At 41.3% G+C, this 63414-nt stretch overlaps 1 protein-coding gene across 1 annotated transcript; it reads left to right on the forward strand.

The window, feature by feature from the left end:
* The first annotated feature begins 32273 nt into the window (after window positions 1–32273).
* Window positions 32274–59743, forward strand: USP38 (ubiquitin specific peptidase 38). Its single transcript, XM_065404659.1, has 10 exons — window positions 32274–32958; window positions 34702–34837; window positions 40543–40672; window positions 40930–41031; window positions 42978–43136; window positions 45866–46059; window positions 46847–46940; window positions 50504–50610; window positions 52116–53478; window positions 59398–59743. The coding sequence occupies exons 1-10, from the start codon at window positions 32274–32276 to the stop codon at window positions 59557–59559; spliced, it is 3132 nt and encodes a 1043-aa protein (XP_065260731.1). The 3' UTR covers window positions 59560–59743.
* The last annotated feature ends 3671 nt before the right edge of the window (window positions 59744–63414 follow it).

Below are 63414 nucleotides of genomic sequence, written 5' to 3' on the forward strand. Positions count from 1 at the left end.
CATCTCCACATCCCCAAGAGTTATTTTGTGGTCCGGGAAGTAAATACCTTCCTGCAGCCGTCTAAACAGACCAGAGTTCCTGAACATGCGAGCGTCATGAACCTTGGCCGGCCATCCGACGTTGATGTTTGTAAAACGTCCCCGATGGTCCACCAGTGCTTGCAGCACCATTGAAAAGTAGCCCTTTCGGTTAATGTACTGGCTGGCCTGGTGCTCCGGTCCCAGGATAGGGATGTGAGTTCCATCTATAGCCCCACCGCAGTTTGGGAATCCCATCGCGGCGAAGCCATCTATGATGACCTCCACGTTTCCCAGGGTCACTACCTTTGAGAGCAGTACCTTAACGATTGCGTTGGCTACTTGCATCACAACAACCCCCACGGTAGATTTGCCCACGCCAAAGTGGTTCGCGACAGACCGGTAGCTGTCCGGCGTTGCAAGCTTCCAGAGGGCTATGGCCACTCGCTTCTGGACAGTCAGGGCTGCTCGCATCCGGGTGTCATTGCGCTTCAGGGCAGGGGACAGCAACTCACAAAGTTCAAGGAAAGTCCCCTTCCGCATGCGAAAGTTTCGCAGCCACTGGGATTCGTCCCAGACCTGCAGCACTATGCGGTCCCACCAGTCCGTGCTTGTTTCCCGTGCCCAGAATCGCCGTTCCACAACATCCACATGACCCATTGTCACCGTGATGTCCTCGGCGCTGGGTCTCGTGCTTTCTGACAGGCCTGTGCTACTCTCAGACTTCAGGCCCCCACCGCGGTGCCGTAGCCTCCTCGCCTGGTTTATCTGCATCTGCCTCTGGTAAAGGTGGATGATAACCTGCGAGGCGTTGACAACGGCCACAACTGCAGCGATGGTCGCAGCGGGATCCATGCTCGCAGTGCTGTGGCGTCCGCGCTGGCACTGACCGGAAAATTGCGCGAACTGATTTCCCGCCGGCGCTTTCAGGGAGGGAGGGAGGGCGGTAGTGACGGACGGATGACGACAATTACCCAAAAGCACCCTCGACCCTTTTTTTTTACCCAGAAGGCGTTGGCGGCTCGACCCAGAATTCCAATGGGCAGCGGGGACTGCGGGAACTGTGGGATAGCTGCCCACAGTGCAACGCTTCCAATGTCGACGCTTTCCCCGTTAGTGTGGACTCACAAAGTCGAATTACTGTCCTTAGTGTGGACACACACGTTCGACTTTGCAATATCGATTCTACATTTTCGATTTAAGAGAAATCGAACTACCCTCGTAGTGTAGACATACCCTTAGAAATAGAAGTTTTCAGCTCCATAAATATGCAGGTGGTGTGTGATGGCCAATATATTATTATTGATGGATTGACAAAAAATATTGGTGTGATGGGTGTATACACCCCTCACTGATGAGGAAGGCACCAAAGAGTCTCTGTGTATGGGGGTGGCCCTGCCCCTCAAGTCCTGACAATCATAAAATAAATAAATGGAGATATCCTATCTCCTAGAACTGGATGGGACCTTGAAAGATCATTGAGTCCAGCCCCCTGCCTTCACTAACAGGACCAAGTACTGATTTTGCCCCAGATTCCTAAGTGGCCCCCTCAAGGATTGAACTTACAACCCTGGGTTTAGCAGGCCAATGCTCAAACCACTGAGCTATCCCTCCCCCATGTATGGTATGGAGGAGGCTTTTGAAAAGGAAGAATCTGTAGTCAGCTGAGGCAAGAGATCTCACATCACAAACAGGGAAATATCAGAAAAATGAAAATTATCATATCAAGGGCAGCAGAAAAATACTTGTATGTTAGTAATCTGCCAATGGAAAATATTCGTGCAATTTTGAATGAGGTTAATGGTGAAATATGATTAGTGTGGGGATCACAATTTTTTGTTGAAATGTCCACAGTTTGATAATACATGGTCAAGAAAAAAACAATAATATCCTGGAAATTAAAACTAAACTGGATGGCATACGTATCCAGCAAAGATGTTGGTTAAAAAGCTTGCTTTTAAAATTCCAGGGCATATTGCCTTTAGGCAAGACAGAAAACTAGAAAGAGGAGGAGGCATTTGTACTTTCATAAGGGAAAGATTAAACTACATAGCTATAAAGAACAAAGAAGTAAGTCTGGGATACAAAGCTGTTGAGATCCCAATACAAAAGAGAAATGTTTCTTTAAGGATTTACAATATCTCTAGCAAATGAGAATGCTCAGAGTTACAAGAAATAGTGAAGAATACTAAAAGACCATATATTATATGCAGTGACCTAAGTAGTCATAAAAAATGGTGGGGGCAGTAAGACAGATAACAATGGTGCATGCTTAGAAAGGTTCATTGATTAAAACAATTTAATGGCTTTAAATGAAGGCACCCCAACTAGATTTAATGCAGCAGCTGATAGTTTTTCTTGCTTAGACCAGGTAATTATAACAACAGATATTGCAAGTACATGCAACTGGGAAATATATAAGGAAAAAGGAATGGGGAGTGGTCATTTCCCTTTAACTATTACTTTTTCAAGAGCAAGGTAAGGATGAAGGTAATGGAAAATTACCCACCTGGAATTTTTAAGGAAGTTAACTGGAGCTCTTTATAAGTAAGTGTACTGAATTTGTGAATGTTCATTGTGTGAGTAATGACAGAGAATTTCAATTACAATGCAATAAAGGGATTAATAGCAGCAGCTACAGTAGCCATACCTAAGATATTAAAGTATCCCAAAACTAAAAATTCACTTCCATGGTGGAATGAAGAATGCAAAAGGGCAATTAAAGAAAGGAACAAAGCCTATAAAAAGCAAAAAATACAATGAGTAGTAAAATTCTAATGAAATATAAAAGAAGTAATGCAGTAGCACAAAGAATTATTTAAAAATCCAAGAAAGAATTGGAGGATGTACTGCAGATAAAGATATGAAGACATCAGAAATATAAGGCAAATTAGAAGAATGAACTGAATTCAGACTGAGTAGTCACATCCCAGGTCTTATTGGGACTGACAAAATAGTATAACTTTCTGAGGGGTGAGTAATGATAAAATCAAAGTGCAATTTTCTGCCAGATTAAAAGACAGTTCTTTGAAGAGAATCATGAACTTTTATGTAGGTGGCGTAAACAAGAAAATATTATACTGAATGAGTGGTTTTGTATGCGAGAACTTGAGAAAGCTATTAGTATCAGCAAGAATATATCCTCAGGTAAAGATAAGGTATGCAACATAATATTTAAATATCTCTCTGAAAAGTTTGAGGGCTCTCTTGGAATTATATAATATTACAGTAACTCCTCACTTAAAGTCATCCCAGTTAATGTTGTTTCATTGCTGATCAATTAGAGAACATGCTCGTTTAAAGTTGTGCAATGCTCCCTTATAACGTTGTTTGGCAGCCGCCTGCTTTGTCCACTGCTTGCAGAAAGAACAGCCCATTGTAGCTAGCTGGCGGGGGCTTGGAAACAGGGTGACAGGCAGCCCCCCTATCAGCTCCCCGCTCCCCTAAGTTCCCTGTGCGGCAGCCGCCCAGCAGGCTATCAATTGCCGGCAGTTCAGCTGTCCCCAGGGATTTCCCTACACACACACCCTGAATTCCTCCCCCCACCTCCCCAGTTTTGTGAACTAGTTACATGCAGTGTTGCCAATTTAGTGATTGTTTGGAAATTTGGATTGAAATTTAAACATTAATACACACTTTAAAAGCATATAACGTGTATATATTAATACACACTTTAAAAGCATATAACTAGTATATGTTAATACTTTTCAAATCTATTATACTTTTTCAGATACATCTGAAAAAGTATAATAGATTTGAAAAGTATTAACATAGACTAGCTTCCTTATACAGCTGTTGTTTTTTATGACAATGTCAGTGCATTCATTTCAGTGATGTTGGCCAACCTAATAATTTCAAATTATGATTTGTAAGCAAAGTGTAAATGTGCTCTCCCTGACGGCTAGTGATGAGCTGGGGGGGAAGGCTTCAGGGCCAGATTGTATTTACATTCACACCTAATCTACCTAGGTATCCAGCAAACAGAGCTGTGTGGCCCAAGTGATAAATTTTGGCTGGGGTTGGGTTACAAATCACTTGAATGCGGGGGTAATGAAATGTTGTTATTCTTATTGTATGAGTAAAGGGCAGTAGAATTGTACTTAGCCTGTGCTGATTGAGGGCATCGAGAGAGGGTGGGGACAGGTGTTTTGCTTGATGGTCTGCCTGAGTCACAAGTACTATTTGACCTGCCCCTCGCCACTGTTTAAAGACAGAGCTAATTAGGCTCCATAGATAGTCTTTTGTTTTGTTAAGTGACCACTACAGCTGAAGTCACTGATAATCAGGTCTAAGTGCTTAGACCTGCTGTGGGACAGTGTTTCTGTGGAAGAGATGGCCCAGTCTGCACTAGCAGCGAGGTTCTCCCACTGACAGCTTAGCTGAAATCACTGAGAGCTGGGTGGAACCTCAAGAGATCAACTCGCAGAGGTCACAGTGGCAGGTGGCAGCAGAAGGTGATGGCACAGGGCCATTGGCAACAGAGCGATGGAGTGAACGGTGGCACAATGGGCTGCTGACGGGGGGGCAAAAGGAGCAGCTGCCCCAGCGCCGGCGATTTAAAAGGGTCCGGGCCTCCAGCTGCCACTACTGCTACTGCGGCAGTGGCCGGAGCCCGGGCCCTTTAAATCGCCACTGGAGCCCCTGGCTGTGTGGGCCAGGCAGCATGGATGGGCTGGCTGGGGGAGGCTGACCCCTCAACCCAAGACTCCGCCACTTCCAGGGGGCCAGAGACAGCCCCCATACTGGTAAGAGCTCAATTTTACTTTCACCCCTGCCTTAGAAAGGCATTGTTACATTACCTGAATGACACAGGGCAGACTGAGAGAATATAAGCTACGGAGTATTTAGGAATTATAGTTGGTCATATCTATAAACTAATTAGTTAAGTCTGTTTCACCATTTAAGAAAAAGAAAATGAAAAAGAAAAGTTCAATGGCTGCTCAAAGTATTTGCCTACAGCTGCAATAGCATCTGCTTGTTCCAGCCTTGATCCTGCTTTGGACCTAGTCTTACCCCTGTCTTGCTTCACTCCAGGTAACCCGATCCTTATCCTTGGCTCTGATTTCTGACTTTGGCTCTGGCATCTGGCCTCTGACTCTGGTTCTGACCCTTGGCTCCGATTCCTGACTTTTGACTTTGGCTCTGACCCTTGGCTCTGGCACCTGGCCTCTGACTCCAACTCTGACCCTGGACTCCAACTCCTGACTACCAACTCCTGCTCCAACCAGGAGGGAGGACCGCCCACATCCTGATCACTGTCAATTATTACAGAAATGCCTAGAGAATCCTAATGAGATCAAGACCCATTGTGATAATCACTGTAAGCTCTTGGGACAAGGATTATCTCTTTCTATTTAGATAAACACAACACACAAAGCAGAGAGAAAAAAGGAGAATTATCCCTATTTTAGTGATGAGGAACTGAGCCACAGATAGATTAAGTAATATGCTGAAGGTCACATAAGAAATCTGGGCAGAACCAAAAAAACTGAACTCAGATCTACTGAATCAGAGAATATCAGGTTTAGATGGGACCTCTGGAGGTCATCTAGTCCAACCCCCTGCTCAAAGCAGGACCAATCCCCAACTAGCCCCCTCAAGAATTGAGCTTACAACCCTAAGTTTAGCAGACTAATGCTCAAACCACTGAGCTATCCCTCTCCCCCCAAGTCTAGTGCCTTGCCCACAAAACCTTTCTTTCTTCCTGAGAGGATGATATCAAATCCACAATTGGCTATGAACATTTTGTATATGCAATCCTCTATTTACAATAAAAAGGACTTTGCAATTTAAAAAAAAACCTATACAGATAGGTTCCACTATATTATCCTCACCACAGCTCACATATACATTGGTGAAGAGCATACAGGGGATGTTCTGAATGCTGGATGAGAGTGGGGGAAGGTACTGTGCTGATATACTGTATGTCCTAAATTTTGTCTTATCTCAGTTTTGATTAATTCCACTCACAGCTGCTGCAACAACAGGAAAGTAATGTCTGCTCTTTCTTTGAATCACTGCTTGCTCTCTTTTGAATCAGCTAAACTCATCAATATTCCTGCATTGCTTTTTAATATATGACTTTCAGAATTTCTTAAATCTGTATCAATCTTGTCAATTACCATTTTTTTTTTACCTCTGGTTAACACTTCTCTCTCTTTCACCAATGGGAGTGCAAACTAATCTCTTTTTCTGTAAAATCTCATTAAATCTTAATCCTAATTCATTTTCATTGTGGCAGCAGCTGTGTCATTGGCATTATAATTGCTAACTGCCTCCTGGTTTACCTGTTCAAATTCAAGAAAAACCAGTTCTGTTTCATCCTTTGCAGATAAATCCCAAGTATCCTGACTGTATTTGCAGAGAGTTGAGCTGGAGCCCTAATGGGAGTTCAGGAAGTGTGTATGAGTCATTTTGCCATGTTGCAGTGCTGAGTAAAAAATTATTTGCTGTTTAAGCTCTTATATTCATGCTTATTTCCAATGTTTGGTTTGGTAGAACCATCTTTTGATTAATTTTCCTCTGCACTGTCATCATAAGTACCCAATCCTGTATTGCTTACTCAGTCAAAACTCCTACTTGAGATGCAATGGGAGTCTTGTTTAAGTACTGCTGCTGATTTGCATCCAACCTTCCTGAAGTTCTCGCTACTACTGCAGTGTACTGCATGGCAAACAATGTGATAGTCACATGGTGTAGCAGGGCGATCACCCCGCTCCGGCCTTGGAAGGGTAAAAGCAGTCCCGGAGAGAAGGTTTAGAGAAGGGCAACTAAAATGATTAGGGGTTTGGAACGGGTCCCATATGAGGAGAGATTAGAGGCTAGGACTTTTCAGTTTGGAAAAGAGGAGACTAAGGGGGGATATGATAGAGGTATATAAAATCATGAGTGATGTGGAGAAAGTAGATAAGGAAAAGTTATTTACTTATTCCCATAATACAAGAACTAGGGGCCACCAAATGAAATTAATGGGCAGCAGGTTTAAAACAAATAAAAGGAAGTTCTTCTTCACACAGCGCACAGTGAACTTGTGGAACTCCTTGCCTGAGGAGGTTGTGAAGGCTAGGACTATAACAGCGTTTAAAAGAGAACTGGATAAATTCATGGTGGTTAAGTCCATTAATGGCTATTAGCCAGGATGGGTAAGGAATGGTGTCCCTAGTCTCTGTTTGTAGAGGGTGGTGATGGATGGCAGGAGAGAGATCACTTGATCATTACCTGTTAGGTTCACTCCCTCTGGCATTGGCCACTGTCGGTAGACAGGATACTGGGCTAGATGGACGTTTGGTCTGACCCAGTATGGCCGTTCTTATGTTCTTATGTTTGTTTGTTATTTGTAATGTGGTTGTGCCAAGGGATCTCAGTCATGGGTTAGGTACCCTCGTACTAGGGTGCTGTATAAACACATAATCAAAAAGATGACAATCTAAATATAAGACAAGAGACTACAACTGAGGCTGGCATCACTGACAGTGTGGAGGCAGGAGCTGATGTCTCAGTAGCAGATACGAGCATACTAGAAGGGCAAGGATAGGCCTTGAGGGCTTTAGAAGTGAAAACAAGTAGTTTGTGTTTGCTGTGTTGAAGAAGGGGGAGTCAGTGGAGAGAGGGAAAAAGAGGAGTGACATGGCTGAAGAGATGAGCTGGGAAAATGATCAATTTGGGCTATGCTGAGCTTAAACTGACAGCTGGATATCCATGAGGAGATGTCAGAGAGACAGGCCTAGATTTTAGTTTGGTCAGAAAAAAACAGGTCAGGAATGGGGACATAGGTCGGTGAGTCATCAGCATAATTGAGGCTGTACATGAATGAGACTGCCCAGTGTGACAGACCCAGACCAGTGGGGTACAGGAGTCTGGTAGAGGGCAAATATACTGGTCACTGGATGAGTAGTTTTCTGTTCCCTGAGTGACCAGAGCAGGGGCTGCACTAGAATAATCAGGAACCTGCTAGAACCAGTTAAGGCAGGCAGGCTAATTAGGACACCTGGAACCAATTAAGAAGAAACTGCTAGAATCAATTAAGGCAGACTAATCAGGGCACCTGGGCTTTAAAAAGGAGCTCACTTCAGTTTGTGGTGCGAGTGTGAGGAGCTGGGAGCAAGAGGGTGTGCTGCTGGAGGACTGAGGAGCACAAGTGTTATCAGACACCAGGAGGAAGGTCCTGTGGTGAGAATAAGGAAGGTGTTTGGAGGAGGCCATGGGGAAGTAGCCCAGGGAGTTGTAGCTGTCATGCAGCTGTTACAGGAGGCACTATAGACAGCTGCAGTCCACAGGGCCCTGGGCTGGAACCTGGAGTAGAGGTGGGCCCGGGTTCCCCCCAAACCTGCCAATTGACCTGGACTGTGGGTTCTTCCAGAGGGGAAGGTCTCTGGGCTGTTCCCCAACCCACATGGTGAATCTCTGAGGCAAGAAAATCCGCCAATAAGCGCAGGACCCACCGAGATAGAGGAGGAACTTTGTCACACCAGACACAGGATGTAGAGATAGAAGAAGAGAGGTATATCAATTGTCTAACTTGTTGACAACTGTGGTTATCAATGGTTAGGTAAGTTTATCCAAGATCTGCTCCTCAGCTCACAAGCATATATTTAGTTTTATTGTCACTGATTGTAAATCTTTTTCTTGCCTCTTCCTTCAAGACTTCAGTCAACCTTTGTACCATGTTTTCTGTCTCTCCTACAATAGTCAGATCATCAGCATATCCAAAAAGTCAGCGCAGTCTATTTCAGAGGCAGCAGAAACAAACTGTGAATGGGGATGTGTGGAAGTCCCTTCACCAGATGCAGTTCCAGAATAGATGGATAAGAGGCAGCACCTGGCTATGTCCTGACACCATCCAGCTGACCTCAGATTCTACACCTACATGATGACTCATGCCACAGACATTGGGAGCCTGTCCTACCCCTTCCACTCACATATGCTTCTGCACTACTATCCACATGAAAGCATACTGGGGATAATGCATCTCCCACTGAAGGGGACACTACAATCTGCCCCTAAGTGCCAAGGCAAATAGAAGTGTGGGGATTAATGGATTAAATTATTTAAAATATCATCAAGGAATTCAGAGTCCCAGCTGGGAATGATTCCTTTTCTACAATGATGCATTCAGATGCAGCTGAGTCTATTTGGATTCAGACTCTTAAAAATGGGTCAGCTACTCTTACAATAATCACTGCTCTACAGCCAAAATGCTTCTGAAATAAATGTAGTCAAACTTTACTAATTCTGGGTCATTGAGAACGAAAATGATGCTTTAAATTGTTGATTGGCTCTAGTTTTCAAGATATGCTATTGGGTCAGTATATACGACCCTTGACTGGGGAATGGCAGAGGATAAGTGAGTTATAAAGGGAAGGGATCTCAATTTAAACCAGAAATGACTAAAATACATCTTTGACTGGATCTATGAATAAATCTATGACTGGGTTTGGACAGCACTTGCTTTTTAGGCAAAACAATGAATGATGCAATCTGAAGCTGGTATTGCCTCATACATGATATGAATTGCTAGAAGTCATGGATGATGCAATCCTAACGAAGCTTACATCACTCTGCTGAACAAATTGCCCTATATCAGCTCTAGAAATCATACAGTGTCCTGCTCTCTTATTTGTCAGTGTTTGATTTTGCAAAGGGACACATTTCTGTTTAGCCAAAGTGAGCAGAGATGCCTCGTACTTGTGTGAACAGTGCAGATAACTTCTGCTATGTTTGTGGTGAAGTGACTTTTGCATCACAAAAGCGCAGTATAACCACTATGGTTAAGAAAGCCTATCACCTTTATTTTGGCTGCAAAATTGGAGATCAGGACAAGAGGTGGGCCCCACACATATGCTGCAACACTTGTGCAACAAATCTTTGCCAGTGGTTGAACAGGAAAAGGAAATCTATGCCTTTTGCAGTGCCAATGATTTGGAGAGAGCCAACAGATCATACCAGCAATTGTTACTTCTGCATGGTGCCTCCAGTTGGGAAAGGTGTGTCAAAGAAGAAAAAGTGGACTGTGCATTATCCAAACATTCCATCAGCTATACGCCCAGTACCCCACGGAGAAGGACTGCCGCTTCCTGATGCACCAGAATCATTCTCACTTGAGTCAGACGAGGAAGAGGAAGAGGATGAAACTTCTGGTCCTGAACCATCAATGTCACAGGACCCACATTTTCTCCCATCCTCCTCCTCTGAACCACACCTCATAACACAAGGTGAACTGAATGACCTTGTCAGGGATTTGGAACTACCCAAGAGTAAGGCAGAGCTGTTGGGCTCCAGACTACAGCACTGGAATCTCCTGGCAGGTGATGTTAGGGTTTCCATGTTCCGTGACCGTCAAAAGGATCTTGTCCCATTCTTCTTCATGGAAGGTGATCTTGTAGCCTGCAACAACATCGATGGTGTGATGGCAGCCCTCAACATCGTTCACGATCCAGATGAGTGGAGACTGTTCACTGATTCATCGAAGACGAGTCTTAAAGCTGTTTTACTGCATAATGGCAATGTTTTGCCATCAATTCCAGTTGGTCATGCAGTCCATATGAAGGAAACCTATGACAACATGAAACAACTTTTGACCAACTATGACCAACATCAGTGGCAGCTTTGTGGCGATTTGAAGGTTGTTGCTCTCTTGCTTGGTCTGCAGACTGGATACACAAAGTACTGCTGTTTTCTCTGGGAATGGGATAGTTGTGCAAGAGATTCCCACTACATCAAGAAAGATTGGCCACTCTGACAGTCATTGGAGCCTGGGAGGAAAAGTGTTCAGCATCCACCACTTGTTGAATCAAGGAAGATTTTGTTACCACCCTTACACATCAAGCTGGGTCTGATGAAGAACTTTGTCAAGGCCATTGACAAAACACAAGCAGCTTTCAAGTACCTCCGTGGAAAATGTCCAAGGTTAAGTGAAGCTAAGATAAAGGAAGGTGTCTTTGTTGGTCCTCAGATTCGTGAACTTCTTCGAGATGATGCATTTGACCATGCACTGCGTGACAAGGAAAAGACGGCATGGAAAGCCTTCCAGTTAGTGGCAATAAATTTTCTCGGAAACAACAAGGCAGACAACTACAGGTTGTTGGTGGAAAACCTCCTCAAGGCATACAAAAGCCTTGGTTGCAACATGTCACTAAAGATACATTTTTTGCACTCTCATCTAGATTTTTTTCCACCGAACTGTGGAGCAGTGAGCGACGAGCATGGCGAGCGATTTCACCAGGACTTTGTAACAATGGAGAAACGCTATCAGGGCAAATGGAGCCCATCAATGCTTGCAGACTATTGCTGGACAGTGATAAGAGATGCTCCATTTAATGAATACAAGAGACAAACCAAGAAGCGCCGAGTAGACACTGAATAGGACTAAACTATGTACATAATAGTTTTTTGCCTTTTGTTTCATAATAAATTTTATTTATATAACCCTTTGGCTGATTTTTAAAGTGTTACATAAACAGGACAGGTGAAATATTATCATGTAAAGCAACCATAAACACATGAAAAGACCTAGGTTTACAATTTATGATTAAAACTCTACTATCTACACAATATACATAGACATAAAATGTAAAAACTTAAATATCTTAGAAACAGTAGCCAATCAGTTGTTTTAATTGTCATATTTGAATTCAGCACATCAAAATACATAATAAATAGCACATTTTATCTCTGAAGCAGACGACTTCTCAAAAATTGTAGACCAGTGTAACAATGAAGATGAGAGGAAGAAATGGAGATTTGCTAACAAGAAGATGAGATACGGAGTCCTAAAGACATCAGACTTTCCCTGTTTGTTGTTTGAAGTTCAGACAGGTAACCTGCATGAATGGAATATGGCCAGAGATTTTGCTGGATGGTGTTTTCAGTTTGAACAAGATCCTTAGACATTTGCTGAAGAACCGAACCCAAAAAAGTGAACTGGGAGGGATATCCGCCAAACGTTAGTTGAAGTCTGAGGTTTTGAATCTTTAACAAAGAGGCTTTTCTCTCAACTGTTTTTAGATGTCTAAGTTAAATAGGCATTAACAAAAACAAAAATAATTTGTAAACATTCTGAATAAAAATTATTTTCATTGAATTGGGTTTTGATTCTTTGGTATCTGTGACATTATAAACGGTACTTGAGTCCTAAATAAAGAAGTGCCAGAACACACGTATTTACAGTACTATCAGTAATATATTTTCTTTTTTTTAAAAAAAACTTCCTTTCATGGGCGCCGACTCCGTGGGTGTTAGGGGCTGGAGCACCCATGGGGAAACAAAATAGTGGGCGCTCAGCTCCTACCAGCCACAGCTGTTTGGGGACACAGCCAAATAGCTGATAGGCAGCACCGCCAAACAGCTGTTTGGCAGCTCAGTATGGGGCTTGCAAGAAGGCGGAGAGCAGCAGGCAGGCGGGGCCTTGGTGAGGGAGCAGAGTGGGGGCAGGAAGAGGTGGAGCGAGGCTGGAGCCTTGGGGAAGGGGCTGGAGTGAGGATGGGACCTCAGGGGAGAGGGCGGAGCAGCGGTAGGAAGAGGCAGAGTGAAGGTGGAGTCTTAGAGGAAGGGGAGTGGGGCCTTTGGGAAGAGTGGGGGTAGAGCACTCTATGCTAAAAGTTGGCACCTATGCTTCCTTTCATGCCTTCTTAAGTTATACAGAAGCAAAAAAGGGAAAAATCTGTATAAATAAATATTAACATATTTTGTAGATTACCTAAAGAGTTTTAGTCTTCTCAAAACTGGATACATATTGCAGCTAATATGCACTTGGTGTTCTTCCCCCCCCCTCGCCCCCCCATGAAATAAGTCATTACTTGTTTGCTGTGAATCTATGCTATGGCTGAAATATGCAGATTTACTCTAAATAGGTCCTTTCCCTGAAAAATGAAGTCATCAAAATAAGGGCATAAAAGTGCATAGTTCATCTTGACACATAATTCAGCTCTAATAAGCTCTATATTTGTCTGATCACAAGTTATTTACAATGCTGAGCATTTGTTTCCACGGGATCATTGACTTGATTACAGTACAGAAATTATAGTACATATGGAGCATAAAGAAAGAAAAAAGCAAGAAAAGGAAAAGGTTGTCCTCATCTCTGATTAAGAGAAATCAGATATTGAAGCTGCTTGAGAGTGTGCCCAACTTGTTCAAAGAACCAATTATCATCCACATTAACCTAAGCTTCCCCTAGCAGCTGCTGTAAGTGCAGAACATGTCAGTTCCTGGCTTAAGATGAAGCAAAATTTTATCACAACTGAATTATCACAGTTTCCATCTGTGCTGAGATTTGAAATGGCATTCAAATAAAAAGGTGCTAACACAGTTTCAGATTTCAATGTGGACAAAGCTATAACTGCAGCACCTTTTTGTATGCACCATACATGTCAATGGCAGACATTCAGTGAACTCTCTTTTCAAATGTTGTCTTCAAGGATATATTTGGCAACTTTGAGGTACAGAAAAAGTTTCTTAGTGAGTCAAATTTTCAGTACAGAATTCAGCTATGCCATCAGACCACAAAATGATTATAGCTCTTTGAGTTATCAGCTTTTCACTGGAACAAGCGCATACAATTCTGCCCAAAGTGTTAAAGCAAAAGTAGGCTGGCTTACTTTGGAATTCCCAGATTCCAGATCAAAAAAACCTGAGATGGATGTACTATTTTGTTGCTAAATACTCTTTGTATAATTCTAAAATTCGAGCAAACTTCAAAAGGCAGAAAAGAGAGATCTAATAGGAAAATACAATAGCAGCTGTGAAAACTCTCCACAATATCATTAAAAGGCATTGACGTTCCTGGCAGAAGAAAGCAACTAATTACATACTCTGATAACCAGTGTGACTACAGTACGTCTTAGGGCCAAATTCCACCCTTTTTGTGATCTGTGCACTTAAGTGTGAAAATCTTTGCAGATGTCTGCACAGTACAAGGGCAGCATAATGCACTTGGTGTGCTGTCCTTGCTTTTTGGATCTGGCTCGGACTTCTATTTCAGTAAAGTACTCCTTTCTTCTTGTCCTACACTATTACATGGGGCTGTCATCCTTCATCTCATAGTATTTTGTTATTGGGGAAAATGATTCCTTTATACAGGATGCATAGTTTGTAAAGTGTTGTGTGATCTCTTGAGCTGAAAGGTATAAATATATGTGAGAGATTTTTCATTAGTTGTCCACAACAGGCTTCTTAGTCCCTTCCCTGCCTGCACCAACAATTATTTGTATTTTCTTATTCTGAATAATATTCTTATGAGGTGAAGTAAAAGGTCACAAACTCTGATAAAAGGGTTTTGTGCAGGTAAAGGGAGTTGGGGGACTAGAATTTATCTTCATCATGTGGGCAGGACACAGGGCTGCTGTGTCATTCCCCACTCCTGTGACTGGTCCATTGGATCTGCATAAGTGTGGGTTCAGTGGCCTCTCCTCTAGCCTGCCCCCTCTCTGCCATTCTATTCAAATCCAGCGCAGAGATTTTCTATACAGCATGAAAAAGAGTGCAGAAGCCATCTTGACCATTCTGCCTTGCCCCATTCCCAGCCTTACTATGGGACATAAGTGATGTATAGGTTTTTCTATGGACCCTCTGTTCTTGGATGAATTTCACCCACTGTGAATTTAGTATCATTTGACAGTAATTAACAGTTCTCTGAAACTTCAAGCTAACCTTTTAGTTTACATAATGCAAAAGACTGGAAGATAGTTAAATGTACAGAATTGTAACTTGTATAAATATCTTACAAACCCTGGATTTTGGCCAAACATTGACATTTTTAGTTGATTGTGATTCAAGGTGCACATAAATATCTGTCTGCTCTGAAAAAAGTATCTGAAAATACTTGACTGGCAATACACAAATGTTTTGTAGACAGACAAATTATGCAATTTAATCTTTGGCAAGCAACAAGGGAACATAGAGATTAATAGGATTGACATTGTCTCAACAACAAAATACAATGCAGCTGTACTTTAGACAGTCTGTGACACATATTGCAATCCCATGCAGTATCTTTGGGACCATTATATTAAATTTATGAATGGCTTATGTAATGGTGCTGGAACAATTTGTATAGTGGGGGAGCTGAGAGCCATTAAATCAAACTGTAAACCCTGTATATGATGGAAACCACCTCAAGCCAGGAGCTGCTGCATGCCCAACACCCCTAGTTCCAGCATCTATGGATTTAGGTATGATTGTGTTCTACTCCATGGGTGAGGCTTATCACAGCTCCTATAGGAGCTAAAACAATAGGGGGTGATTACCCCTAAGATTAAGGTGACCAGACAGCAACTGTGAAAAATCGGGACGGGGGTGGGGGGTAATAGGAGCCTATATAAGAAAAAGATCCAAAAATGGGACTGTCCCTATAAAATCAGGACATCTGGTTACCCTACCTGAGATTGTAAACAACTCCAGAGAAGTCCCACCATGGGGTGGTTTGCATATACTGGTTCAGGCTCAGATTTCCAGAGACTAGGAAACAGAGAGAGCTTTGGTGTAAAAGGATGAGCTTGAACTGACTCCTGGCCTTCATTTTGATTCAGCAAACAAACATGACTTTGTTCAAGAGGACACCCATAAGAACATAAGAACATAAGAAAGGCCGTACTGGGTCAGACCAAAGGTCCATCTAGCCCAGTATCTGTCTACCGACAGTGGCCAATGCCAGGTGCCCCAGAGGGAGTGAACCTAACAGGCAATGATCAAGTGATCTCTCTCCTGCCATCCATCTCCAGCCTCTGACGAACAGAGGCTAGGGACACCATTCTTACCCATCCTAGCTAATAGCCATTTATGGACTTAGCCATCATGAATTTATCCAGTCCCCTTTTAAACATTGTTATAGTCCTAGCCTTCACAACCTCCTCAGGTAAGGAGTTCCACAAGTTGACTGTGCGCTGCGTGAAGAAGAACTTCCTTTTATTTGTTTTAAACCTGCTGCCTATTAATTTCTTTTGGTGACCCCTAGTTCTTGTATTATGGGAATAAGTAAATAACTTTTCCTTATCCACTTTCTCAACATCACTCATAATTTTATATACCTCTATCATGTCCCCCCTTAGTCTTCTCTTTTCCAAACTGAAGAGTCCTAGCCTCTTTAATCTTTCCTCATATGGGACCCTCTCTAAACCCTTAATCATTTTAGTTGCTCTTTTCTGAACCTTTTCTAGTGCTAGAATATCTTTTTTGAGGTGAGGAGACCACATCAGTACACAGTATTCGAGATGTGGGCGAACCATGGATTTATATAAGGGCAATAATATATTCTCAGTCTTATTCTCTATCCCCTTTTTAATGATTCCTAACATCCTGTTTGCTTTTTTGACTGCCTCTGCACACTGCGTGGACATCTTTAGAGAACTATCCACGATGACGCCAAGATCTTTTTCCTGACTCGTTGTAGCTAAATTAGCCCCCATCATGTTGTATGTATAGTTGGGGTTATTTTTTCCAATGTGCATTACTTTACATTTATCCACATTAAATTTCATTTGCCATTTTGTTGCCCAATCACTTAGTTTTGTGAGATCTTTTTGAAGTTCTTCACAATCTGCTTTGGTCTTAACTATCTTGAGTAGTTTAGTATCATCTGCAAACTTTGCCACCTCACTGTTTACCCCTTTCTCCAGATCATTTATGAATAAATTGAATAGGATAGGTCCTAGGACTGACCCTTGGGGAACACCACTAGTTACCCCTCTCCATTCTGAGAATTTACCATTAATTCCTACCCTTTGTTCCCTGTCCTTTAACCAGTTCTCAATCCATGAAAGGACCTTCCCTTTTACCCCATGACAGCTTAATTTACGTAAGAGCCTTTGGTGAGGGACCTTGTCAAAGGCTTTCTGGAAATCTAAGTACACTATGTCCACCGGATCCCCCTTGTCCACATGTTTGTTGACCCCTTCAAAGAACTCTAATAGATTAGTAAGACACGATTTCCCTTTACAGAAACCATGTTGACTATTGCTCAAGAGTTTATGTTTTTCTATGAGTCTGACAATTTTGTTCTTTACTATTGTTTCAACTAATTTGCCCGGTACCGACGTTAGACTTACCGGTCTGTAATTGCCGGGATCACCCCTAGAGCCCTTTTTAAATATTGGCGTTACATTAGCTAACTTCCAGTCATTGGGTACCGAAGCCGATTTAAAGGACAGGTTACAAACCTTAGTTAATAGTTCCGCAACTTCACATTTGAGTTCTTTCAGAACTCTTGGGTGAATGCCATCTGGTCCCGGTGACTTGTTAATGTTGAGTTTATCAATTAATTCCAAAACCTCCTCTAGTGATACTTCAATCTGTGACAGTTCCTCAGATTTGTCACCTACAAAAGCCAGCTCAGGTTTGGGAATCTCCCTAACATCCTCAGCCGTGAAGACTGAAGCAAAGAATCCATTTAGTTTCTCCGCAATGACTTTATCATCTTTAAGCGCTCCTTTTGTATTTTCATCGTCAAGGGGCCCCACTGGTTGTTTAGCAGGCTTCCTGCTTCTGATGTACTTAAAAAACATTTTGTTATTACCTTTGGAGTTTTTGGCTAGCCGTTCTTCAAACTCCTCTTTGGCTTTTCTTATTACACTCTTGCACTTAAGTTGGCAGTGTTTGTGCTCCTTTCTATTTGCCTCACTAGGATTTGACTTCCACTTTTTAAAGGAAGTCTTTTTATCTCTCACTGCTTCTTTTACATGGTTGTTAAGCCACGGTGGCTCTTTTTTAGTTCTTTTACTGTTTTTCTTAATTTGGGGTATACATTGAAGTTGAGCCTCTATTATGGTGTCTTTAAAAAGGGCCCACGCAACTTGCAGGGATTTCACTTTAGTCACTGAACCTTTTAACTTTTGTCTAACTAACCCCCTCATTTTTGTATAGTTCCCCCTTTTGAAATTAAAGGCCACAGTGTTGGGCAGTTGAGGTGTTCTTCCCACCACAGGGATGTTGAATGCTATTGTATTATGGTCACTATTTCCAAGCGGTCCCGCTATAGTTACCTCTTGGACCAGCTCCTGCGCTCCACTCAGGATTAAATCTAGAGTCGCCTCTCCCCTTGTGGGTTCCCGTACTAGCTGCTCCATGAAGCAGTCATTTAAAGTATCGAGAAATTTTATCTCTGCATTTCGTCCTGAAGTGAAATGTTCCCAGTCAATATGGGGATAATTGAAATCCCCCACTATTATTGGGTTCTTAATTTTGATAGCCTCTCTAATTTCCCTTAGCATTTCATCATCACTATTACTGTCCTGGTCAGGTGGTCGATAATAGATCCCTAATGTTATATTTTTACTAGAGCATGAAATTTCTATCCATAGAGACTCTATGGAATCTGTGGATTCGCTTAAGATTTTTACTTCATTTGAATCTACACTTTCTTTAACATATAGTGCCACTCCTCCCCCTGCACGGCCTGTTCTGTCCTTCCGATATATTTTGTACCCCGGAATGATTGTGTCCCATTGATTGCTCTCAGTCCACCAGGTTTCTGTGATGCCTATTATATCTATATCCTCCTTTATCACAAGGCACTCTAGTTCACCCATCTTATTATTTAGACTTCTGGCATTTGTGTACAAGCACTTTAAAAACTTGTCCCTGTTTATTAGCCTGTCTTTTTCTGATGTGCCAGATTCTTTTTTATGTGGCTGTTTATCATCTGATCCGGCCCTTACATTATACTTTTCAGTCCTCTGCTCCTGACTATAACCTGGAGATTCTCTATCATCAGACTCTCCCCTAAGGGAAGTCTGTGTCCGATCCACACGCTCCTCTGCAGCAGTCGGCTTTCCCCCATCTCCTAGTTTAAAAACTGCTCTACAACCTTTTTAATGTTTAGTGCCAGCAGTCTGGTTCCACTTTGGTTTAGGTGGAGCCCATCTCTCCTGTATAGGCTCCTCCCATCCCAGAAGTTTCCCCAGTTCCTAATGAACGTGAACCCCTCCTCTCTACACCATCGTCTCATCCACGCATTGAGACTCTGAAGCTCTGCCTGCCTACCTGGCCCTGCGCGTGGAACTGGGAGCATTTCTGAAAATGCCACCATAGAGGTCCTGGATTTCAGTCTCTTCCCTAGCAGCCTAAATTTGGCTTCCAGGACATCTCTCCTACCCTTCCCTATGTCATTGGTACCTACATGTACCACGACCACCGGCTCCTCCCCAGCACTACACATAAGTCTATCTAGATGCCTCGAGAGATCCGCAACCTTCGCACCAGGCAGGCAAGTCACCATACGGTTCTCCCGGTCATCACAGACCCAGCTATCTACATTTCTAATAATCGAATCTCCCATTACTAACACCTGCCTTTTCCTAGAAACTGGAGTTCCCTCCCCCGGAGAGGCAACCTCAGTGCGAGAGGCAACCCCAGAACCATCTGGAAGGAGGGTCCCAACTACGGGAAAGTTTCCCTCTGCTCCCATTGACTGCTCTACTTCCCTGGGCCCTTCTTCCTCCTTAACAGCACAGGTGCTGTCTAAGCGGAGGTGGGACAATTCTACAGTGTCCCGGAAAGCCTCATCAACATACCTCTCTGCCTCTCTCAGCTCCTCCAGTTCCGCCACCCTGGCCTCCAAAGTCCGTACATGGTCTCTGAGGGCCAGGAGCTCCTTGCACCGACTGCACACATACGCCACCCGCCCACAGGGCAGGTAATCATACATGCAACAGTCGGTGCAATAAACTGGATAGCCCCCACTCTGCTGCTGGGCTTCTGCCTGCATTGTATCATAGTTAGTGAAAGGGTGGTTTACAGAAGGAAGTTTTGGAATGTGGTTTGGTTTATAGGTTTTATAAACCTTGCTGAAGGGTTGGAAGGGATGTTGGTCTGCCAGATGCCCCATGTGGAAGTTGGGTGATTTCTGGTATGTTTAGTGTGAGTTTAAATCTATCTATTTTTATATGTTCTCTCTGTAATGGTTCTGCCATAGGAATAAATGTGCTTGCTTGGAAGAGCTGTGTGGTCACTAGTAAAAACACTGTCTTTGTCTTCTGAGAGAAAGCAATGCACAGGGGCTGGTCTTTAAGCAAACTGGTTTGCTGGGGATATCACAATGGATGGCAGAAAGCTGTGCAGCCTTAAAACCCCAGGTCAGGAAAGAGAGAGAGACAGGTTCCAGAGAATAGTTTTCAGAGAATAGTTACAGGATTTAATTCATGCCTGACACAGTCTGAGTGGTGTGGTCAATTGGCCCCCCAACTGCACCAGGGAAGACAATGGTGCCCTGTCAGGCGAAGGCAACTTTGGAGGGTTGTGGAGGCTTTGTCAGCTGGTGGAGACTGCCTGAGAGATGTGCTGAATCAGCAAGTACTGCGGCTGTCACCGCCATGTGCCTCTGTGGATAGTGTTTCTGGATATATGTTGAGCAGCTGCAGGCCTCTTGGGAGAGCAGGGGTCAAAGGTGTCTTTTACTGCTGTAATCCCCTCCTGGCATTCTTTTCTATCATGGAGGTCCTTGTGCCCTAGTTTATGTCAGTGGAATTGAGCCCTTAGATTTTGACAGAGGGAGAGAGTGATAAACAAGGGAGAAGAGATTAAATGAAAAGAGATGGAGGAAATGCAAAATACAAAATGTATTCTGATTTCTCATATCCTATTCAGCTGTGCTTGGAAGGTAAATGAAAAATGCTGCAACCATGCCAGGAACCTGATATACTGTACTTTCATGGCTGCATTCTCTAGAAGTAATTTCCACTGTGATGTGATTCCTTCATGGATTGGGTTGTTAAAAGTTATGGAAAATGGAGACTAGAGAGCTGAGATCAGATCTTTCACAGATGAAACTACACAGATGTAATCCATTCAAAGATGTAAGGTAATATTCCACAAGCTGTACAGCTATTATATAGAGAGGTATCAATAGACACCGACAAGTTTCCATACCATTACACAATTAAAATCCATCAGTGCTCCATAGAGATTGGGCTACATCGAAACTAGTGAGAATAGGGCTGTAGGGAGGAGCTGCTTTCCATGCCATTCTCCCCACCCATGCCTTTCTCTAAGGAAGCAGGGATATCTGCTTACAGATCAGCACCTAAGTTAATGCTGCTTGAACCAGCATTAACACTGGCTTTGTATCTGCACCTCCTTAAGGCTCTCATTCAGGAAGGTACTTATAGCACGTGCTTAACTTTAAGCAGGAGAATAATCCCATTGAAGTCACTAGGACTACTCGTGCTAAATACATAAAGTAACTTGCTGAGTTGAGACCTCTTAAGAGGTGGATTTTGTGCAGGCATGGAGTGCTTGACTAATGGAAGCAGAGCTTCTACAAGAAGACATGCTATAATTGGGAGAGGGTGGCCAGAGAAGGTACACAGAGGTGCTGATTCCCCAGAGGACTTAGTTCCTCTCTTATTTCCAAATCCTCAGGATCCATGGAGTTAAGGCATTAGCCTTCCCCCACACACCCCGCCCTCGACTCTTCCATGGCGTACTTTCTCACAGGGAAGATTTGATTCCTGGGAGGCTGGGGCCACCTAAAATCCCCTTTTCAGTGAGAGGGTACATTTGGCCTTTGTTTATTACGTCAAAAGTCAGCAATAACCTGTCCACAACTGTGCTTGTGAGACATAACACAAAGACCTTTGGCATTTTGCTAACTCTGCCTATTCTTGGTCCAAAGATATGCCTTTGTGGATATCAGTTACTAGAAACATCGACAGTGTATGGAGCTGGAGATGACAGAGTTAGAGAAGATTGGAAAATAGACAAGGAAGGTGATTTCTACTCCTAATTTGGGGAAATTACGCTAAGAACTGGAAGATAGGCAGTGCAGATCCAAGATGCTATTTACTCCTTAGTTAAATAGCCTGGCACTCTATGTTTCAGTAAATGTCAGACACATTTTCAATATCAAATCTGTCTGGTGTCTCATTAGAAACTGATAAAGGGAAGAGTGCTCTTCTACTTTAACTAACCCTAGTTAATGCAGTATGCTCTGTCATATTTCCATGATCTCACATGTATATCCATCCATGGTCAGCACAAATTTCAGCCAAACTTTTATAAAGATATCTAATAATAATCAACCTTTTAAGTCCATTGTGCATAAAACTCAGCAATAGACAAGCTTCATCTTTTCTTCATTTGATGAAGCATTTCCTTTAGAGATAGGTGTGACACCCGACCCATCTTTCAGTACTAATTCAATGGAACACGCACATAATGTATTCTCAGCACTAGCCTCACAGCTGGCTCTTCCACAGTCCGCATTCTGTTTAATTTCTGAGTCACAGATGACTTTGCAGCCAATCTATTTTTACTATTTTCTGGCAGATAGCTATGCTGAGGTATAACTCCATTTATATAAAGAGGCTATTTCCACAGCCGGTACCTGAGCTCATTCAAATGCATCATTCATCAAAAGAACTACTTCATATAAGTATTGCTTTTCTTTGCATTTAAAGCAATGTGCTCTTGAAAGACTTTGTATCAGCATTACAATTTTTTCTGAAAAAGTATATATGTACTACTGAATATTAGATCCGATATAAGCCACATTTTCACATGCTGACACTGAAATTGTACATAAATTGCAAACATATGTGTGCCAAACAGGCATTTGCATGCAAAGTGAGTAATTGAGTGCCCAAATGCAAGTTTTCTGGCATAACTTACTTTGGTTCTCCATATTTAAACATCTGGCCCAAAAATATCCTGAATATAATACAATTTATGCTCACTTTCGAAAAAGATATTTAAAATATAACTTTTGTCCAAAAGACCTTTGGAGTGAAACTTCCGAGTGGTGTGGGACAAGGAAGAAACATGGTGCCACAGGTTCAATTGTGTTTGCCAGATTGACATGTCAGGGCTTTTTAAACATTTTCTAGAATAGCATGAATTTGTTGTAAATGCACATGACCATGTAAATGACTCCCTGATGGTGTTGCTGTAAGTCTCTTGGTACACCAAAACCTTTAGTTTCAGTGGGACTTAAGCACAAGTGCTGTCCTGAATTGGACATGCTGCTATAGTAGTATAGTACCCTCCCACTTGTCCAATTCCACCTGCCTCCTCTGTTCCTGCATAGAAGACATAATATATGCAGAAATGTTAGCACATCAGTATCTCATCTGGATTTTGTTAAAGTAATGTGGTAATGGAAAAAGATGCTTTTCCCCAATGGGATGGTGTACTGTAGGTCAGATACAAATGTATTGTATATGCTGTCACAAAATCACAAGAAAAATCCGATTCATTAATACTTTATTTAAAAAAAAACTTACAGCCAAGTTTGTTTACTCAGAGAGAGAACAATTTTGAAAACGTATGTGGAAGAAACACAGCTCCTGATATTATGCCAGCCATACAGCTTTTATCAACACTGATTAGGGCCTGATACTCCTCTCACACCAGTTTTACACCAGAGTAACTCCAGTGATTTTCTGGAGTAACTATGAATTTCAGGTGGTGTAAGTGAGAGGAGAATCCAGTCCATAACGTTCACTGAAGAGTAGGTAATCTTTGCAGATAATCCAGTAGACCAAATACAAATTTAACACTTGCCATTATTGTCTAGCTATAGCTGTCAAGTATCAAAGGGGTAGCCGTGTTAGTCTGGATCTGTAAAAGCAGCAAAGAGTCCTGTGGCACCTTATAGACTAACAGACGTTTTGGAGCATGAGCTTTCGTGGGTGAATACCCACTTCTTCGGATGCAACCGAATTGTTTCCCATAAGTAGTTGCATCCGAAGAAGTGGGTATTCACCCACGAAAGCTCATGCTCCAAAACGTCTGTTAGTCTATAAGGTGCCACAGGACTCTTTGCTGCTTTAGCTACAGCTGGTGTATTAATTTTCTTTACAGTGTGTGATGAGACAAATATCAATGTGATATATGTTAACAGGCAATTTTACTCACTCATATATTCCACACTCTAGAGAAATAAATTATAACGTAGTTTTATTAGTCATAATTTTCACTGAGAGGTAAAAACTCACTACTTTAGTCTGATGCTACACCTCTTACTCAGGCAAAACACACATTAAAGTCAAGTTTTGGCTAGGTAAGCAGTGTAAGATCAGATCAAAACAAAGTATTTGTACCACTTTGAATCAACATACTGTGGAGATGCCTTTTACTATTTGGACCGCTTTAATTTCTTGCTATTATGACAGAAGGAAATTAATACAGAAGCTATGACATGTTCAGCCTGATGTTGGTGCCTGACTCAATGGACATTTTTTCCCAGTTATATGCAAGTCTTAAAGAGCCATACCACTGGTAAATAACTGAATCATGATGCATCACACCCACATAAAGGAAAAATAGCTTTCACAGTGGAATAAAGCTCCCCTCTTCAAAAATCAATATGTACCTTGTGATGACAGGTTTCATCACTATAGGAAGAGGTGGGGTGTTTTGGGTGATTAAGCTTGAGGGACACATGATAACATGCTGTAAACTGCCAAAACATGATGACTCAATGTTTAAGCATTTTTCATCACTTATGAAGTTGATAATAATAATATAATAATGTGTTACACTTTGCAAGCATTAACTAATTATTCTCCTAAATGTTCTTGTGAAGTAGCTAAGTAGTATTATCCCCATTTTACAGATGGGTCATTTTAAACTCAAGATTGGATGTTTTTCTAAAAGATAGGCTCTAGGAATTATTTTGGGGAAGTTCTATGGCCTGTAATACAGCAGGTCAGACTAGATGATTACAATGGTCCCTTCTGGCCTCTCAACCACTAAGAATTTATGCCTTATTTCCAGACTTAAGTTGCTTAGCTTCAACTTCCAGCCATTGGATCGTGTTATAACATTCTCTGCTAGCTTGAAGAGCCCATTATCAAATATTTGTTCCCCATATGGTACTTATACACTATAATCAAGTCACCCCTTAATCTTTTCTTTGTTAAGCTAAATAGAACGAGCTCTTTGAGTCTATCACTATAAGGCATGTTTTCTAATTCTTTAATCATTCTCATGGCTCTTCTCTGAACCGTCTTCAATTTATCAACATCCTTTTTGAATTGTGGACACCAGAACTAGACACAGTATCCCAGCAGCAATTGCACCAGTGCCAAATACAGAGGCGAGATAACTTCTCTGCACTGGGAGGTCATGTTCAGCTGATTATCCACCATGACCTAATGTCTAATTGTATGAGTATAGTCAGGCCCACCCCAAAAGCTCAGGTGATTCTTATATCTGATGTTATAATGACACTAATTGACTCAACCAATCATCACCCTTCCTTTCCAGTTTATTTGAATGCTTCAGTTCTATTGGATGAAAAGAGTCAAAGGAATAAAGGGTAGGTTCACTTGGATGCAAACAGAAAAACATTCTCTCCATGTTCCTATGACTGAGCCACCAGGTGTCGCTCTCCTACAGATTTGCCAACTCCATGGGTTTCCGGAAGATTACATGTTTTCAGACCCATCTATGGCTCTGTGGAGAAAACCCCTCATCCACAGGGAAATCAACTTGACTGGCTGGCTGCCCTTTCCCCAATTCTTCACCTCCTGGGGAAGAGAAGCCAGGCAGAGCTCCTACATAGGCTGATGAACAGTTTGGTTCCTCAGCCTATTTTGCAGGCAGAGCTCTGTGTCTCCTCCCATGCCCACGTGTGTAAATAGAGGGCTGAGTGCTAATGTATTGCTCAGCCCCTTGATCTCAGGCCTTGGCTACACTTGGGACTTCCCAGCGCTGCCGCGGCAGCGCTGTGAAGCGCGAGTGTAGTCGCACCGCCAGCGCTGCAAGAGCTCTCTCGCAGCGCTGTATGTGCTCCACCTCTCCGAGGAGAATAGCTTGCAGCGCTGCAAGCGAGTGTGCAGCGCTGCAGGCTCTGATTACACTGGCGCTTTACAGCGCTCTACTTGCTGCGCTTGGAGGGGGGGCGTTTTCACACCCCCGAGCGCAGCAAGTTGCAGCGCTGTACAGCGCCAGTGTAGCCAAGGCCTTAGTGCCCACTAGGAAGCAGATGTTCCCTGCCTCACCAATCTATAACCCACTAACACCCCCACCCAGCTGCTTCCCCCTCCCTTCCTTTCCTCCCTATGATTGGAGAGGTTTTAATGGGCCACTTCATCTTGAATGGTCCCTTGAAATATGTGTTAACTACTTATGGGAAACAATCTGTTCTATCTTGTATTTCGCTGTGACACAATTTCTCAGACCTGAAGAAGAGCTCTGTGTAACCCCAAAAGCTTGTCTCTCTCACCAACAGAAGTTGGTCCAATAAAGATATTATCTTACCCGCACTGGACACGGTGACATGCACCTGTAATCCCAGCTACTTGGGAGGCTGAGGCTGGCGGATCGCTCAGAGGTTCTGGGCTGCGGTGCACTATGCCGATCAGGAGTCCGGTGCCACTGACAGCCTGGCCAGCGGGTGGCTGAAGGACTGCCTAGAACAACACAAATGATGTGTTGTGATCGGCGCTCTCTCTGTGAGGACTGATGGACCGATTGATGAAGGTGATCTTACACGCCTTGTTGCTTTGCAGCTGCTCATGTACCCTCTGCCCACCCATGTTTTTCCTGTGCCCTTGACCTGTACCTCATCCTCCCATGTGCTTATAACCCCCATTTGCCTCTGACCTCCCCCCCAGTGTCCTCATGTGCCTGTAAACCACATTTTCCTCCGTGACCTGCATTCTCTTATGTGCCTCTGACCTCTCCCATCACTCATGTCCCTCTCCCCTTAACCCCATGTACCTCTGACTCCCACATCATCACGTGCCTCTTCCCCCATGTGTCTTTGCCCCCCATATGTTTTTGACACCCTGATTCCTTGACACCAAAACCCCAGACCCTTGCTCCCCCTCTTACTGTAGGCCCTGATGACTCCATCTCCTCCTAGGGTGCCATGAATAGTTCTAAATGTAAATACAGAACAAGTGTATTAGAGAATACAAAATTCCTAGTTCCACACCATGAAAATATGGCACTTACATAAGCAGCTTTAGCATAGAGCCAAAGTATCACACTTGCAACTGGCATGGTCTGTACCATCTATAAGATTTCTACAGGCATAGACTACAAACTTTTCAATGTCCCTTTGAAAAAAGGATGACAAAGGGATAGCAGTGGGTGGTATGGTCACTATTCCAGTACAGTGTATTTTACAAATTTAAGATATTTTAGGTATTCACTGCCATTGTCTGTGAACTTCATAAAGTCCTCCAAAACAAGGCCTTGATCTAAAACCCATACATTTTGGAATGGAATGGAATGATGCTGCAAACTCTCACTTTTGTGTAGAATGGTTTGTAGAATTTGGCTCCACGTATGAAAGGAACCAAAAAGGGAAGTTTGGAGGCTGGAAGGGCAGAGTTTAGGTTGTTTCAGCATCTTAACTATGCATATCCATACTTCTATAAATGTTAGACCTCCTTTAAAGGTTAACCTTAACTCTGAATTTCATGGGTCCATGCTTGTTTTTGATAGCTACAGCATTATTACATTATTGTAAGTTTCCTTTACCCTTAAGTTACTGATATTTACTCTCAAACTTAACTCCAGTTCAGATTCTGCACCGGCTGCACTGCAGATATTGCCAAGAGATTCATTAGGTAAATGTAGGCATGATTCACAGTGGAATGTATGTGTTCATACTGAATAATACACAGCCAAATAGAAGTCCTCCTGCCAGCGTATGCAGACCAAGTGACTAATAAGTCAGCCTAAGTTAGTTTCTTCTAATTAGGAGGTGGGGTATAATTTTTAGGATGTTTAACACTGGAGATATCTTTAATCAGTGGGTTTATGAACTTTGTTAAGTGGTTCTCTGGAGATGACATTCTCAGTACTTTCAGGCTGTACAGCCTTTTCTTTTCCACCGCTGCCAAGGATATATTCTGGTTTTAAAATACAAGCTGTATAAACAAAAAGTTAAAGCTGAAAATTTGATATAAGCCAGACGAGAGAGAGAGAGTGAAGAACAGGCTGCAATGGGAATGGGAATACTTTCAAGGTAGGTTCAGGTATCATTTCCACATATATCATAAGCTGTGAATGAAGGAAAGAGTTGGCCAGGGAAGAGGCGAAAACAATAGAAGGAGATTGTATGCTTAGTGAAAAGAACTAGTGATAAAAGGTATAAATCACCCATCGTGACTGGACAGGATGAAGAAACAAAACTGGAGGGGGCGGGGAATGCCTGAGACCAGGGAGACAGTTGCTAGGCAAACAACATGGATGTCATAGTCAATGGTCTTAAATGCAGTGTGAGGTCAAGAGGGATATGTAAAGATTGTGAGCAAGATTCAGATAAAGAAGGTTATTCAGAGAACAGTTTCAGATCTAAGATGACTAGATTGTTTTGGAAGAGTAGGTTTTGAAGATATTAAGGTGGTCACTATACTATCATGGTGATGGTCTTTTAAAAGGGCAGTGATATTCTTTTAAAAAGCAAAGTTTTCAAGAGCAGATGAGATAAAAGACCAATGAGAGAAAAATAATAGTGAAGGAACCCTTGATTGAGAATGTTTTTCTAATAATTGGACAAGGTTCATCCATGTGTTTGAAGGGTTAGTGGATGGACATCCTACATCTGGAGATTGATGATATAACATTGACTAGGAAGGGGGTTTCAGGTGATGGAAAGTTGATAATTTTAGTATAGGCAGAGCTGGTAGTACAACTCATGGTTGCCTAACACTTGTCATTATAAGACCCTTTTTTCAGTTTATAATTTCAGCAAATTTTGGCTGTTTGGGCTAAATTTTATTGGGAAGTTTCAGATAAAATAGTCCAGCTGTTTCTAAGAACAAGATTAGGCAGAAATATGTTATTTTATCCACTTAAAATATTCTTGCAACTGTTTCACTGAGAAGCTCTTGTGCTTCTTGCTTTGGAGCAGGGTCTTGAAATAAAACACAGAAGTTGCTTTGATGTCAGGGATGTGCCTTTTGCTGTCCTCATGAACATTCACTCCCATTTGGCCAAGTTATAGGCCCCTGGAAAAAAATCTCAGTTCACACATGCTCAGTAGAGACTTGCTATAGTTTTGCAGCTAAATTCTCTGCAGATTTTGTCTGCACTGATCATGCCTCATCTTGGGGGTGGGCAGGACTTTCTCTGCAATTACTTCTCCCAGCTGCTGCAGTACCAGACACAGGAACTGAGATCAGGGAGCCCGTCTCTCCTGTGCTCTCAATATTTCTCCCCTGTTGGTGGTCAGGCACCCTGGAGAAGGAGAAAGCAGCTACATTGGAATGTAGAGGAGGAAGTGGGGATTGCAGGAACCGGGGGGGGGGGGGGAGGAGAGGAATAAGAAAGGGACAGGAGCCAGACAGCAGAGGGGAGCCTCAAGGGTTGGAAAGTAGAAGGGGAGGGTGGGAATGAACAGAGGTGAGAGGGTTTGGATGGGAACAAAGTAGGAGGTGGAGGTGGAGCTGAAGCCAAGGTGAGTTAGGTTGGATAGGAGAAGGGATGTGGGAACCAGGATGGGGGTGTTTTGATAGGAGCTGAACTGTGATGGATAGGCACATACAAGTACAGAGACAGGGTAGGGGCATGAAGTGAGAAAGGTCTATAACCACTATAACACACTCCCCTCCCAAACTTGGAATTGAACTCAGGGGTCCCGAATCTCTACATTCCTTTCCTGTCAGCAAATAGCTGTGAAACCCAGTGGCAAGGTGCATTTCTCACCCACCTCCAGTGCCTGATCCAATGACAGGATAACAGTCTACTACTGCTACCAGTTACTGCATTAGTTCAAGAGGCAGAGGTCTGTACTGTGAATCTGAGGGTCCAAGTTGGGTGGTCAGCATGATTCCACATGATGGAAAATTTGTTTTTTCATTTTTTTGAATGTAGGAAATTACATTTAAAAAAAAAACTAAATTCAAAGAACATTAAGGTTGCAAAGTGAAGCACTCAAAAGTTGGGAAATGTTGGAATTAATGTTATCCATGTAACCTTTTATTCAGCCCCCTTATGCGTCTCCATTATGATACAGTCTTTAATTACATAATAACACTATTGTTTCCACAAGACTCCTGCCTCATTCAGTGAGCAGCATGGATGTTCATGGAATGAATTAGAGTTTTATAGTGACGGAGGTTGTTGTCTATAGTACCCCTGCTTCATTTGTTGCAGAAATTGGAAAGGGTGTTGTAAATGAGTCAGGGGGGTTGCAGGAAGAGAAAGGATGGTCTTCTGGTTAAAGACATTGAATGTCGCTGGAGAACTGCATTCTATCCCTACCTCTGCAACAGAGTTCCTATGTGATGTTCAGGGCCGGCTCCGGGCACCAGCGGAGGAAGCACGTGCCTGGGACGGCACATGCTAAGGGACGGCATTCCGTCCATTCTTGGGGCGGCACAGTCCGAGCAGGTTTGGGTGGCTTTTTTTTTGGCTTGGGGCAGCAAAAATGGTAGAGCTGGCTCTGGTGATGTTGAACAAGTCACTCAAATGAAAATGTTCATAGCTGGCCACTAACTGGGCATTCCTCATTCTCTGGGTACCGAGTGTAAGACACCTGGGGCTAGTGACAATGCAAACACTATGGGATCATGTAATTAAAGTCTCTATCGTGATGCATACGCACAAGGGGCTGAATTAAAGTAGCATGGGTAAATTTAAATCTGGCATTTCCTAATTTTTGAGTGCTTGACTTTGCAACTGTTACGTTCTTTTAACACACACACACACATATATATATATACACACATACTACATATTGATATACAGCACTTCATCCACATCACAGGTTTCTGAAGACACTACAATAATCGAAGAATGAAGCTGAAAAGGTCAGTAACATCACTGGAACTTGGAGTCATGTAGAACATTAGTCACATTGGTTTCCTGTATTATATTATCCCTACTGTGCATTCAGTTTTTAATCCTCACATTCCCTATTATTACCATTCTACAGACCAGGAAAAACAGACACAGATGTTTTGTGAGTTGCTGGAAGCCACAGAGTTTTAGTAGATGTGACAGGATTAAAAAATGCAGCTATTTGTGGCTCCATCCTGTGCTCTAACAAACCAGATCTCAGTGCTGTGTTGTGTGTGGTTGAAAAATATCAAGATTTTAACATGAAAAATTGTTTATTTACATTCAATTCACATAAAAAATAATTTGTCCTCCTTGTTTGTTTTTTGGGGTAAGAATTTGGCATTTAATACAGTTTTGCGTTTTCTAGAGTAACACTGTTCAGATTGTTTTAACACTTGGCAGCTTGAATTCAGCAGTTATGGAACAGCTTATCATATAGTGGTGGGCTTAGCATAAATGGAGATTCAGCCAACTGGCATAAAATATTGGTTTAAACATTGTAAAAAATCATTTGTGGTTTTTTATGCTTATGGGGACAATAAATTCTACAATACTTTGTGCAGAGTTCTTATAGGATCAAATTCTTGCTATGTCATTTAGGGGGTGGGTTGGTGCTCTAAAATAATAGTAATGGCATTGTCACCATCATTTATTTTTACATTCCTATTGATGATATGGGCTTAATGCTTTACAGACCAAAAACAACAACAACAACAACAAAATCAGATAGAACTTACAATTTTTAAGGACTTTTAGTGATGTAGCACCCAGAGTTGTGCAACAGTTGGCAGGATTACTTCAGAGTTGAACAAACATTTTCTTAGATTTTGTTCTGCCTGGGTTCACTCCTGGCTGTGTTTGACAGTGGAGCTTCGTCCACACCAACGTGTTTCACCACTTTTTGCCGGAAAATTAAAGGGAGGTGTGAATTTCGCAGTTTTACAAAATAATAAATTGGCCGCAGTTGCCTCAAACTCGGGCCCCCGTTGGCTGGAGCGATTTGTGAACCTGGGCAGAGAGCCTAGGCTGGGTGAAGCTGGGCACCTTCCCCGTGACTTCATTACAAAACTGCTCCACCAGCACCTGAGTACTAGCCCAGCCCCAAGCAATGGACAAGGGCACGTGCGACTTCCCCGAACATCCCCAGCTCCGCCCACACGCTCTTCCCACCGCACGCCTCCTCCCCCTCGCTTCTACCCCGCCCAACCTCTGTCCCCTGTGATTGGGCAGCGCAGCGGCAATGACGCCGCACGCATAGGCAGGATGGCGCGTGCGCGTTGCTAGGTCCCTGTGGCCTTCTCACTCTTACTTCCTGCCTGCGCCGCTCTGCTTCCGGGTCAGCGCGGAGAGTTTATGTTTCTCGTCAGGGCCTCCGAGCCGGGGAGCCCGACGCCGGTCCGATGCTGAGCAGCCGCCGGGCGCGGGGGGCAGGAGGGAGCGGCTGCCCCGGGGCTTAGGGAGGGATCCGGGGAGCGGGCGGTCCCGGGTGCGGTCTGGGCTCGGTAGATGCGGCCCCGGCGCCCGCCATGGACAAGATCCTGGAGGGGCTGGTGAGCTCGTCGCACCCGCTGCCGGTGAAGCGGGTGATCGTGCGGCGGGTGGTGGAGTCGGCGGAGACGCCGTTGAGCCAGGCCCAGTGCCGGGCCATGTTCGCGCTCAGCACCCGGCTCATCCTGCAGGGGCCCGACCCCTTCCAGCGGCAGGTGGGGCGGCAGGTGCTGGAGGCCTACGCCCGCTTCCACCGCGACGAGTTCGAGGCCTTCTTCAACCGCGGCCTGGTGCTGGGGCTGCTGCAGCGCGGCTACGGGGGGCTGGGCAGCCGCGACCCCGCCATCCTGGACTACGTCCAGGCTGGGCTGCGCCTCATCATCAGCTGCCCCTCGGTGCTGGAGCTCTTCGCGCTGCTGCAGGTAGAGGCGCTGCGGGTGGTGTGTGAGCGGCCCGCGCCCCCACTCTGCGCCCGCCTGTGCCAGCTGCTGGGCGACTTCCCGCAGTGCCTGCCCCGCGGCAGGAAGCTCTCGCTCGCCTTCTGCCAACAGCTGGTGCGTAGCATGGCCCACTTCCAGAGCCAGGGCAGCCGGGAGCCCGAGCTGCGCCTCTATGTTTCCCAGGTCACCCAGGTCAGCGGCCTCCTGCGCAGCATCTGGAAGGCCGAGCCCGACACCCTGTTGCCCTCCCTGCAGGAGCTCTTCGCTGTCATCTCCTCCACAGGTGAGAGCTGAGCTGTGGGGGAGGATTGGGGAATGGGCACAGCACGAAACTGGAATGGGTATTGCAAGCCCCAACACACAATCTGTTTGCCCAGTGCTGGCACCATAGGGAGGCTGGGTTTTGCCTGGTGCTGCCATGGCAGGCCTCAGATACCGGGTATTGCCAGCCCTCAATGTTCAGTAATCATGAGTCAGGCTCACCAAAAATCACGAGTGGCTTTAAAATCATGAGATTATGTAAAAATAATAGATTTGGTGTTCTTGTTATTTGCCTTTTGCTTTTTGAGCCTTTAGGGTGTACTGGGGTCACATTTTGAAGCTTTCTCCACAGCAGCAAGGACTAAAAACTTACTTTTTCTTTAAGAATGAAGGCAGAAATCATCACACATCTTCTTGACTCCAGGAGCTGGGGCTTTAAGGAAAATAATAATTATCATGACTCATGACAAAATCATGAGTTGGCAACGCTGGATACCACAGTAATGGACCCACTTATTAAAACGAAGAGATTGCCCATATAAAGTGGTCTGCCCTAGAATAATGGAGTCTGTAGGGCGGGTGGTCATAGCAAAGGTGGGGTGAAACAAGAGGATCTCTTATGAAGTGACCAGTAGAATGAATGTGGAGAAACAATGATGTGCTCACATGTGCCTGTGTTTGGGATTTGGTCACTTACTGAGGCTGAGCTCACACTCACCCTCTCGTATCCAGATGACAGCCTCTGATGTAAAAAGTTTGTGCTTATCCTCTGCCCAAAATTTTAAAAGGAAACTCCTTTTCCCTAGCACACATACACCCTCTTAGAAATGTAACATTACTATGATCAATATGGCTTGGTGTATTGTGGTTTTGTTTTATACTATGGGTAAAAGTTAATTGTAACCTGTTTTTCAGCAAAGTGACTTAACTTTTAACAATCTGTTACCTCTCACAGGTCAGTTTAGGATGGAAAGTGTTAATACTCGTCTCAAGATATGCCTTCAATCCCAGTTTAGCTGAAGGTTTCTGATAGCTAAGATCATAAAGCTGTTCAAAGCATTGTGCGAATGCTCATCAGAAAGCTTGACACACAAAGTATTATACATACACACATACATAAAGCCATATATTAGTGGGTGAAGTTCAATGACTTGTGTTATGCAGGAGATGAAACTAGATGATCATAATGGTCTCCTCTGTCCTTAAAATCTATAAACTTAATGCAGTACTTTTTTAATGAGCTTGCATATTGGCTCACATGCAGAGGTTGTGTTTGCAATTGAAAGTTCTAGAACCTGGATATTTTAAGAGTCTGTTTTTTTCTGCAGAAACTGGTGTGGCCACCAGAGAAGTGGTGATACAACATATTGCAGAGTACCAGCTAAACCTGACTCTTAACTATTAACACCCGGTGCAACAAATCCTCATTTAAACTAGTTCTGTGGCTTATTCTTGGATTAAAGAGCACGATTCAGTTGTCTTAGCCTGTCAAAATAAATTAGGCCTTTAATGATGTGTTGAGGAACATGTCATTTTCCTGCACATATCTGTCAGGCAAATGAATAAATATTCTCACAGGGTCAGTGTTTTCTCCACTCAAATGTTAGTTTCAATTTGATTTTTATCTTGGTACATGCTGAAATAACTTGTGCAGGGCATGGCAGCAATTTTAACAGTTTACAGAAACACTTATCTAGGATAGGAGTAAAAGATAGCTGTGTCTGTGTTTTTGTTTCTTACAAGATGTCATGTTCAACTATTATAGATACTTCATTTGAGCCTTCTGTTGCACTGGCAAGCCTTGTGCAGCATATCCCATTACAGATGATTACAGTACTCATCAGGAGCCTTACCACAGATCCAAATGTAAAAGATGCAAGTATGACTCAAGCTCTTTGCAGGTACTGTTTCTCATTGGAAAGGGGGATAAGCCTTTTTCTAATTCATGCCTTTTGTAAAGTTATTTGCCACTTAAATTCCATAAAAATCGAAACTGAAAATCTAAGAATCTTATGTTGCACTACCTGGAACTTTAAATGAATTTGTAGTTCTAATGCCACAGATATGTCACCATCAAGTTTTCAGTGAAATGTTGTTGCCTTATTCACTAATGTGGCCTGATCATACTTCGCCATGGCAAAATCAAGAGGAGGGTAAAATGTCAGCTGGAAATTATGAGAGGAAGTTTGCTGTGCTCCTTTTAGATTTGGGGGAAAGAAGCTAAACCTGTAAACCTCACAGGGCATAGGCCTCATTTTCATGGATTCAGCTTCTTTTAGATGCATTGCTGCTTTCTCTTTCCCATTCCCATCTGTATCCTGTCCTCTTTTGAGGAGGACAGACAGTTTGGCGGATGAGTTAATGACTTCCACTGTGATATCCTGTTGAAAATTCATGAGGATTTGAAGTGGGCTGCTCCTGGCTTCATCTTCTTCAAGTCTCCAAATACTGTGCAGCTGGAGTTGACTGGGTACTGTAGCAATGGAGGTAGGAAAGAAGGAAGGATGTAATGAATCATTTGCCCACCAGGTTTCTTGTCACTAGTTTAAGCATTGGGGATCCTCAGGACTATAAATGTCAACATGCCATGTTACTGAATTGCAGACTTGGTTAGTAGTTAAAGAAATGTAAATGCTGATCTAGAAAACTGCCAGTACTAGAGAAGGGCTTCTTTAGCTCTTGTAAGAAAATAGTCCTCTGAATGTGTTCTTTCACAAGGTCTAACCCGGCAGCTCTTGTTATTGAGGGTGAATAGACTAGAAAGACACTGAATTATGGGCATGTCTAAAATACTTCGTATTTTAGCTATGAGAGAACTAATGTGAAGTGCTGTTTTTCTGAAAACACTTGAATTTGATACTTATCTTCATTTTAATTATTTTCAGTCCTTCTGGTTTGGCTATATCTTTAACCATAAATTCAATTGAGTGCTATTTAGAGGAATCTGATTAATATGGCTTAATTGGCTTCTTCAGTATGAAGAAATTAGGTTTCAGAGATTGATTTACTTTAGTTTGGGTACTTAGATTTCATGTGAGATATATACACATACACATTAAATTTTTACTCTACTTCTTGGGAGCCAGTGTGCTGATTTCCAGTTTTTAAAAGAACCTGACTGCACTTCTGCTGTGCTTGTAAAAGCAAGTAACTTTCAAATAAAAAGAATGTGTCCAATCTAAAACTGAAAGCTAGGAAATTCAGAGTTAAAATAAAAAGCTTCTTTAGGAGCACTAATAGTTTGCCAACAATGTGCTAGGAGATTGCATATTATGCCTAGGTATTACATCTGTTAGGATCACCTGTTGTTTGAGCAATGTTTGAACACAATGTGATGGTGTAGTAATACTTTGAGAATTGTCTTTGTATATTTCTACTTGTGGTATAGGCACTACTGAGCTCTGGTAAACTAAGAAGCAGTATCTGTCAGGGTTGCACGAGTACTCTCTTAAAGTACCAAATGTTCATGCTGTTAAAGGGCTGCCTAAGTTAATTCCTTTAGGTGATTAGCTGTATATCTAGACACTTTGTCAAGAGAACTTCTAAGCCTGCTCCTCCGTCCCCCTTCTGCTGCTTCTTTTTCTATAGTCTCCTTTCTCCCTTCTGTTCGTCTCCCTTGTTACCCCCAACCAGCACTGGCTTCTCTTCCTCTTCCACACCTTTAGCCAGCATTTGATAGCTTCTCTGACTTTAAAGGGGGAAGAGGTGTAGTGACTGATCTAGAGAAATCTTCTCCTGAATATCAGAATGCTATTGGAAAGTCCTCAGCATCTAAAGACAGTGGTTGCTGCCTCATTTTTATCACCACCAGATAATGTAGAGTTCTGTGAATGTTTGGGACACATGGCAGAATCTTTAGAGCTGGAGATTAGTAATGTAGGAGAAGTGTCATTGCTTCTTTGATGCCATAGAAATCAAGAATAAAGGGGAAATTACTCTCCTGTTGAGGATTACTAGACCTATCCCAGGACATGTAGCTGCTCCCAGCATCAGCTCCAGTGTGCTCAAAGAAGGCTGAGTGCCTGTATCCAGTACCTCAGCAAGGGGTCTAGCACTGTTTTAACCTCCCCACCTATGGATCCTTGGCTACAGAGAAGGTCAAGGGCTCTAAACATGACAATACCTTCCCTGTGGGAAAGGATGTGGAAAAAGTTGAATTTTGCAGGATTCTGCTACTATGGGGACTTGTCGCCAACTTCTAAGCAGTGATGGTTTGGTACCAGTTTTGGGGCTGAATGCCTCTGTTTTTATGCTGTCAGCCTGGTGTGAATAAAAAAAATTGTGAATGGTACTGTTGCAGAGGGAAATATGGTGTCCAAATCTGCTTTCTGTGCATGCTATGATACTTATGACCCCCTGCATGGACAGTGTTATTCTTGGCTGAAGCCTTCTGGGTTCACAATGGAGGCATAGAACTGGATTGAAGGATTTCTCCTCTGAAGCAGAGTGTATTTGTGGGGGGAGATCTGTTCATCTTAAAAGCAAGACCAGATCCTTAAGGTCTTGAAAATGAGATACCAGATCCACTGAGGGGCTGCTGAGGCTCACTCATCTTGGTCGGAGGAAGAGTAACATTACATCATCTTTGTTTTTGATACCAGACATACCTATCCTCTCCTGGCATCTATCTCCTCAGGTGGGTGGGGGTGCGAACCTTAACAACAGAACAGGTTAAATAGCTTAAAATTGGTCCTAACATCTGTCTTCGTCTACCAGGCCTCAGCTTTGACATTTGCCTGGGAGCCTACTAGGGCAAGTCTGCACTGCCTACTTTCAAGGAGGCTTTTTTATTTCAGTAGCATGGAGGAAGCCTGTCACAAGAAAATGTGAATATATAGAGACCGCTCTGAACTATATTTATTGATGAGCAATATCATTAATGTGGTAATGCTGATGGAGTTTTTTATTTTAAAGAAAACTTAAGTCTGGTCTATACTAGAAAATTAGGTCAGTTTAACTACATCACTCCGGGGTGTTTAAAAATCCACCCCAAGTGACGTAATTAATTCAACCTAACTCCTAGCATAGATAGTGCTAGGTCAATGAAAGAATTCTTTGCTGCTGTAGCATTTCTAGTGTAGACAAGCCCTTAGAGTGCTGTAGAGTAAGGTGTAGGTAGTAAGTTGGACACCATACAAATACATAACCTCAGTATTGTCTGTCTTCTCAACTGCAGGCTGGGAGAGCTGAAGCTCAGGTGTCCGGCTCTGTCATTTCTGTTCCCCACAGATAGCAAGCCCTCCAGGGAAAAGAGGGAAATCAAGAGCTGGGCAATATATGCTTAAATCATCCTTTTTATCTGTAGTGCTTAAGAGCATATACTTTGCCCTTTCAGTGCATGTTTATAAACTTTATGAACAGCATACGGTGTGTGCTGCAGCCAGTTTCCAGGTGTTAAAGTATCTGAAGTAACTTCTGACGCCTTGGACACTAAACTTCAGCCAAATTTGACTTTTTATTATTACTGTGTAAACCCTTGGAAATGGCTTATAAATTAAATGGTAGGTGGTGGTGTTTAAGGTCTGCTATAATTTGACATTCATTTTTTGTTCTACAATTATAGTGCAGGATCTAGTTTTAGTTTATTACAGCTGATCTAATATAGAATCATAAAATAGTAGGACTGGAAGGGACCTCAAGGGGTCATCTAATCCAGTCCCCTGCATGCATGGCAGGACTAAATATTGGCTAGACTATTCTTGACAGGTGTGTGTTTGGTCCTCTGTTGTAAAAAGTACTACTTCACTGGGTGTACTGTTGTTGAAAGTATGTGATATCTATTCTAAAATTATTGCTTTGCTGTATGACTCCATGCTCATGTGCACTAACAACTCTGCAGTGTTCGGTTTGCAAACTGGGAAAATATCTGTTAAATATTAAAATTACATTTTGAACCATACTTGATTTGTTTCTTTGTTAGTGTTTGAAAGCTCATAGTATCTAGAGCAGGGGTAGCGTAAAGCCTTAACCACTGTGCAGCACCCTATGTAAAATACATTCTGACTGGTTTGGAATATGTTGTCAAATGTAGATCTAATACAGAGGAAGCCTATGAAGTTAACCTGCTCGTTGACAGTGAATGATTACAATAGCAAAATTGCTTTTCATTAGGGGGCCAAATCCATATTACAAGGAGTAGTCACCCATCCAAGAAAAAACTTAGGAGAGAAGTGAGGAAGTGTGCCTTTAACATTCCCCTCTGCTCTTTCCACCCCAACCTCCTCTCTCCCCCCCCCCCCCCCCCCCCCAATGTTTCAGTGATCTTCCATCTGGTCAGACGGATGGGTGCTCAAGAGCAATAGAAAAATGTATTTTCCTTTTAGGGACCATAGAGTAAGGTTTCTCAGAGTATAAAACCTGAATTTTAATCTTTCAGGAGGCAGTGCATTGTAATGATCCTAGACCATAGTTATTTTAATCAATGTAGCTGTCCTCACCATGTTTTGTATCCTTACTTTCCAGTGAAAATAATCAATTCACAGTTCCTTTAGAAAAGATCTTGATTTAGAAAAACACATTACTTCCCTACTTTTTCATTACTCCATTAATCTTTATCACACTACCCAGATGCTGCCAAACTCCTTTGCACATCTTCTCTCCACTGTTTATGTGACTGCACCTGGTAAGACCTATTAGCACACAGGCAGCATATAGCTGACGTAAGGCTGCAACGAACACTGTTTTCTGTGGTAAAGTGTGCAGCCATCCTCAATTTTCCCATTCTTTCCCTACTTCGAGGGAGTCTGGTTTCCTGTAATTCAGAAGCACATGAGGTCACAAGGGCTACCTATTAATTTAGAATCTTAATTCAACATGGGTGCAATTCGGGTGTGGTTTTAGGGTACATCTACACTTGTGGCAGTATGTAGAGTACTGACACTGCACGCCCAGCTAGCGTGAGTATAAACAGCAGTGTAGAGAGTGAGCTTTGACGCGTGGAGTGTCCTACACACCAAAACCCCCAGGGTATATACTCTACTTGGGCTCTCTGTGTGCCCAAGCTGTGTCTCCCATGTCTACATTGCCATTTTTAGCAGTGTAATATCCTGCTACTTCCCCCCCTTCCCCCGCGGGACCTTTCCCTGCAGTATGAAGCTACCCACTACAGTGGCAAATATGGCACAGCCTTCTTTTCCATTGCAGCATGTAGCTATATGTATAGTGCCTGAACTCTGTGTGCCACCATAAGTGTAGATGTAGCCTCAGTATTAAGTTGGAAGAGAATGATTCCCCCAGTATAATCAGTTTGCTTTCTTTTCTCTCAAAGTGAACTTCAACCACAAACTGACTGAGATCATTATGCTAACAGGAATTTTTTTTTAATTTATTTATTTTTATTTTTTTTGCAAAAACTATGTTCATAATTAGATGTCAAATTTACAATTTAATGTGCATATTTTAACAATGCATAGTTCCTTATGTAGCTAAATAGGGAGTTGATCTTGTCTTTTTTTAACCCGCAACCCCCGCCCCAACTTGCTTCATTTAGACCCTTGTGTAACTTGTGTGATTAAATAAGTAATATAAATGTATGTAGAATACCTGAGATCAGAAAAACAGTTGAAATATCCTTAATGTGTTTTTGTCCTTTTGCTTCACCATTCAGAATGATAGACTGGCTGTCCTGGCCCCTGGCTCAGCATGTGGAGACATGGGTGATTGCGTTGCTGAAAGGACTAGCTGCAGTCCAGAAATTCACTATTCTCATCGATGTTACTCTACTTAAGATAGAACTGGTATGTGGGATAATAATGCTGTGATGGGGATTTGTTTAATTTCTGTGCAGCTGCAGAGCGTGCCTTGTGCCACAATATATTATGCCTTTATACCCAGTGTAGTAGAGTATAACTGTCTCTTGTAGATGTTGGTTGTAGCATAGCAAACCTGTCTTATTCAAAATATTCTTTGTAAACCTGGAAGCTATTTCTGCTTATTTTAAGTCTTCATTTTTTTTAGACTTGCTCAAGTAAATGTCTGACTTGTTTTATTTAAGGTTTTTAATCGACTTTGGTTTCCGCTTGTGAGGCCTGGTGCTCTGGCTGTCCTTTCTCACATGTTGCTTAGTTTTCAGCATTCTCCAGAGGCTTTTCACTTGGTAAGTTATTAAATTGTGAGTCTCTTCAGTTGTTTTGTTAAAGTGGGCCACATATAATATTTATGGTGTGGTTCTAAGTGGAAATGACTGTAAAATTGGTGATTAGGGTTTCATGTTTATTTCAGTGCTTCTGGACAAAATTTATTCTGTTCACAAGTCGTCAGGTTTTATAACTTCCGGCCCTGAAAACTCAATCTGTGATTCATGTAAGGTTTTTACTGCCATGTGCATAAAGAATCTGCAGGCCAAACTCTGTTCTTAGCTACTCTTTTGTCACTTTTTTCTTAACTGGTATGACTGATGAAACTTCGGGCAGAATTTGGACTCCAGTGATTGGTAAACAATGATGATGAAGGAAGGGGGGGGGGGGGGGGAGAAAGTCCAGACTTTACTTCCAGTTGTATCATCCTTGACTAACCATGGAAGCAGCCCCAGACTTAAAAAGTAGTAAAAACTCCCATTACTAAAATGATTGAGATGTAGGATACATATAGGTGGAAAACTGAATAAGAATGACCATGTAAAAAAATAATACCTTTAAGATCATAGATACAGTATTCATCATTCAAAAAATAACATTTTAAAATATAGCTTAAAGATTTATCTTTTTTTATTGCTAAAATGATTACCTAAAATGTGGAGATGCTCCAGAATGCCCGCTTTTAAAGCTTCAAAACTTGAAACAAATGTGCGTAAGAGGAGACTGAAGAATAACAATACTGTTTTAAAATGTTGGGTGGGCTGGGATAGAATAGTGTGTATTTTTTCTGATGAATATTTTCCAGCTATCTAATGCAGGGGTAGGCAACCTATGGCACGAGTGCCAAAGGCGGCATGCAAGCTGATTTTTCAGTGGCACTCACACTGCCCAGGTCCTGGCCACTGGTCCGGGGGGGCTCTACATTTTAATTTAATTTTAAATGAAGCTTCTTAAACATTTTAAAAACCTTATTTACTTTACATACAACAATAGTTTAGTTATATAGTATAGACTTATAGAAAGAGACCTTCTAAAAACGTTAAGATGTATTACTGGCACGTGAAACCTTAAATTAGAGCAGTGGTTCCCAAACTGGGGTTTGTGAACCCCTGGGGGTTTGCGAAATGTTACAGGGGGTTCTTGGGGGTGGGTGGGAATTCCCTAATGGCAGAAAGAGCTGTCCCTAGGGACCCCGGACAGCCTGGGGCCAGCAGCCCGGAGCCCCTGGACTTCCAAGAGCTAAGCAGATCAAAGCAAGCATATTTATCACACTGAGGAGATTTAAACTTCAAGAGTCCTTATAAGAAATGGAAAGGGAGGTGGATATTTCTTGCTGTTTTTAAAATTAAATAGGCAGCTAGTACTGTTTTAAAAATTATTATGAAGAACAAGTTTAAGCTTTGTTGTAACGTGCATTGTTTGCCTGGACTGCTCAAGACCTGAATGCTTGTGTAGGAGGAACTCTTTGAGTTGGCTTCTTAAATACCTTCATTCTTTCACATCTGATACTCCTTGATGAAACATAGGAGTCTTGTCTTATAACAGACTTATTCAAATTGATACAAGCTACGAAAGTGAGATCTTGCCGTTTTCATAATGTAATAAAAATACTGTAATGATAAATAATAAATAGTGTGTAATAAACATGTCATAAAACAAATTTTATATTTCCAAGATCACTGCTTTTATAATTTATACTCAGGTAAAGGAGAAAATCCCTGGAAATATTCATTTTTAGGAGGGGGTTCACAAGACTTGACATTTTAGTGAAAGGGGTTCACAGGTTATTGAAGTTTGGGAACCACTGAATTAGCGTGAATAAATGAAGACTCGGCACACCACTTCTGAAAGGTTGCTGACCCCGATCTAATGTATTGAATAGTAAAAGTTCTTTTCTTGAAGATCCAAAATAGGAGCTGCAATTGTTGTAACTCGTTTTCTTTTCTTTCTTTTTTTGTTTGTGTAGCTTGTTCCACATGTGGTCAACTTGGTTCACTCCTTTAAAAACAATGGCTTGCCTTCCAGTGCAGCTTTCTTAGTGCAGCTGACTGAGTTGATACACTGTATGATGTATCATTATTCGGGATTTCCAGAACTCTATGAACCTATTCTGGAAGCTATTAAGGTATCGTAATGGGAATGCTTTCTCTGAGATATGAAACCTTTCATCTAATAGTTAAGTATTGATTGTAGAGCACTAGTAAAGATGAAAGTAATTATTAGTACAGGGGTAGGCAACCTATGGCATGCGTGCCAAAGACAGCACGCGAGCTGATTTTTCAGTGGCACTCACACTGCCCGGGTCCTGGCCACCGATCCGGGGGGCTCTACATTTTAATTTAATTTTAAATGAAGCTTCTTAAACATTTTTAAAACCTTATTTACTTTACATACAACAATAGTTTAGTTATATATTATAGACCTATAGAAAGAGACCTTCTAAAAACGTTAAGATGTATTACTGGCACGCGAAACCTTAAATTAGAGTGAATAAATGAAGACTCGGCACACCACTTCTGAAAGGTTGCTGACCCCTGTATTAGTATATGACCTGCAGATGTGTGTGTACAGGGAAAATTCTATCTTGAGCATTGTGTGCTAATAATTGTTTTAAATAAAAATGGCCATAAGATATGAAGTAATTAAGACACAGGTGTTAAAAATTAACCTGAAGTTTAACTCCTATTTTTGAAAATCTTTATCTGCTTATTTAATTCCTTCTGGTTCACTTAACCACCTCTACACTCTTGTTCCAATGTCAGTGTTGAGCATCTCATTGCAAGCTCATATGGAAGAGCTACAAAACTGGGAGTCTCAAATCTCCAATGCTGCTATTTATTATACCTCTAATACAACCCCATCTCCAGCACACAGAGACAGTTGCCCTTCAAGACAGAATGGATTGGGGTTTTAGTGGTTTTTGTTTTTTAAATCAGGTATCTGATATGTCTTCTCTTATGGGGACTGCATCCTGTACTCACAGGGGATAAGAAACACCAATTAGATATGCCTATTTCTAATTTATTTTATTAGAAGGAAATCTAGGTTGAGGCTATGATTCCATTGAATCCTTTCCCTTTCGTATGTGCAAACACTTTCCCCCTGTGTTGATGTTGCATGTTTAATTGAATTATCCTCCAGGTGGGAACGAGAAACTGCTCTGCCTCCAGAGCTCACTTAGTACTATTCCCAGTTATTGTTAAGGTGTTTAAGTTCAGCAACACTGCGCAAAGAGCTGAGTGTGCCATCTCCATGCCATTCTCAAACTTTTCTTTACAGAAACAGTGACTTAAATTTAAACCAAAGTCAGCAAAGTGGCTCTAAATCAACAGATTACACAACTTTAAATTATCAAATGGGATCTCCAGAGTTTAATTTGAGCATTTTTTGCTATTAAGATTGGCTGAAAGGGCTTAGTGGGATGAGGTGTTGGGGGAGGGTGAAGCATGTTCATCTGGAGGCTGAAGAGACTAGAGTAATTAAAATATGCAAGCCATGATAACTTTTTAAATTCTCATTTGTATTGCCCTGTCTCTGGACCCTGGGGGTTAGTTTCCCTTTGACTATAATTCATTTATTTTCTTTTATATGAACTGTGCTATTTTACTTTAGACTTCACTCTTTCATAGTCATGCCTCAGTTTGTATTCACTTCTGGTATGTTAGATGGTGAAACATACTGCTGGCAGATTTTATTTATTTATTTATTTATTTATTTTTCCCCTGAGGGGCACAAACATGCCCAAGTAGGGTTTTTTTGTGTTGCCCACCAGATGAAATGCCATTGTTGTGATCCAGTTTAACCCAGTTACTCAACCTGGGTTGCTCATGGTACTGAAAAGAAGCATTGCAATCTGCTAGTGTCCACAGGAAGATACAGAATGCGATTAAACAGGGCATTGTGTCTCGAATATGGGGAATTGAGTTGAAATACTAAGTAGGCCCTAAAGAGGTCAGGGAAGCAGTGACTGTTGGCTGAAGAAAAAGGGAACTACTTAATATGGAGGAAGAATGAGTGTGCAAGGAGAGGAAGTTCCTCATTGGCAAGTGGGTTTCTTTGCTGATATGAGGGCAGTGTCTGTCTCACCTTTTGAGGTTAATTGTAGGAAAAGGGAGGAGTGTATGCTGACTAATCTCTAGCTAACAAAAAAAAAAAAGGCAAAATACCTTGGACACTTGTCTAAGACACTTCGATTTGGATGCTTCTGTGGGTAGATCATTGTTATGTGGTCTTCACTTAAAATTCTGTATGTTTTCATGTTTTTGATGTAAAGTGTATAATACAAATGATGTATTTAAGTATGTTGGTAATAACTACTTTCAGATATAATTTGTGTTGACACCTCTGCAATTAATAAATATGTATGTATGGACATATTCCTTCCTATTTTGAGATGAAAAAATCCACAGTCTTACACTTGAGTGTTTTTTAGTTTCATTCATTTGAGTCTGGGATTCTAACTTGGCAGAACAGAGCATGTTCTGTTATGCTATTAACATGACACTTAAGAGGCAATTTTTGGTGGCAAAGAGAGAGCAGGAGCATACAGATCAAAGGTGACCTCCAAAGCTATGGGTCTGCAGTATCATTAGAGTTGACAGAATGCTCCTTCAGGAGGAGTTCATGTTGAGCTCAGTATGAGCCTTTGATGACTGGCCAAACAATTGTATTGTCAGTAGTTTCAAAGGAAACTGCATGACGTCTTCTAGGCTACCAGGTGACCAGAGCCGGAGGGGGGGAATGCAAAATGGCAGGAAAGGGGAATATATAGAAGACTGTTGCTGGATGAAGTGTGTGTTGTAAAAACAAAGAAACATACTGCCAATGGTGTTTAAATATGTTTCTCTCTTGTAGGAATTGCCCAAACCCAGTGAAGACAAGATTAAGTTGATTCTCAATCAAAGTGCCTGGACTTCTCAATCCAGTTCGTTGCCATCTTGTTTGTCTAGACTGTCTGGAAAATCTGAAACTGGGAAAACGGGTCTAGTTAACCTAGGAAATACATGTTATATGAACAGTGTTATTCAGGCACTTTTTATGGCCACAGAGTAAGTGTAAACCTTTTAGTCCTTAGTATTCCATCGGTCTTTTAGTAAACTGTATCTATTACAAATTAATCCACATTACATTTTGTGAAAGGCAAAATGATTAAAACTGTCCTGTGCTACATATTGCCTAATAAAACCTTATAGGAGTTCCCTGCATTTAATAGCTAATTGTGTACTGAGTGTGAACATATAGGAAAGAGTGTTAAAATACAGTTCTGCCAGCCTACAATTTTGGTGGTCATAAAACTAAATTACATATTTTATGTTCATTTGAGAGAAGTGTTAGTATCAAATTGTAGTGATGTACCCTGTTTAGTAGCAGTTTAGTTGGTACTCATCAGTTTCCTCAGTATCTAAAATTAAGTTAGGGCTGCAATATTGCATTCAAGCTCCAGGCCCAAGAGAAGTCGTTTTTTTTTGTTTTGTTTTGTTTTTTTTTCCTCCTGCGGTGTTGAAGTTATTTGTGGTACTCAATTAAATGTTGAGACTAACTATAATACTTTGTCTGCTTTAATGCTTTTGGTGTGCTCCTCCATTCTTAAACCTTTTTTTTTTTTTTTTTTTAATGTAAACGGTTTTGCAAGAGGTCAACTCTTGTTCTAGAGTTCTCTTTTTCTATTTAAAAAACAGAATTCTTAGAGAAACAACCACTGAGCATTTAAGCAGGTGTTCTGTATTTTGCCCTTCTTTGTCAAATTAATTCCATCCTCCTTGCATGAATGATACTTTGTTGCTATCATTTTTAAAACTCTAATATGGAAACAAATTCTTGTCTTTGTCCCTTCAGTTTCAGGAGACATGTATTATCTTTGAATCTAAATGGGTGCAATTCACTAATGAGAAAATTACAGCATCTCTTTGCGTTTTTGGCTCATACTCAGGTATGTGTTGGTCAACTTCATCTGCTTTTTTTAAGACTAGCTGTAATACTCAAGACTGACAAGGCTTGATGGTGTAGAGGCGGTGCTTGGACTGGGAGAGATCAGGGTTTGTCTTGACGTGTAGATGTGATACTGAGACCTGCGAGGAGAACGAGTGTAAATTACCTCTATCTCTTAGTACCCAGTGCCACCAAATGAACAAATATTATTGATATGCTCAAGGATGCCCATATGTTCTTTTCCTCAGTCAGGGAAACTTCATTGTGGCAATCTTTTTGAGGTGAGATGAGGCTTAAGAAGGTGTATCTTAAGAAACTGTAACCCTAAAAATAGACCCTGAATGATTTTAAACATTCAAACTGGGTAATGTAGCTTGCATAAGTAAAATCTAAGGCCCTATGCAATGCAAATTTGTGATTATCTTCTTTAAAAATTCACCTGCAAGAGAATTTAAAGAAACTTTGTAAATTTTTTTTTTTTTACAGCAAATGACTTTTCTAATAGGGTAACGAGATATGAGAGAAGAAAATAGCTATATTCTTTCTGCCACTTATATAGTTAAACTTAATTTAAAAAGCACATTAAGATAAATAGCAAAAGAAAGGAGGAACATGTCTTTTTGTCCTGAAGCATGGATGAAATGTACTGCAAACTTATTAATGGTGAAAAGCTTAAAGTATAGGGCTAAGATGTATAATCTCTTTAGTCTTATTCAATAGTTTTTTCATGCAAAGTGCAAACAGTAGAACATTAAATATTTAGTTGTAACTTTTTTTGACCTATAAAGAGCCTATAGAATCATAGAATATCAGGATTGGAAGGGACCTCAGGAGGTCATCTAGTCCAACCCCCTGCTCAAAGCAGGACCAATTCCCAACTAAAGCCTATGATTGAACTTTGATTTTTGTACTAAAGGCAGTTCTGCAGTATTCATGAACTATTTGCCTCTTTCCCTACTATACAAAATTAGTTCTTTTTAGGGCTGTCGATTTAATCACAGTTAACTCGTGATTAACTAAAAAAAAATAACCGATTAATTGCAGTTTTATTCTCACTGTTAAAAATAGAACACCAATTGAAATTTATTAAATATTTATTGTTTTTCATTTTCAAATATATTGATTTTACAACAGTATAAAAAGTTGACAGTGCTCACTTTATATTTTTTATTACAAATATTTGCACTGTAAAAATGGCAAACTAAAGAAATAGTATTTTTCAATTCATCTCATACAAGTACTGTAGTGCAGTGGTTTCCAAACTTTTTTTTTCTGGGGACCCAGTTGAAGAAAATTATGCCCGTAACCCAACGGAGCTGGGGATGAGGGGTTTGGGGTGTAGGAGGAGGCTCTGGGCTGGGCAGGGTGTTGGGGTGGGGCTGGGGATGAGACGTTTGGGGTGCAGGAAGGGGTTCTGGGTTGGGGTGGGGGATTGGGGTGCGGACTTACCTCCGGTGACTCCCGGTCAGCGGTGCAGCCGGGGTGCAGAGGCAGGCTTCCTGCCTGTCCTGGCACCACAGACCGTGCTGCGCTCCAGAAGTGGTCAGCAGCAAGTCTGGCTCCTAGGTGGAGGCGTGCAAGTGGCTCCGCGCGGCTCTTGCCCACAGGCACCGCCCCCTCCCTCCCAGCTCCCATTGGCCAGGGACCAGCTAATGGGAGTGCAGAGTTGGGGCAGGGGCAGCACGCAGAGCCCCATGGCCCCCCGCCTAGAAGTTGGACCCCCTGCTGGCTGCTTCCAGGGGGAAAGCGTGGTGTCAGAGCAGGTAGGCACTAGCCTGCCTTAGCCGGGCAACACCGTCAACAGGACTTTGAACATCCCGGTTGGCAGTGCTGACCAGAGCCGCTGGGTCGCTGAGCAAGTGTCTTACATGCTGCGACCCAGTACTAGGTCGCGACCCAAACTTTGAAAAACACTGCTGTAGTGCAACCTCTTTATCCTGTAAGTGCAACTTACACATTTTTTTTGTTACATAACTGCACTCAAAAACAAAACAGTGTAGAATTTAGAGCCTACGAGTCCACTCAGTCCTACCTATTGTTCAGCCAATTGCTAAGACAAACAAGCTTGTTTACATTTACGGATCTGCCTGCTTCTTATTTACAATGTCCCCTGAAAGTGAGAACAGGTGTTCACATTGCGCTTTTGTAGACAGCATTGCAAGGTATTTGCATGCCAATTATACTAAACATTCGTATGCCCCTTTGTGCTTCGGCCACTATTTCAGAGAACATGCTTCCATGCTGATGACACTCGTTAAAAATATAATGCGTTCATTAAATTTGTGACTGAACTCCTTGGGGGAGAATTGTATGTCTGCTACTCTGTTTTACCCACATTCTGCCATATATTTCATGTTATAGCTGTCTCGGATGATGACCTAGCACATGTTGTTCGTTTTAAGAACACTTTCACTGCAGATTTCACAAAACGCAAAGAAGGTACCAATGTGAGATTTCTAAAGATAGCTACAGCACTCGACCCAAAATTTATGAATCTGAAGTGCCTTCCAAAATCTCAGAGGGACGAAGTGTAGAGCATGTTTTCAGAAGTCTTAGAAGAGCAACACCGATGCGGAAACTACAGAACCCGAACCACCACAAAAGAAAATCAACCTTCTGCTGGTGGCAGCTAGGGTGACCAGATGTCCCGATTTTATAGGGACATTCCCGATATTTGGGGCTTTTTCTTACATAGACTCCTATTACCCCCCACCCCTGTCCCGATTTTTCACACTTGCTATCTGGTCACCCTAGTGGCATCTGAATCAGATGATGAAAATAAACATGCAGCAGCTTGCACTGCTTTGGATGGTTGTCGAGCAGAACCCGTTATCAGCATGGACGCATGTCCCCGGGAATGGTGGTTGAAGCATGAAGGAACATATGAATCTTTAGTGCATTTCGCACATAAATATCTTGCGACGCCGGCTACAACAGTGCCATGCGAATGCCTGTTCTCACATTCAGGTGATACTATAAACAAGAAGCGGGCAGCATTATCTCCTGCAAATGTAAACAAACTTCTTGTCTGAGTGACTTGCTGAACAAGAAGTAGGACTGAGTGGACTTGTAGGCTCTGAAGTTTTATATTTTATTTTTGAATGAAGTTATTTTTTTGTACATAATTTTACATTTGTAAGTTCAACTTTCATGATAGAGATTGCACTACAGTACTTGTATGAGGTGAATTGAAAAATATAATGTTTGTTTTTACAGTGCAAATATTTGTAATCAAAATAAATATAAAGTGAGCACTGTACACTTTGTATTCTGTGTTGCAATTGAAATCAATATATTTGAAAATGTAGAAAATATCCAAAACTGTTTTAAATAAATGTTATTCTATTATTAACAGTGTGATTAATCATGCGATTGATTTTTTTAGTCGCTTGACAGCCCTAGTTCTCTTTTTAAAGAAATGTTGTGTTCCATATGTTAAATACTCTTCAATTCTTTTAAAAGAAGTCGAAGTTCAGATGTCAGAAAGGTGATGAGACAATTTAGCCAAGTTATTTAGTAAGACTTGTATATATTGCCTTATTGTTTTATTATTACTGCCGACAGAGGGAGGCATATGCGCCTCGGATTTTCTTTGAGGCTTCCAGGCCACCATGGTTTACTCCTAGATCCCAGCAAGACTGCTCAGAATATCTCAGGTTTCTGCTAGACAGGTACAGTAATGATTAACTTAATGGTAATCTTTAGGCTTGTAGAATGCTTAATTTTAATTGAGTGGTCATCTGATGATTACATTGCAAGATGAGGAGTCAAGATTTCTGGGTCCTGTTCCTGACTCTGCTATTTAAGTGATGCATGATGTGTGTACCCCTTAACTTTTGTGCCTCAGTGTATCCATTGTAAATCTGGATATCTATCTACCTACCTACCTACCTCATAGATGTTGTGAGTAGAGGTGGGTGAAATTTTTCAGACAGGGGTGTGTGTGTGTGTGTGTGTGTGTTTCAGAAAACAGTTTTGGTTGACTCTCAACTGTTTGTGAATTTGGCCTAATAGTTTTTGGCCCAGGGAAAGTTTTTCAGAGACAGCAAACGTGTACGTTTCCATCCATCCCCCTTGAGACCAGTGGTTGAGACACTCGTCTGGGATGTGGGAGATCCAGGTTTGAGTCCCCACTCTGGAACAGGGATTTGAATTTGGATCTCCTCACTGCCAGGTGAGCACCCTGACCTCAAGGATAAGGCTATTCTTGGGTGGGCCTCTGTTTCCCTGTTGAAGCTTACACTTTGTATAGACACTTGAATGCTCATTGGGCCAAAAAGAGGGAGTGAGAACAGCTCTATGCACTGTTGATTAAGTACTCAACTTAATCAACAGTGCATAGAGCACTGGGGGAGGGATAGCTCAGTGGTTTGAGCATTGGCCTGCTAAACCCAGGGTTGTGAGTTCAATCCTTGAGGGGGCCACTTAGGGATCTGGGGCAAAATCAGTACTTGGTCCTGCTAGTGAAGGCAGGGGGCTGGACTCGATGACCTTTCAAGGTCCCTTCCAGTTCTGGGAGATAGGATATCTCCATTATTTATTTATTTATTTATTTATATTTATTTTACTCATCTGAGAGGTAGGTGTTGTGGATTCAAATCTCTCCTCTGAATCAAGCAGAGATACTTGCCTCTCACTTTGTGGGGAAACTGCTCCAGATATGCAGTACAGTGTTCCCAAAGGGCCACCTATGGCCCTCCATGTCTCTCCTTTTTTTTTTTCTCCTTATTTTCATTTTAACTTTGTTTCTTGGGAATGGGATCAACTTTGTAGCCATGGAAATGCTGTGTGCCATATGACACTATATAAATAATACATTTTTTAGCTTTCTTACTGAATCAGAAGTACAGAGCCATTCAATCAGAATGATGTATATTAAAATAAATAACAAATAGCATGTCTTTTGATTAGAATTTGGTGACATGAGTACGTACTTTCAGATTCCAATTCTCAGACAAAACTATCTCCATACAGAGTTGTTCTGTAATGGGCATAATGTGTTTGCTTTTCTGGTGGCATTGACAAAAATGTTCCTAATTTAAGCAACATCTAGCCAAGTTTCTTTTATTCTATGGTACATTGTTTAGTATAGATGAGGAAAAATTCCTAAGAGCTGTATAAAATGACGTTCAGAAATATGTTTGGAAACAATGCATCTGTTGGATTTTTTTTCCAGACTGCATGAAGAAGAGAGAACCATGAAAGCTTTGTCTTCAGCAAAGCCATCTGAGAATATGATGAGTGACGAGTCCTTGGCACAGGAAACTGCCAACAAGGCACAAGTGTTTACTGAGGAACCTTGCACAGGAGGTGAAGAAAGAACATTGATAGAGAGAATGTTTGGAGGGAAACTACAGACCAGTATATGCTGTTTGAACTGCAAAAGTACTTCTCAAAAAGAAGAAGCCTTCACGGATCTATCGCTGGCATTTTGTCCTCCCGCTTCCTTGGAAAATGTTGACATGCGAAGCATAACACATTCTTCTGAAGTGAAAGATGATTGCATGGTGCAAACTAGTATTGTAGCATCCCATCCTGTTGAAGAATCAGCACTTGATACATCTCTGGCAGTAAGTGATGGCTGTGAAACAGTTATGAATGAAGGAATTCTGAAAGACCTTCTTCCTGCTGAGTTGAGCTCTGAGAATATTACAGATTCTGATCTGTACAAAGTTCAGGATAGTAAGAATGTGTCTCAGAAGCCAGTAAGTGAAAATACTCCCTCAGTTACTGACTTACTGAATTATTTTCTGGCACCTGAGATTCTAAATGGAGACAACAAGTATTATTGTGAAAAATGTGCCTCTCTACAGAACGCAGAGAAAATTATGCAAATCATGGAGGAACCTGAATACCTCATTCTCACTCTCCTCAGATTTTCATATGATCCAAAGTGTCATATAAGGCGCAAAATCCTGGACAATGTGTCTCTACCACTTATTTTGGAATTACCAGTCAAAAGAACTGCATCCTCTTTAGGTGTAGTATCAAGGGGCTGGTCTGTGGATGTTGAATTCTCTGACACTGGAGAAAATCTTGCTAAAAAACTGAAGCCCTCGGGTGCTGAAGAAGTGTGTTGCCCAGAATTGGTACCCTATGTATTAAGTTCTGTTGTGGTGCACTCTGGTATATCCTCTGAAAGTGGGCATTATTATTCTTATGCCAGAAATATCACTGGTTCAGGGCCCTCCTTAGGGCTGTGCCATCAATCAAAAACGATGGCTTTAGCTTCCCACGGCAGCTTATTGGCAGGGGAGATTTCCCATGCAGTTATAGAAAATGACCTGGACACTAATGAGATGTCAAAAGAGTGGTTTCTATTTAATGACAGCAGAGTGACGTTTACCTCATTTCAGTCTGTCCAGAAAATTACCAGTAGGTTTCCAAAGGACACTGCTTATGTGCTGTTGTACAAAAAACAGAATTGTAGTAATGGTTTCAATGCCAATTCAGCAAATGGACTCTGGGTGAACGGAGACCCTCCTCTGCAGAAAGAGCTTATGGATGCTATTACAAAAGATAATAAACTGTATTTACAGGTAAGATGAGAACATAACTAATGTGAAGAGTGGCAGTCTCCTGAGGACTGGCAAATGTGGATCAACTTGCTTGCTGTTTCTAAAACGGTTACTTCTAAACATTCTGGGGATTAATCTCAAAATCTTATAGCTCATAAATCCTGCTACCCTTATGCTAGCAACTGATGGATTAAGTAGTAAAATTTTAATCAAATTTACCAGTGCACAGCATTATGTGAAATATGCTTTATATGAAGAACTCGCATGTTTTAACCTCGTTCTGTATTTCTGGGGCAGAGGTTCTCAAACTGTCCTTTGACCACTGATAATCAATCCAGGACTGGATGATCAAAAAGTGCTGGTTCTTTTTATTGCTACCTGCTAAATTGCATTAAAAGAAGCTAAAAATATATTACATAGGAAGGTTAGGGAAATATTTGTGATACCAGTAAATATGGTCCATGCTAGAGCATTTCAGAACCACTGGTTTTTTGGGGGTTCACTGACTACTTGTATAGTACAGTAAGGTTTTATTATTTATACCCTTTTTACAGTGGGTTAAATTATTTTAGTATAATCCTGCCTATCAAACCTAAACTGAAATTAGAAAAGTACAACTAACCCTCACTGTGAAAAAGTATTATGGTACCTCCAGGTGCTGAAGAGAATTGTGGGTTTATGTTGTAACCTATTCTTGGCTTGCTATTTTCAAAACTTTGTGTGGTAAAGCATTACCACAAATTGACAGTCTTTGTTTACATGCTGATTGTTGTCTGCTCAGTAAGCACAGAGGAGTAGAATATAGCTTCTAAATGTCTTACCAACTATATCTCAGGCAGCTGTGACACTTTTGAATCAAGATTGTCATGCCTTCTTCCATCAATCTGTTTACCTTTCTCTCTCCTTTAATTTGTTTCACAACAGCAAGGAAAATAAAATCTCACTGACGGTAAATCCATAATTGGTACTGACTGAATAGTAAGTTATATCTGCATAGTAACAACATGTAGGTAAAATGGAAATCTTGATCTTGCATAGACATATTTTAAAAGCTTCTGGAAATACAGGCCCACCGTTCTAGTCTGGGTTCCTAGCCATACCTGACACAGTTACATTTGGAAGAAAGAAAATTAGTAGGAGGCTAATGGCAAGTATTTATTGACTGTAATACAATCGGGGTCCTTTTGAGTTATAGTTCCGTGTCCTAACTTCTCTAACCCAACAGAAAAAAGGGAAAAAATCCCTTAACCATAGCAGGTTGCCAATAGAGCTTCATAAAATAATGGAAGCAAAGGTGGGTCCTAACACTAAATACCAGCCACAGTAGATGGACAAGGCCTTTGCCCACTCCCATTCAGGTATTTTCCTATTAGATCCAGTTCAACCGTCAGCCCCAGTAGCAGGATGACAAAATTAAGCAGTTTGCTTTCTTAAGGTTTATAACATTAAGGATAGGCAATAGTTTAACTCCGACAAAACAGACCAACCATGTGGGTATAGTCTACCTTAGCACATTTTGTTCCAAGATTTTTTGTTGACATGTAACTATGAATTTTACAATTTTTAGTACAGATATAGTTTGATAACAAATATTGTTTCTTTTGAGTGCCCAGAAGTGTGCTAGATGCTTCAGAGACCCAAATAAATCTGTCCTTGCTCTGTAGAGTTCACAATATAAAGTAAAATATCTTACAACAAGTAAGATCATAATTTAACAACCTCTACAAGATTATTTATGGAAGTTGACGTAGAATTCCTGAACAAACTGCAACTGAGTTAAGTCTCAGGTCTCCAGACTTCTCCTTTACTGGAGCAAAGCAGTACTGCAGCAATAAGTGCAAGGATGTAATATAGTAAAACTCAGGCCTTAGCACTTGCAAATTCCAGGCTTTTAAGATATTGTAGCCATAACATTTTTATATAACTGGAGATTTCCGTGTGAAAGTAAAACTGCTCATGGTGGAGTGAGACTGCTATGGCTCTCTTAGTTTCCATCTCAGTGAAAACTTCCAGCTATCTAATCTGTGTCCTATGTATTCTGTGGCACAGTGGTCCCAAACTCTGGCACTCCAGTGTGACAGAGTGGAAACTCTGTTGTAGCTTCTTTAGAGAGGCTTTTAATTATGAAAATGAATACATTGAGTACCGTAGCCTGCTGTTCATTTGGTATTAAATTCATGGGTTTTTGACATTGTCCACACTTTCAGTTTTGCTATGTCATAGATTTTTTTTGGTATTGTCTACACAACTGCATCATAAAATTTTGGCAGAAGGGGAAGCAGGTGGTTTGAGCAGCTGGATGAGGGCAGTTTTCTTATCTGCAGAGGTCTTGAGAGGCAGTATAGGATTGTGGGATAAACCCAATAGCTGGATGTTCTTGCTAAAATGATTAGCAGTTGAATAATTTCATTACATTTACACTCATTTTTGTTTCAGAATTAACATGAGATCTTTGCTATTAAGTTCTATAGAATTTAATAGGGTTGACATTTTATAGAACCCTACAGGTTACTGTAAAAACTAATTTAATACGGAGTTGCATCCTTTCTGTGGGGATTTTGAACCATGCTACAGAATTTCAGGCACTGAAAGCTCTTTGTAAACCTACTACTATAAACTGATGGCTAGATTGTGAATGTATATGAAAATCATATTTTGACAATCACCTAAATGATGACTTTGAGCAGCGTTTGTGTGCAAATGGAGTTTGGTGCATGTAAACTATCAGCTTTGCACACGGTTGGTAGTGTACAGATGGAAGCCATATTAATGGCTCTTTTGAAACTTACCCTTTGGAATAAAAAGAGCAAATGTATTCTTTTCATATGTTTAAAATTTTTAGAGGTTATTTTACTCTTTTCTTTTATCCTTCACTCAAACTCCAACCTCTCAATATTCAGTTGTGCTTTTTCATTAAGTTGTATCCTGTTAAGGACAAGATCATGTCCTTTCCAGGTCAAAAACACGTTCTTCAATATTGAGTTTCCATCCATCTCAAACTAATACACTGAATTTAGCAGCGTAGGCAAGAGGACAGTGTACAGAAGGATTGAAGGATAACACTTCACTATCCTCTAAACTGTGAATGTTCAAACTTGTCCATTTCAATCCAGTTGATGTTTTGAGTATGTTAGCAAGAGAGATCTTACTTCAAAATTAAAAGGTTTGCTTAGAAACTTAGTTTCTGATTATCTGAAAGAGGAATGAAAGCAGTTAGTTATTTGTACTTAACTCGATATAGTATGTTAATATGTTAATTTTAAATAGGAAAGCAAGTAAGTTGAGTATGTTTCACTAAAATCTCATGGATTATTAAAATCTGGGAACAATTGCATTAATGAGACTTGTTTCTCTGTATTGTCTATCTCACTGGAAGCAGGAGGAGTATGTATTGATGACTCTCTCAACATAGAGCTCTATTCTCAAGCTGTAACATTCTTACATGTAGAATTTTGTGCCAATAGATTGCCTGACAGAAGAAAACAAACACTTAAAATTGCCAAGACATAGTGAAGTGTTTTGTTGGAAACCACACAGTACTTTTCTGTTTTTATTTTTAGCATTGACGACACTAGAAGGCATTTTTTTAATAGATGTACTCTATAAGTGTTAAAATACTTGTTTTGTGCCTCTATAAAACGGTAATTTTATAGTATGTACATGTTACTTACATACATAGTACCAAAGGTTTTTTAGCACATGATGTACTAACTAAGCTATGAACATGAATGGACCTAGTTTGCCCTGTTGTAGTTGCTGCTAAACAATATCTCCCAAGATCATTGGTGGGAGTCTTTCTTGTAACTCTTCTATACTCTTCATTGAAAATCGGTGCACTGTTCTGGGGTTCCAGTTTGGTATGGGAGTCCCCTATACACAATTCACTTCATGGTCCTGCAGGAGATCATCATACCTCTGCTGCTGCCAATAGTGTTTCCCAAGAAACACCACAGTGAAAAAGAGACACTTTGTTGATGATACACTGGTGGAGCATTAGTGGTAAAGGCACAATTTTACTGGTAGCATAGGAATGGCAATAGGGTGACCAGACATCCCGATATTTAGGTTTGTCCTTAAAAGATCGGTCGGGACGCAATTTGTCCCGATATTTCACTCCGCCGGCAGCACTGGGTTTTTGGTTTTGGTTTTTGCTTTGGCGGCAGACCTCCCACTCCTCCTCCCCCCCCCTCCCCCCCATGTGTCCTGATCTTTTCTTTCTCTCATCTGGTCACCGTAAATGGCAAACCACTAATTTCTCTTTTCTTTTTATCCCCTCTACCTCCACAGCCACAGAGGGAAGGGAGGAAAATACCTGCAATACAATGTTATGGATGAGATTTTTAAAAGTCAGTCATTTATGGTTCTCATGACTGTAACTTACATTGTACATGTACTAAAGGATTTAAAGTTAATGCGACACTTGGCATAGCGTTAACCTGCTTGCACAAGCAGTTTACATTTAGCAGATGCTTTGGGGGTTTTGGGGGGGAAAAGGGAGGAATCTTTGTCCTAGCTGGAGCAGTTTAACTACCAGCTATATTATATACATGTCAAACTCAAATTATATAGGAACTTCATGCTTCTAGTTGACTGCCATAATGCTGTAATAAAAATCCTTAGTTATAAACATATATAATATAATGCAGAGCACATGGCTAGCCTAGAAGTTTTGCAATCTAAATTAGAGTTGCACATTTACTTCTGAATGGATAGCTAATCTATAGTAAATTTACAGCTCATAATGAGAAACTCCAATTACAACTGAATTGTATTAAAACAAAGGCTCTAGCAAGAGCATGTTGGAACCATTCCTTTAGTATCTCTCAATAACACTTTAGCTAGAAGTTATGTGGAATTTAATATTTCCCATTAACTTTGGATTCCATTCTTGTCCTGTGACTGGAGACAATTTACTGTTGTCACTCAGACATAGCCAGCATAAGCTCTGCCTACTGATATTAAGTGGCTGCCTTCAAATTCCAAAAGCAAAGTAAATCTGAATTAAGTAGGCCATTCAGTGCATGTTTAATGATGAGGGAATGAGTTAAATAGCTTCAAATTTAAGGCTGCATTTTTTGGCAGTACGAGTACTTAAACATGCACAAGCTATTTTTAGCATCACAGAAATTACATATACTGCATCTGTCTAACACTCGTATGACACAAGGGATCCGAGTTTTTTAATCATTGGCTCTGTCCCATGCTCTTGCACTATAAGGGTCTAGGTGACGTGCAAAAGAAATTGTCTGAATTCCCTCAGCTTTAGCAAGATATGCTTAGTGGCCCCAATAGCTGGGTAGAAGGAAGTTCCCTGGAACCTAGATATTTTATTTCTTTATTTTTTGCAATATCCAGCCTTACTCTGATTCAGTATCTCAGCCTGCATGAGATTTGTAATATCATAGAGCTGTCAGAGCTACCATGCAACAGAAAAACTTGGATAAACCATATTGAATGAATAGACACTAATACATCATCCATGTTTTTTGCCTTTTGCGCCAGTGCAATTCCAATATCCTGCAATGGTTTAGTGTCAGAGGTGTCAGTTGCCGCTAAAACAAATGTTTCATTTAGCTTTTGAACATGAGCAGTTCTGTGAAAAGATAGGCTCCGTACCATACTTCTAAACTCGAAGACAATCTCACCAAGATTTATCTTCAGTCATGTTTGTTAGTTACTTAGGGCCAGATTCTCTTATCCTTGCTTGCCTTCTGTAATGCTTCGCTTTCTGAAATAGTCCCTGGATACTGGCACGCTGCAAGTTGAAAACAAAAAAGTAAAACAATTTAATAGAGAATCCGTTGTATGGTTTATAGTTTTCTTATTTTCCCTAGTTTATGTACCTAGTTCTTACTGAAGTGGCTTTTAAAACCAGTTTAGATACAAATGCAATAAGTTTCAATTTTGGAGTTTTTAACTGCCTCTATTCTTTAATTTCAGGAGCAAGAACTTAGTGCTCGAACACAAGCACTACAAGCAGCCTCGGCCTCGTGCTCTTTTCGACCCAATGGATTTGATGACAATGATCCCCCAGGAAGCTGTGGACCAACCGGTGGCGGGGGTGGGGGAGGATTCAGTACTATTGGTAGACTAGTGTTTTGAGGAAGACCTAGAATACATTGGTTCCAAAACAGCTCCCACTGCTGCTTAGGACTGTTAAACCACTGAACTGCTTCAATATCATACCAAGCTTTTGTTTTTGAGACATAATCCTTGTTCAGAAAACAAATGTTAATTTTGTTTGTTTTGGTTGTATTTGAAATAAATAAGTGCATCATGGAGAAAACTACCTCTTAAAATTCCTATTGTTTTAATAGCAAGATGTGCTTGGCCAAAAAAGAGAGGAGGAAAAAAAAATATATGTAATCCCTAATGATGCTGCATAAAATTTAATAAATGCAGTTAAATCAGTTTGTACCATCCCAATCCACTGAATAAAGGAAGAGAGAGTTCATTCATAATCTTTTAAAAGAGAGATGGTTACTCAACAGTGGAATGCTTTCAGGTGGGCATAATTGCATACATATTTTTTCCTTCATAAGTCTGGAAATCTTAATGGTGGCAGAGAGGATGCACCCTTATAATTAAGGCAATAACTTAAATTTTAAAACATGACCTGCTACAGTACTTTCCAGGGTAGAAGTTATTCAGATTCAGTATATTTGCATTTTGAGTAAAACTGTAAAAAGTCATTTATACACATTTGCTAAATCATTTTCAAGAAATGTGCATGGTCTTGTAGCAACAAAGTTTTTAACTAGAAATTGCTAAATTTGTAGTAGCTCTAATTGTTTTGAGGATTTTTAAATTATTTCAGGAAGTATATCTGCTCTGTATTTGAAAGGAGGAGGTTCTGTATGTGCCTTGCAGTACTGTAACTTAAATACAAAATTTTCTGAGGCTGTGGAAGAGTTAAAGAACAATGTTAGAAATTGTTTTGTGTTAATATTAGAAATTAATACTTTTTTGGAAAGTTATTAGATTTTCCAGAAGTAAAATCTGATGGTTCTAAAACTCTCATGTTGTCCATTATTTACAGTTTAGTAGGAGCGTTTTTTGAATTGCAGCTTCTCTGGCCTACATTATTAATAAGCTGATCATAAACACTGATTCATAGTTGCAGAGTTGTAAATTGTTTTGTCCAAAAAGCTGCTGAGTTGATCCTTACCAAATGGGTTAAGGTGTCTCAGACTACCTGCACTTCCCACTATCCAGATTCTTTTCCTTTATGCTTGTCCAACAATAGGAACTTTGCCTTAGAAGAGAATCACTAATGATGTTACTTATAGTTTGTCCCTCTTGGGCACTTCCAGCCTCTCCAAGGAACATCTGAAGACACTTTCTGTATCCCAGTGACATACTGACCCCTTGGCTGTGCTGATTCATAGACTTAGAGACTTTAAGGTCAGAAGGGACCATTATGATCATCTAGTCTGACCTCCTGCACAACGCAGGCCACAGAATCTCACCCACCCACTCCTGTAACAAACCCCTAACCTATGCCTGAGTTATTGAAGTCCTCAAATCGTGGTTTAAAGACCTCAAGGTGCAGAGAATCCTCCAGCAAGTGACCCGTGCCCCATGCTGCAGAGGAAGGCGAAAAACCCCCAGGGCCTCTGCCAATCTGCCCTGGAGGAAAATTCCTTCCTGACCCCAAATATGGCGATCAGTTAAACCCTGAGCATGTGGGCAAGACTCACCAGCCAGCACCCAGGAAAGAATTCTCTGTAGTAACTCAGATCCCACCCCATCTAACATCCCATCACAGACCATTGGGCATATTTACCTGCTAATAATCAAAGATCAATTAATTGCCAAAATTAGGCTATCCCATTATACCATCCCCTTCATAAACTTATCAAGCTTAGTCTTGAAGCCAGATATGTCTTTTACCCCCACTACTCCCCTTGGAAGGCTGTTCCAGAACTTCAGTCCTCTAATGGTTAGAAACCTTCGTCTAATTTCAAGTCTAAACTTTCTATTGTCCAGTTTATATCCATTTGTTCTTGTGTCCACATTGGTACTAAGCTTAAATAATTCCTCTCCCTCCCTGATATTTATCCCTCTGCTATATTTATAAAGAGCAATCATATCTCCCCTCAGCCTTCTTTTGGTTAGGCTAAACAAGCCAAGCTCTTTGAGTCTCCTTTCATAAGACAGGTTTTCCATTCCTCGGATCATCCTTCTCTGTACCTGTTCCAGTTTGAATTCATCCTTCTTAAACATGGGAGACCAGAACTGCACACAATATTCCAGATGAGGTCTCACCAGTGCCTTGTATAACGGTATTAACACCTCCTTATCTTTATTGGAAATACCTCGCCTGATGCATCCCAAGACTGCATTAGCTTTTTTAACGGCCATATCACATTGGCGGCTTATAGTCATCCTGTGATCAACCAATACTCCAAGGTCCTTCTCCTCCTCTGTTACTTCCAACTGATGTGTCCCCAATTTATAACCGAAATTCTTGTTAATCCCTAAATGCATGACCTTGCACTTTTCACTATTAAATTTCATCCTGTCACTATTACTCCAGTTTACAAGGTCTTCCTGTATGATATCCCGGTCCTTCTCTATATTAGCAATACCTCCCAGCTTTGTGTCATCCGCAAACTTTATTAGCACATTCCTACTTTTTGTGCCAAGGTCAGTAATAAAAAGATTAAATAAGATTGGTCCCAAAACCGATCCTTGAGGAACTCCACTAGTAACCTCCTTCCAGCCTGACAGTTCACCTGTCAGTACGACCCGTTGTACTCTCCCGTTTAACCAGTTCCTTATCCACCTTTCAATTTTCATATTGATCCCCATATTTTCCAATTTAGCTAATAATTCCCCATGTGGAACAGTATCAAATGCCTTACTGAAATCGAGGTAAATTAGATCCACTGCGTTTCCTTTGTCTAAAAAATCTGTTACCTTCTCAAAGAAGGAGATCAGGTTGGTTTGGCACGATCTACCTTTTGTAAAACCGTGTTGTATTTTATCCCAATTACCATTGACCTCAATGTCCTTAACTACTTCCTCCTTCAAAAATTTTTTTCCAAGACCTTGCATACTACAGATGTCTATAGTTACTCAGATCACTTTTTTTTCCTTTCTTAAAAATAGGAACTATGTTAGCAATTCTCCAGTCGTACGGTACAACCCCTGAGTTTACTGATTCATTAAAAATTCTTGCTAATGGGCTTGCAATTTCATGTGCCAGTTCCTTTAATATTCTTAGATGAAGATTATCTGGGCCCCCCGATTTAGTCCCATTAAGCTGTTTGAGTTTGGCTTCTACCTCGGATGTGGTAATATCTACTTCCATATCCTCATTCCTATTTGTCATCCTACCATTATCCGTAAGTTCCTCATTAGCCTCATTAAAGACTGAGGCAAAGTATTTGTTTAGATATTGGACCATGCCTAGATTATCCTTAACCTCCACTCCATCCTCAGTGTTTAGCGGTCCCACTTCTTCTTTCTTTGTTTTCTTCTTATTTATATGGCTATAGAACCTTTTACTATTGGTTTTAATTCCCTTTGCAAGGTCCAACTCTACATGGCTTTTGGCCTTTCTCACTTTATCCCTACATGTTCTGACCTCAATAAGGTAGCTTTCCTTGCTAATCCCTCCCTTCTTCCTCTCCTTGTAGGCTTTCTGCTTTTTCTTAATCACCTCTCTGAGATGCTTGTTCATCCAGCTTGGTCTACAACTCCTGCCTATGAATTTTTTCCCCTTTCTTGGGATGCAGGCTTCTGATAGTTTCTGCAACTTTGACTTGAAGTAATTCCAGGCCTCCTCCGCCTTTAGATCCACAAGTTCTTCAGTCCAATCCACTTCCCTAACTAATTTCCTTAATTCTTTAAAGTTAGCTCTTTTAAAATAAAAAACTCTAGTCCCACATCTATTTTTGTTTATCCTTCCATCTAGTTTGAACTGAATTAGCTCATGATCACTCGAACCAA

The sequence above is a fragment of the Emys orbicularis genome, chromosome 5, assembly GCF_028017835.1.
Source record: "Emys orbicularis isolate rEmyOrb1 chromosome 5, rEmyOrb1.hap1, whole genome shotgun sequence".
NCBI lineage: Eukaryota > Metazoa > Chordata > Testudines > Emydidae > Emys > Emys orbicularis.

Coding starts and splice junctions, on each gene's coding strand:
- USP38 (XM_065404659.1), top strand. CDS start 32,274: ATGGACAAGATCCTGGAGGGGCTGGTGAGCTCGTCGCACCCGCTGCCG. Junction 43,137..45,865: donor CTATTCTGGAAGCTATTAAG/GTATCGTAATGG, acceptor TCTCTCTTGTAG/GAATTGCCCAAACCCAGTGA. Junction 53,479..59,397: donor ATAATAAACTGTATTTACAG/GTAAGATGAGAA, acceptor CTTTAATTTCAG/GAGCAAGAACTTAGTGCTCG.